The sequence below is a fragment of the Dendropsophus ebraccatus genome, chromosome 15 (genome assembly GCF_027789765.1).
Source record: "Dendropsophus ebraccatus isolate aDenEbr1 chromosome 15, aDenEbr1.pat, whole genome shotgun sequence".
Classification (NCBI taxonomy): domain Eukaryota; kingdom Metazoa; phylum Chordata; class Amphibia; order Anura; family Hylidae; genus Dendropsophus; species Dendropsophus ebraccatus.
In genome coordinates this window covers 57027324-57086701 of record NC_091468.1, presented here as the reverse complement: position 1 = coordinate 57086701, position 59378 = coordinate 57027324, and the positions used below count along the sequence as shown (strand labels likewise).

General features: G+C 47.8%; 1 protein-coding gene across 3 annotated transcripts; it reads right to left on the bottom strand.

The window, feature by feature from the left end:
• Positions 1 to 25494: 25494 nt before the first annotated feature.
• Positions 25495 to 51580, bottom strand: SLC29A1 (solute carrier family 29 member 1 (Augustine blood group)). 3 transcript variants are annotated; one of them, XM_069955370.1, is made up of 13 exons: positions 51475 to 51580; positions 34329 to 34383; positions 33793 to 33874; positions 33394 to 33617; positions 33022 to 33161; positions 32809 to 32943; positions 32580 to 32677; positions 30933 to 31029; positions 30664 to 30731; positions 30479 to 30587; positions 27762 to 27847; positions 26696 to 26895; positions 25495 to 26183 (listed from the first exon to the last, which is right to left on the bottom strand). In XM_069955370.1, the coding sequence occupies exons 2-13, from the start codon at positions 34349 to 34351 to the stop codon at positions 26072 to 26074; spliced, it is 1374 nt and encodes a 457-aa protein (XP_069811471.1). In that variant the 5' UTR covers positions 34352 to 34383; positions 51475 to 51580; the 3' UTR covers positions 25495 to 26071. The 3 variants fall into 3 exon arrangements, with proteins under 3 accessions (XP_069811471.1, XP_069811473.1, XP_069811472.1); XM_069955372.1 differs by lacking the exon at positions 51475 to 51580 and adding an exon at positions 49684 to 49703; XM_069955371.1 differs by lacking the exon at positions 51475 to 51580 and adding an exon at positions 38804 to 38876.
• Between the last annotated feature and the right edge of the window lie 7798 nt (positions 51581 to 59378).

Sequence of the window (59378 nt, the reverse complement as noted above, 5' to 3'; positions counted from 1 at the left end):
TGAGAAGGCTAGAGATTGGCTGGCCCCTCCCAAGGTAGATGTTGCCGTAGCTAAAATATCCAAGCGTACTATGGTCCCTGCTGAAGATGGATCTAGTCTAAAAGATCCCATGGACAGGCGCATGGAGGTCTCCCTTAAGAGAGTTTATTCGGCAGCATCAGCTCAGGGTGCTGTATCTATTTCAGCTTTTGAGACTGCAAAAGCTTTAAGAAAATGGCTGATGAATGTACAGGAAGACATTGAGTCAGGGGTGGGAAGAGACGAGATTCTATCTTCATTTAAAAAGGTTAATCTAGGTATAGATTTTCTATGCGATGCCGCCTCTCAGCAGGTTAGGCTGGCCGCTAGGTCCATGTCTCTTGCCACAGCAACTCGTAGAGCTCTGTGGATAAGACCTTGGTCTGGCGACTGTCATTCCAAGTATTACCTTTGTAACTTGGAATATACCCCAGGAAGACTCTTTGGGACAGAATTAGATCAACTGATGTTGGACCTCTCGGATAAAAAGGGGAACAGTCTCCCCCATAATCAGAGAGGAGGTCGTCGTCAGTTCAGCAGGGAGAGAACCCCCTCAGCGGGTGCGCCAATTTCGTTACTCCTCAAGAGGTAGAGGTGGTTATGCCAACAAGAAGGGTTCCTCCAGACAGCAGTCTAAAGGAGGAAATAAGAAACCAGACTTCTGACTATCTCCAGCTTCCGGTAGGGGGTCGTTTAAGTTTTTTTGTGGAGACCTGGGAATCCAAGATAAAGGATCCTTGGGTTCTCGAAATTATTTGGGAGGGTTACTCCCTTCCTCTGGAGCCTCTTCCTCTGGAGAGATTTTTAGTTTCAAGCCCCCCTCCATCTCCAAAAAGGGAGATTCTAGAAAAGGAGATAAGAATCCTAATAGCCAAAGCAGCTTTAGAGGAGGTTCCCCAGTCTCAGAGAGAACAAGGGATATATTCTCCAATTTTTTTGGTCCCAAAGCCTTCTGGAAAGTGGAGAGTTATTATCGATTTAAGGTATCTAAATCGCTTTATAATAAAAAAAAAGTTCAGAATGGAGACAATAAGATCTGTTCCTTTCATTCTCTCACAGGGGGATTTCCTTGCGTCTCTAGACCTACAGGACGCATACTTTCACGTGCCCATTCACCTACAGTTCCGAAAATACCTGAGGATAGCGGTGTACCTAGATGGCCAACTGACACACCTACAATTCAAGGTACTCCCGTTCGGCATAACCACAGCTCCTTTTGTTTTCACCAAGGTAGTATCCTCGGTGGTGGCGGAACTCAGACTTCAGGGGATGCGAGCAGGGCCGGATTAAGGTTGGTGGAGGCCCTGGGCAAAAATTTTGTTGGGGGCCCCCCCCCCCCATTTTTTTCCCCCAAATATATCCCATACAGCGATCTATACAGGTGGCTACTTCCTGTAGCAGACTTAGCACCTACCCCTCCTCACTCCTGGCTGTGTGGCTCAGCATCCTCCTCTGTTTTGCATGTGATGGTCACTACAGGCTGCAGTCCAGAGGAAGATGCCAGGCACTAGAGACAGGATGGGGAGGGGTGTGTTCCCACTCGGGGTGTATTCCCACTTTGTGTTTATGTTAATAATGCAATGCGAGAACATAGCACTTCAGTACTTTCTGTGCTCTCCTGCCCCCTGTGTTAGCCACCACAGCAGCATATGCAGATGTGAATCGCTGAAGGAACCTGGACTTGCAAGTCTAAGTCCCATCTGCAGCTCCCAACCATGTACACTACCTGAAGCAGTAAGGAGCAACCAGAAAGTACTTAAAGGCTGTGTAGAATATATAGCGTATATGGTACATGTGAACGTACCCAAAGGATTAAAATACACAGCTGTGTGCAGCCCATGATATGGCATATATAGCCTGTGTGCAGCATATGACATACATAGGATATACACCATATGCTGCACACAGGCTATATACCATACACTGCTCTCAGGCTATATATCATATGCTGCACACAGGCTATATATCATCCACTGCTCTCAGGCTATACTGTATATCATATGCTGCACACAGACTATATACAGTATATACCATATGCTGCACACAGGCTATATGACATATGCTGCACACAGACTATATACAGTATATACCATATGCTGCACACAGACTATATACAGTATATACCATATGCTGCACACAGACTATATACAGTATATACCATATGCTGCACACAGGCTATATATCATACACTGCTCTCAGGTTATATATCATATGCTGCACACAGACTATATATCATCCACTGCTGTCAGGCTATATATCATACGCTGCACACAGGCTATATACAGTATATACCATATGCTGCACACAGGCTATATACAGTATATACCATATGCTGCACACAGGCTATATACAGTATATACCATATGCTGCACACAGGCTATATACAGTATATACCATATGCTGCACACAGGCTATATACAGTATATACCATATGCTGCACACAGGCTATATACAGTATATACCATATGCTGCACACAGGCTATATACAGTATATACCATATGCTGCACACAGGCTATATACAGTATATACCATATGCTGCACACAGGCTATATACAGTATATACCATATGCTGCACACAGGCTATATACAGTATATACCATATGCTGCACACAGGCTATATACAGTATATACCATATGCTGCACACAGGCTGTATACAGTATATACCATATGCTGCACACAGGCTGTATACAGTATATACCATATGCTGCACACAGGCTATATACAGTATATACCATATGCTGCACACAGGCTATATACAGTATATACCATATGCTGCACACAGGCTATATACAGTATATACCATATGCTGCACACAGGCTATATACAGTATATACCATATGCTGCACACAGACTATATACAGTATATACCATATGCGGCACACAGACTATATACAGTATATACCATATGCGGCACACAGGCTATATACAGTATATACCATATGCGGCACACAGACTATATACAGTATATACCATATGCTGCACACAGACTATATACAGTATATACCATATGCTGCACACAGACTATATACAGTATATACCATATGCTGCACACAGACTATATACAGTATATACCATATGCTGCACACAGGCTATATACAGTATATACCATATGCTGCACACAGGCTATATACAGTATATACCATATGCTGCACCCAGAGTATATACAGTATATACCATATGCTGCACACAGACTATATACAGTATATACTATATGCTGTACACAGACTATATACAGTATATACCACATGCTGCACACAGGCTATATATCATATGCTGCACACAGACTATATACAGTATATACCACATGCTGCACACAGACTGTATACAGTATATACCATATGCTGCACACAGACTACAGAATTATTATCTCATGCAGTTTTGCCACAATTTCAGCTGATACAGTAAAACTCTGCTATTAAAAAGCAGCGTGTGTATTATGGCAAAGAGCAATATTTCCCTTTTCACTTCAGGGCCCCCTACCAAATAGTTTTCTACAAAAAAACAAAGAAAAAACATGTAATTTAGTGACTCACAGGTGACGTCTTCTTTAATCTCAGGTGTCACTTTCCTTTTCCTCCAGGATGATTTCTTGCAGCTACAATTCTTCTCTTTACAACCTGCAAGACAAACATCTCAGGCTCCGCACATTTCCTTCAATTTCCTTCCCTTTTTTCTTAATGAGTGTGTGGGTTGTCCCCTGTATGTAGCATCCCCTGCTGTGCTCCCATATAGTAATAATGTCCCCTGTGCCCACATATAGTAATAATATCTCCTGTTGTGCCTCCGTATAGTAATAAAGTCCTCATGTTGTGCCCACCTATAGTAATATTGCCCCCTGCTGTGCCATCATATAGTAATAATGTCCAGCCCTGCTGTGCCCCCTGCTGTAATGTGCCCCCATAGTATATACCCCCTGCTCTAATGTGCCTCCATAGTATATGGCCCATGCTCTGATATGTGTCCCCATACATAGTATATACCCCTGTTCTGATATGTGTCTCCATCAGAATGTGCTCTGATGTGCCCCCATAGTATATGCCCCCTTACATAGTATATGCCCCCTGCTCTGATATGTGTCCCCATACATAGTATATACCCCCTGCTCTAATGTGCCCCCATAGTATATGCCCCCTGCTCTGATATGTGACCCCATACATAGTACAGTATATACCCCCTGCTCTGATATGTGTCCCCATACATAGTATATACCCCATGCTGTAATGTCCTCCATAGTATAATACCCCTGCTGTAATGTCCTCTATAGTATATACCCCTGCTGTAATGTCCCCCATGGTATATATACCCCTGCTGTAATGTCCTCTATAGTATATACCCCTGCTGTAATGTCCTCCATAGTAAATATACCCCATTCACTCATACTCACCTGATCTGGGCGGGGGATGGGTCTTCTCTCTTCTCTCCTGGTTCCTTCAGCATGGCAGCCGCTGTGACAGATCGTCCAGCTAAAGAAATCAGGTTTCCTACCACTTGAGGTCCCGTCGGCGCGCTGTCCTCTCCTCAGTGAGGTCAGAGGGGAGGAGAGGGGTGGGGGGGGTTCGCAGCAGGAGAGTGTTGTTCGGGATCCTCCAGGAAGCCTCTATCAGGGGGAAGTCTGAGGAGCCTGCCGGGCGGGAGATGTGTCAACACACAGTTAACCCTACACCCAGGCCTGTATTTAGAGTTCATGCTGCCCTAGGCACTTTGCATGCTGAGGCGCCCTCCCCCCCCCCCCCCCCCATCCCCTCGGCACTGACAGGTTACCTGCATGGTGCATACTGGGAGCTGGGTGCTGGAGGCCGGCACTCCAGCACCCAGTACTACTGAGTGGCACCCCCCGGCTGGTAGTAGTACTAGGTACTGGGGTGCCGCTTTGCTTGATGCCCGCTCTTCTCATCAAACAGACGTGATGGAGGAAGGAAGGAGGCCGGGGACTTAATTTGGGGACCACTTCTGTCCAGTGTCGGACTGGGGCACCTGGGGCCCACCAGTGTAGAACCAGTGAAATGTGACATGCTGACCCGCTCCTTTCCTGGATTCATCTGTATCTGTGACAAATCCCTTGTGGCAGATCAGAATACATAGATCTGTGGGGGCTCAGTGCAGGGAAGTGACCCCAGAACATCACTAATAGGGGACAGAACAAAAACATCTCCCCCTATCCCCTATTAGTGATGTTCTGGGGTCACTTCCCTACACTGAGCCCCCACAGATCTATGTATTCTGATCTCCCAAAAAGCCTCCAGTGTATAATGCACCCAGGACCCAACTACAACAGCTGCAGGCACTACAACGCCTAGCATTTACTGACAGTCTGCAGCCCTCAGCATACGCTGGGAGTTGTAGTGCCTGCAGCTCTTGTAGTTGGGTCCTAGTTTAAAAATTTGCGCTAGTGTACTGTAGTGACCCCGGGGCTGTGTCAGTACACTACCGCAAACGATACACTGACCCATTAAGACCCCAATGGTGCACAGGCTCTGCACACTATAGAAGTGATTATAGTGCAGTTACTAATGACTCACGGGTGACGTCTTCTCCTATTGCCGTCGCTCACACTTCGCTTTCTTCTCCATCTGGAGCAGCCATCATGAAGACTTCTCCGACCACAACTCATCTGCAGGCGGGCAGCTGGGGGTGACTGGGGAAGGAAGGCAGCTGGGGGTGACTGGGGAAGGGAGGCAGCTGGGGGTGACTGGGGAAGGGAGGCAGGGATAGCAGCTGGGGCAACAGGGGGAGGGGAAGAAGCTGGGGGGCAGGGAGAGCAGCTGGGGCGACCGGGGAGGGGGAGAATCTGGGGAACAGTGGGAGCAGCTGGGGCGACCGGGGTAGGGGGAGAACCTGGGGAACAGGAGGAGCAGCTGGGGTGACAGGGGGAGAAGATGGGAGGGCAGCTGGGGTGGCAGGGGGAGGCGGAGAAGCTGGGGTGACAGGGGGAGAAGATGGGAGGGCAGCTGGGGTTGCAGGGGGAGAAGATGGGGGGCGGCTGGGGTTGCAGGGGGAGAAGATGGGGGGGGGCGGCTGGGGTTGCAGGGGGAGAAGATGGGGGGGCGGCTGGGGTTGCAGGGGGAGAAGATGGGAGGGCGGCTGGGGTTGCAGGGGGAGAAGATGGGGGGCGGCTCGGGTTGCAGGGGGAGAAGATGGGGGGCGGCTGGGGTTGCAGGGGGAGAAGATGGGGGGCGGCTGGGGTTGCAGGGGGAGAAGATGGGGGGCGGCTGGGGTTGCAGGGGGAGAAGATGGGAGGGCAGCTGGGGTGGCAGGGGGAGGGGGAGAAGCTGGGGTGACAGGGGGAGAAAATGGGAGGGCAGCTGGGGTGGCAGGGGGAGAAGCTGGGGGGCAGGGAGAGCAGCTGGGGCGACTGGGGGAGGGGGAGAACCTGGGGAACAGGGGGGGCAACAGGGGGAGAAGATGGGCGGGCAGCTGGGGTGGCAGGGGGAGAAGATGGGAGGGCGGCTGGGGTTGCAGGGGGAGAAGATGGGAGGGCGGCTGGGGTTGCAGGGGGAGAAGATGGGGGGGCGGCTGGGGTTGCAGGGGGAGAAGATGGGAGAGCGGCTGGGGTTGCAGGGGGAGAAGATGGGGGGCGGCTGGGGTTGCAGGGGGAGAAGATGGGGGGCGGCTCGGGTTGCAGGGGGAGAAGATGGGAGGGCAGCTGGGGTGGCAGGGGGAGGGGGAGAAGCTGGGGTGACAGGGGGAGAAAATGGGAGGGCAGCTGGGGTGGCAGGGGGAGGGGGAGAAGCTGGGGTGACAGGGGGAGAAAATGGGAGGGCAGCTGGGGTGGCAGGGGGAGAAGCTGGGGGGCAGGGAGAGCAGCTGGGGCGACTGGGGGAGGGGGAGAACCTGGGGAACAGGGGGGGCAACAGGGGGAGAAGATGGGCGGGCAGCTGGGGTGGCAGGGGGAGAAGATGGGAGGGCGGCTGGGGTTGCAGGGGGAGAAGATGGGGGGGGCGGCTGGGGTTGCAGGGGGAGAAGATGGGAGGGCGGCTGGGGTTGCAGGGGGAGAAGATGGGAGGGCGGCTGGGGTTGCAGGGAGAGAAGATGGGGGGCGGCTGGGGTTGCAGGGGGAGAAGATGGGGGGCGGCTCGGGTTGCAGGGGGAGAAGATGGGGGGCGGCTCGGGTTGCAGGGGGAGAAGATCGGGGGGCTGGGGGAGAAGATCGGGGTAAATTGGGGTGGCAGGGGGTGAGGATGGGTGGGGGCAGCTGAGGTGACAGGCAGGGAGGGAAGAGTGAGCGGTGGGGGGGCTCAGGGATCAGCTGGGTGGCAGGGGGACCAGCCGGGGGTCCGGGGGATTAGCCGGCTGGCAGGGAGACCAGCCGGGGGTCCGGGGGATTAGCCGGCTGGCAGGGAGACCAGCCGGGGGTCCGGGGGATTAGCCGGCTGGCAGGGAGACCAGCCGGAGGATCAGCAGGGCGGCAGGTACAGGCTGAAAGTCTCCCCCATGCAGCGCCGGCGTGAGCTTCCGGTACAGACAGGCCGGAAGCTCACAGTGCAGCCCCGCGATGCCCGAACTTCTTCCCCGCTCAGCAGCGTGCGTGTGACGTCATCACGCCGCTGCCAAACAGGAGAGAGGTTCGGGCATCGCGGGGCTGCACTGTGAGCTTCCGGCCTGTCTGTACCGGAAGCTCACGCCGGCGCTGCATGGGGGAGACTTTCAGCCTGCCTCTGTACCTGCCTGATCCCCCGGCCGACCCATCACTCCCCTGAGCCCCCCCCCCCCCCCCCAAAACCGCCCGGGCGCGGATGTTAGCGCCGGGGCGGCGGAGGGGTCTAACAAAAAAAAATAAATTGCTCCAGAACTCCCCTTCCGGGTTCCGGCTGGTGGGGGCCCCCAAGTGGTGGAGGCCCAAGGGCACGTGCCCCTTGTGCCCCCTCTTTAATCCGGCCATGGATGCGAGTCATCCCTTACCTGGACGACTGGTTAATCATAGCCGCGACCGCAGACCTCCTGAATGCCCAAGTCTGTCTGATGCTGCACTTTCTTCAGGATCTGGGTTGGATTGTGAATCAGGACAAATCAGATCTTCTTCCAACTACATCAAAGATTTTTCTGGGATTTCGTATAGATACCCTTCTAATGAAATTATTCCTATCTCCCCAGAGAAGACTGAGAATCCTTTAGGGATGCGCCTTCCTATCAGTTCCAAGACAGGTATCTCTCAGGACTCTCATGAGATTTTTAGGTCTCCTAACTTCTTCTGCAGATGCGGTTCCCTGGGCCTTGTGGCATATTCGAGTTCTTCAGATGGAAGTCCTCAGAGCGTGGGACAGAGATCTTGCAACTCTGGATATGAAGGTAATATTGTCTTCACAGAGCAGACAGTCCCTGACGTGGTGGAAGGACCTGAAGGATGGGAGAAGTCTACAGGAGCCCTGTTGGACCATAATTACCACAGATGCCTCAGGTACCGGTTGGGGAGCCCATCTGCAGGACCAACAGGTATCGGGAGTCTGGAACAGCAGGGAGATGAAACTCTCATCCAATACCAAAGAACTGAAGGCGATATTCTATGCTCTCAGACACTTCGAAACACAGATTCTTCAGAAGGCGGTACATATTCGGACGAACAATATGGCTTCAGTTTGTTACATCAACAAACAAGGAGGTACGAGATCCCAGTCTCTTCTGCAGGAAGTAGGAAGGATCTTCAACTGGGCGGAAGGGAGGATAACCAGGTTATCCGCATCCCATATAAAGGGGGAGCAGAATGTGCTTGCAGATCGCCTCAGCCGAGGTCTAACGGTGCCAGGAGAATGGAGTCTCAATCAGGACATATTCTTTCAGATTATGAAGAAGTTCGGACGGCCCCAGATAGACTTGATGGCGACAAGACTCAATTCAAAACTTCAGAACTTCTGCTCCCTCTATCCCTCGGACAACCCAGTTATCATAGATGCCATAACCATTCCTTGGGATTACGACCTAGCCTACATCTTTCCACCAGTCTCAATGATACCGCGCGTATTGTTAAAGATGAGACAGGATCAGGCTGCTGTGATAGCAATCATTCCATTCTGGCCCAAGAGATCTTGGTTTCCTCTTCTTCAGGAGATGAGCAGAGGGAACTACTGGAGACTTCCATTGAGACCAGACCTCCTGACCCAGGGATCTCTACATTGCAACAGCCTGAAATCCTTCAATCTGACGGCATGGCTTCTAGTAGGTCCCTATTGAGAACCGAGGGTCTCTCAGACAGGGTTGGTGACGCTTTCTCACTCTAGGAGTGAGGCGACCAATAAATCATATTCCAGGATACAGAGGATCTTCCAGACTTGGGCAGTATCCAGACGTGTCGATGCCAAGAATCCAACAGTGTCACAGATCCTTTACTTCCTCCAAGACGGGTTTGATAGGGGTTTAAGACCTAACTCTTTGAGGGTACAGGTAGCAGCCATGTCAGTTTTTCTGAATAAAAAACTTTTACAGATTCAAGAAATAAGGGATTTCTGCAAAGCAGCCGACAGTCTACGGCCGCCTACGGTAAGACTGGCTTCAGCCTGGGACCTGGTGTTGGTGCTAAAGCGCCTTTGTTCAGCGCCCTTTGAACCTCTCCAGGAGGTTGACCTGAAGTTTCTTACCTTAAAGACTTGCTTTCTTTTAGCCATCTCTTCAGCGAAGCGTGTAGGGGAACTCCAGGCTTTGGGTTCCAAAGAGCCTTATGTTCTTTTTTTGAATGACAAGGTTATTCTCAAACTATTACCCTCTTTCAGGCCTAAGGTTCCATCCTTTGCCAATCTCAACCAATCTATATCTCTTCCAGCTTATACTCCTACACCGAATGAGGATGGCATGGACTATTCTTCCCTGGATTTGGTAAGATGTCTCAAGATCTACCTGGATAGAACCAAACAGTTCCGAAAGGTTGAAAATCTTCTAGTTCTCTTTCAGGGAAGTTACAGAGGTAAGAAGTCTTCTAAACCCTCCATCTCGAGATGGATATGTGACTGTATCAGGGTCTGCTATACCATGGCAGAAACTCCAATTCCTGAATTTTTGAAGGCACATTCCACCAGATCGGTCTCCACTTCCTGGGCTGAAAGGAATTCTATTCCTATGGAAAATATCTGCATGGCTGCTACATGGTCTACCCCCATTACGTTTTTGAAACACTACAGGATTGACACTTTGTTATCGGCTTCTACTGTATTTGCAAAATCAGTATTAAATTCTGTCTCTGATTTCCCACCCTAAGGAATTTGTATACTTGCTAATTCCCCAGCTATTGTGAGGCCAATAGGACGACAGGGAAGTTAACATTTATTATGTTAAATTGTTTTCCCTTAGTCCTATTGGCATCACAAGAGTCCCTCCCTTGAAGCTAAGTTACTTGTTAATAAACTAAGGAGGCTAAGGTAGAGGGGCCTTATATACGGAGGTGGGAGGAGCTACAAGTTTGTTTATTCATTAAGATTCCACTCGTCCTAATGACCCACAGGGGTGAGAACACCCCAGCTATTGTGATGCCAATAGGACTAAGGGAAAACAATTTAACATAATAAATGTTAACTTTATTTATTTTGCTTGCAATGAAAAAACACAAAAGAGAATGAAAAAAGGTCAAATCATTGATCATTTTACACAAAACTCCAAAAGTGGCCCGGACAAAAGTATTGGCACCCTCAGCCTAAGGGCCCTATTCCACCGGGCGATTATCGTTTGCATAATCGTTAACGATTAACGATCTCAAACGACCGCTATTGCCAAAGACCTGAAAACGTTCACTCATTTCCATGGAACGATAATTGTTACTTCTGATCGTAATTGCGATCGTTTCTTCACTTTTTAATCGCTATTGCGTTCGTATCTATTGCGAACGACCGAACAACGTCTTATTGCGAACGATTTGCAAATGTTTTGCGAACGAGCAACGGTAAAAATAGGTCCAGGTCTTATAAAGCGATCAACGATTTCTCGTTTGGTCGTTAATCGTTAACTGCATTTCAACTGAACGATTATCGTTTAGATTCGAACGATAATCTGAACAATAATCGTCCGGTGGAATAGGGCCCTAATACTTGGTAGCACAACCTTTAGACAAAATAACTGAGAACAACCGCTTTTGGTGACAATCAATGAGTTTCTTACAAGGCTCTGCTAGAATTTTAGACCATTCTTCTTTGGCAAATTGCTTGCGGGCCCTGAGATTTGAAGGGTGCCTTCTCCAAGCGGCCATTGTGAGATCTCTCCACAGGTTTTCTATTCTACCATAGAGTCCCTTTTCATTCAGACGCCGATGGATAGTACGGCCCGACACTGTTGTACCCTCGGACTGCAGGGCAGCTAGAACTTGTTTGGACATTAGGGTACCTTTACACAGAGAGATTAATCTGACAGATTTTGGAAGCCAAAGCCAGGAATGGATTTGAAAAGAGGAGAAATCTCAGTCTTTCCTTCATGACCTGTTCTCTGTTTATAGTCTGTTCCTGGCTTTGGCTTCAAAGATCTGTCAGATAAATCTCTCTGTGTAAAGGCACCATCAGTTAAGGTTCTTTAGCCACCATCCGCACAATCTTTCATTGAAATCTTTCGTCAATTTTTCTTTTCCGTCCACATCTTTGAAGGTTAGCCACAGTGCCATGGGCTTTACACTTCTTGATGACACTGCGCACGGTAGACACAGGAACATTCAGGTCTTTGGAGATGGACTTGTAGCCTTGAGATTGCTTATGCTTCCTCACAATGTGGCTTCTCAAGTCCTCAGACAGTTCTTTGGTCTTCTTTCTTTTCTCCATGCTCAATGTGGCTGATCGTTGTAATAGCGGTGCGCGGCCGACGCTGACAATATGAAAAGAGGAATTCATTACCTATCCAGGCTGCAGGGCTCCTCTTGCTCTGTGCTTCTTCCCGGGTCCCGCGCGCTCCGGCTTCACAGTGGCTTGTCTTACCTGACAGGCCACTCAGCCAATCACTGGCCGCGGCGGTCCTGGCCTGTCAGCTGAGACAAGCCGCTGTGAAGCTGGAACGCGCAGGACTCGGGGAGAAGCACAGAGCAAGAGGAGCCCTGCAGCCTGGATAGGTAATGTATACAGTTTAAACAAGGGCTGCAAGGACATTGGTAACGATGTCCTTGCAGCCCTTCTTAAACGATTATCGGGCCATTTAATAGGCCCAGTAAACGAGCGCCGATCTAGCAGATCAGCACTTGTTTACAGGTATTATCGGCCCCCCATCGGCCTGTGTAATACTACCCTTAGTTATTGCCACCACCTGTATGTGGCACAGGTAAGTAACGTGCTGTTAATTACACAAATTACAAGCATTACATGATTTTTCTAAGGGTGCCCATACTTTTGGCCACCCCCTTTTTTATGTTTGGTGTGGAATTATATCCAATTTTGCTTTTTGACAATTCCTTTTGTGGTTTTCCATTGAAGACAAATTAAATGAAGAGAATTAATACCAAAGCATTTGTGATTGCAATCATTTTCTGGAAGAAATTGAGTATTATCTGACAGAATTGCAGGGGTGCCAATACTTTTGGCCAGCACTTTTGTCCTTGGAGTTCGGATGTCGTCTGCCCCGCTCTTGCGAGCCAGATGCGGCTCTTTTGATGGCCACATCTGGCTCGCAGATCTCCCCGCTGCTGCTGTTCGCCTCACCTACTGGCCGCCTGTAGCGCCCGGACGTGCTCCTCCTATCCAATCAGCGGAGACCGGGAGCGTGGTGCACGCATCCAACCAACGTGTGCGCTACGGCCCGCCGCAGCGCACCACGCTCCCGGTCTCCGCTGATTGGAGGAGCACGTCCGGGCCCTACGGGCGGCGAGTAGGTGAGGCGGACAGCAGCGGCGACCATCTTGGAGGAGGTGAGGAGGAAGGGGGGGAGAGAAACCTGGGGATGGGGGAGAGAAACAGGAGAAAACAATGGGGGAGAGAAACCTGGGGATGGGGGAGAGAAGCATGGGGGAGAAACAGGGGGGGAGAGACAGGGAGAGAAGCATGGGGGAGAGAAACAGCGGAGAGAAGCAGGGGGGAGAGAAGTATGGTGGAGAGAAGCACAGGAGAGAAGCATGGGGCAGAGAAGCACAGGAGAGAAGCATGGGGGAGAGAAGCACAGGAGAGAAGCATGGGGAGAAGTATGGTGGAGAGAAGCACAGGAGAGAAGCAGGGGGGAGAAGTATGGTGGAGAGAAGCACAGGAGAGAAGCAGGGGGGAGAAGTATGGTGGAGAGAAGCACAGAAGAGAAGTAGGGGGGAGAAGTATGGTGGAGAGAAGCACAGGAGAGAAGCAGGGGGGAGAAGTATGGTGGAGAGAAGCACAGGAGAGAAGTAGGGGGGAGAAGTATGGTGGAGAGAAGCACAGGTGGGAGAAGAAAACAGGCCCAGGTTTCACACTGAGTGAGTATAAATACATTTAGAATCTATATTATTAACTATATGTATAATATGTACTGTTTTAGTGTCATTTTGTGCCATTTTGGTTGGTGGTGTGCCCCGGGATTTTTTAAGTATAAAAAGTGTGCCGCGGTTAAAAAAAGGTTGAAAATCACAGTTTTACACCATGGCTATGTTCCGTCCTTAATATTTTACATTGCAGCTTAGTCACGTACACTGTATTTTACTCCATGGCTCTCTCCCGTCCTCCATATTTTACACTGCGGCTTTCTCCTGTCCCCTATATTTTACACCACAGCTATCTTCCATCCTCTATATTTTACATTGTGGCCCAGTCCCAGGGCCAGGGGGTGCCAGAGATTCCAGCCCAGCAGCCAGGGGGCGACAGGCAGTCCAAATTAAAGGAGAACTCTGGGCAAAATCTATTTTTTAATATGTTATTTCATAATCAAAGTTAGACAAATTCGTAAAGTACACTTATTATGGGAAATGCACATATAGTGCTATTTCCCTCAATTTGGAAGATCAGGCAGGCAGTTTCTCTAAAAAAAATAAAAGAAAGTGATGTCAAGAACCAGGTCTATGTACCTGAATTGTCCAGCAGGGGGTGCAGTACATGTAAAAGTAGAAGTCTATGTCAAAAGTATACAGTATGTAGTGGAATCCTCCTCCCTGTGCTGTCCAGTGCCCGTACATCTCTCTCCCAGTGCTGCCTGGTGCCGTGTGATCTTCCTCCCACCCGATGCTGTGCATCGGGTTGAGCAGCAGATAAGGATTGCTCACCCCGCTGCATGGCACCAGGCAACACAGGGGGGAGGGAGATCGCATGGGCATCGGGTAGCACAGGGAGGGAGATTGCACGGGTACCGAGTAGCACAAGGGGGGGGGAGCTATCAGGGATAATTTCACTACATATACTTTCTACATAGACTTCTACATATACTGCACCCCCTGCTGGACACTTCAGGTAAATACACCCAGGTCTTGACGTCATGTTTTTTTTTTTTTTTAAAGAAATTGAGGCCTGCCTTCTAAATTGAGGGAAATAGCACTATATGAGTATTTCCCATAATGAGTGTACGTTAGGAATTTGTCTAACTTTGCTTATGTAATAACAAAATAAAAAAAAAACTAATAAAATAATAAAACCTAATAAAAACTATGTGTGTGTGTAATGGAGAGAGATTGTCAGCCAGCTCACCTGTAGTGCGGCCATCTTGTTAGCCCAGAGCTCCAGTCTTGTTGCCAGCACTGGCTCCTGTATCCTCACTCTGTGCTGTATATGATACTTGCAGCTTTACTGCTCCATCACACATTCACCATTGTCAGTACCTTTAACCACCACAGGTGTCACTGCTGAGCTCAGTCATTTACCTGTAATTGAACTAGACTCCTCCTGGAGCTCAGTACTAGGTCAAATGATGCTCCATCACCTATGAGGCTCCCCAGGACACAGAGCTGTAAGCTGCAGCCATAATGGAGCCTGTACTCCTGTTTACTCCACCAGGTATCTTGATCTTATTACAATCTCTTAGCAATGTTTTGCCGGGATGATCTTTTCTGACACTGGCCGGGGCACAGAACGGCCGGTGTTATGCATAATGGGAACAGCCCATAGAGGATAGTGGCAGTCTGCGGTCGTTGTTCCTATTCCAAGGAGCAACGGCAGCAGATTGTTGCTATCTAGTTCGTTTGTCTTTCAACATGTTGAATAACAAGGGCAGACAACGATCTTCCAACATCATTCATGTTGGCTGATCACTGTCTTCTATTATACAAGACAATTATCAGCCGTAATGGCCAATAACCGTTTTATGTAATAGGGCCTTAAATCATAGTGACCTAATCCCCAAAATGTCACTAGTATACAACCGCTCTGTACCATATTTTACAGCACGGCTCTGTCCCATCCCCCTTTATTTTCATCTTACACCATGGCTCTGTCCCATCCTCTATATTTTACACTTTACAGAATTGCTCTGTCCCATCCTCGATATTTAATAACACGACTCCGTCCCTTCTCCCATATTTTAAACTATTGCTTTGTCCTGTCCCCCATATGTTACACCACGGCCCTGTCCCATCCCCCATATTTTATACTTTACAATGCTGCTCTGTCCTGTCCCGCATATTTTACAGTTTACATGGTGGCTCTGTCCTGTCCCTCTTATTTTACACAATTGATGTGTCCCATGTTCCATATTCTATACCACAACTCTCTCCCTTTTCCTATATATTACACAGTGACCTCAAGTACAAGGGGACACAATCTGAGGTTAGTTGGGGGAAAGATCAGAAGCAACATGAAAACATATTACTTTACTGAAAGAGTAGTAGATGTTTGAAACAAACTTCCAGCAGATGTTAAATCTACAATAACCAAATTTAACCTGCCTGGGATAAACCTATATCTATCCTAAGATAATAAGAAAGGAAATACTAAAAGGGCAGACTAGATAGACCAGGTGGTCTTTTCTCTGCCAACAATCTTCTTTGTTTCTGTTTTACACTGCTGCTCTGTCCTCTCCCCTATATTTTTCACAGTACACAGCGCCCAATCCTGTCCTCCATATTTTCCACCAGCTTTGTCCTGTCCCCCATATTTTACCCTTTACATCACAGCTGTGTCCCATCCTCCATATTTCATACCATAGCTCTATTCCATCCTCTATATTTCATACCATAGCTCTATTCCATCCTCCATATTTTAGACCGTGACTCTGTCCTATCTTCTTATATTTTACACTGTGTCTCTGTACTGCCCTTCATATTTTACATTGTGGCTCTCTATTATCCCCTATATTTTACATCGAGGCTCTGTCCTGTCCCCCATGTTTAACACTGTGGCTTTGTTACATCCCCCATATTTTACATCTGTCTCATCCCCCGTATTTTACACTGGGTCTGTCCCATCCTCCATAATCCCATTCCCCATATTTTATATCGCGGCTGTCCTAAGCCCTGCCCTCTTATTTTACCCTGCAGTTTTGTTTCGTCCTTTATATTTTACTCTATAAGGCCATGTTCACACAACTTAAGTTTAGTATTAATCACGGCCGTTGTTGCCGTTTTGCAACAACGGCCGTGATTAAAACTTAACTAACATTGTGCTGCAGTCAGAGGAAAACCCGGTTGGGATCCCTAGCGGTTGCACGAAAAACTGAATAACAGCCGCACAAGTCTGACAGGTCAGACAATGGAGAGTGCGGCTCTGGCCACACTATCCATTGTATTCAATGTTGAATTGGGATGCGGGCGTACGCGGATGTGCCCGCATCCCAATTTAACAGAAATGAACATCATCATCTACACTGACACCGGCCGTTCTCCTACACTGACACCTGTCTCCTACACTTTCAGAGCAACCACCCACGTAGGATGTTGGAATCCCTACCGTGGAGTCAAATGCTCCGTGTTAGACGGGTAGTGGGACAAGAGGAAATTGTGGATGAGAGACTTAGCTCCATGTGCGACAAGTTTGTCGCCAGGGGCTATCCCTCGCAATTGGTACAACAACACAAAAACCAAGCCCTGTCCGTACGGAGATCGGATTTATTTACATCTAAGACACGCACGAAAGAAAAACGTATTCCCTTTATCTCTACGTTCTGCCCATTAAGTGGAAAAATTGCTAATGTCCTGAGAAAAAATTGGGGTATCCTTGCTAAAGGTTGCCCCAAGGTAGAAGAATTTAGTCTCCCTCCTTTAATGTCCTATAAACGGACACGGAACATCCGGGATGTAGTTGTAAAATCTGACATAGGAGTATCCAAAGGTTCAGTACAAACATTGCTATCCACTTGTAAAATGGGATGTTTCCCTTGTCTGAATTGCTCCTGTTGTGGGAATTTAGTCAAGGGAGACACTTTCCATCACCCGCATACAGGCCGTGAATTTAAAATTAAACAGAGATACAACTGTAGATCGAGTTTTGTGGTATATTTAATCACTTGCCCTTGCGGTCTTTGTTATGTGGGTGAAACAACTAATGAAATAAGAGTGAGGATACAGAAACATAAAAGTACTATACGTACAGGTAAAGTTGAATTGCCAGTCCCACAACACTTTCTAGAAGCGAGACATACACTTAGCCAGTTGCGTTTTAGGGTCATTGATGGTGTCCCCCCGTTGGTCAGGGGAGGTGATAGAGCACTGAGGCTTAAAAAATTGGAATTGAAATGGATTTTTTTACTTAATACTATGAGCCCTAGGGGCTTAAATTTGGAGTATAAGGTATTGCCGAATATGTGATGCATCTAGTCCGTACTTGTAATATAATATTTGTTAGGATTCAACCATTTTTGCTTTTAGTGATGGTTTTATCATCTTTTAATCTGTTGTTTCTCACTGTTTTTAGATATGTCCGCTTGTCTGCCATGGGTCCACTAAATGATGAGCGTTCAGACTACAGAGGAGTTTATAATTTTTGCATCCTGATGTGATTTCAGCCGAGCCTTCTGCCATATTTGCTCCAGCTGCCTTCTGTGATTCCCTATGGGATTTATACTGGAAGCTGTCTCATAAGAACTGACAATCATGAAGTGATACTTTGACGAATGCGGTCCGGAGTTGCCAGCTTGCTACTGTACAGGAAGCCCCCTTGCCCAGGTCTATTTGCTACATGTGTTGCTATATGGTCTGATGGTACCACTGAGAAGCGGACACATGCGGACTGAGTGTGTGCTTTTGCGCTTATGGACGGAGGGACCACAGCACATGATATTGGTGGAACTACAGTACACAGCAATATGTGATGGGTTGCAACTCATGACCTGAAATGGTGAGTGGAGAACTACATCAATAACAGTGATCTGTGATCACCAACCTGTCTGCTTGAGGAGGAGCTGCTTATGCCGTATGTGCTTCTGGAGAGGCTATGGTGTGACTTTATCCTTGAACGCTCCGTATGTGACCTGCTTTGGATGCGGTTGAAGATCGGCTGGAGTACAGGACTTTTTACCGGACCTTTCCTTGTATTGTATTAATGTTAGGCAGGAGTTAGGTTTCTGCCGTTGGCACTGGCCGGCTGACTCACGTCAGGCTGAGCGTGGTGAGTTGCTATGGTTGCGATCACATGATCGCGGCTGTCGACGCCCACCTTGCTGTGATTGGTGTTGTTTAGCGCAAGCGCAGTAAGCGCCGTGAGACGCCGACGCCTGTGCTTATCGCGCTCCTCTGTAGCTCAGATAGTGGATGCACCTGTGGGAGACTAGCGCCCTGTGAGTAGTTTTAACCCTATGGTAATAAATATAGCACTTGATGTTGTTTAAATAAAGTTTATCTGTAATTGTTGTTGAAACACGGGTTATTAAGGGTTAATATGTGTTAATTATATGTTCCCTGTTCATTGGCTGATGATCCCTTATATACTGCATGTTTGTCCTAACTCTGTATGCTTGAGAAAGACCTATAAGGTTGAAACGTCGCTCTGTTTGCCATGCTGGAATAAAATTCTCTTTTTCCGTATTTCCGCCTAAGTGAGATGCTGTTACCATGCTACTGGACTTGAACTATTTTGTCCCTATAGGACACAGGGACAGGTAACTTTTGCATCTATATACAATTTTTGTGTTTGATATTACACTTAGACCGGAGGGTCTGTGTGGGGAAGTGCTATAGTGTACATTGTTTACATTGCCTATGGTGTCCAGACTATTTTGCACCCCATTTTTGCGAATTTTTACTTTTGCAATTTTTCTGTTTTTTTCTGTTACTTACTTATTTTTGTGACGACTATGTCGATTGGACTGGACAATGGCGGACCCAGTCCGGCTGGCACTTTTTCATATACGGACGATGATGCAACACGTATTATGGCGGGCTCTATTCCAAATGGTGCCTTTTTACATACACCAACTGCTGACCTATTACGGAGGAAGTGGGAGAATGAACGCCGACACCTGATTTCTATGGAATTACATCTTTCTACGCTCTCTGAGTATTATAAGGTGAGGCGTATTCCAAGGGGACTAAGGACTCATGTCAAACCTAATTTATTACCCCATAACCAACAATTCTGCACAAGATTTGAACAAATTTGCAATAAGTTCTCCTTTGACATCATGTTACTAAATGTTGAATGTTTACAGACTGAGGTAGAGAACTGTAAAGTGAAAGTATTAACGTTTGAGAGGCAATTGAAAACTTTAATCCCTGAAACTGAGTGGACACATTTGTCTGATAAAGTGGACACAAATATGAAAAAATTTAGTACAGATTTGGAAGAAATTAAGAAAAATAAATGGTTTCGTGATATGGATGACTATGATAATGGACAGATATATAACTGGCAATCTTCAGCTGATTTCCAACAGGACAGAAGAAGGAAGCCTAAGGGACGCAAAGGAACTCGTGGCAGGAGTTCCCATCAGAGAAAAGACCGAGACTTTGGCTTTACAGGTGAATCAGATTCAACCGATGACTCCTCACAAGGAGCGACTGGAGGCAATCCGGCACCTTTTTTGGACAAAGGCAGAAAGAAAGACACAGGTGGAGGACGCGCAGAGGGGGGCGCAAACACTGGAGGAAACGGAAAAGAGAACAACAACAGAGTGACCCGCACGACGGTGAAACGCAATCAACCGAAGTAGATGATCCATCCCTTGTGGTAAATATTTCAGGACTTACATTAACTGATTTGCAAATGAAAGTATTATCTAAGGGGCTGTCCTTTTGCCCCATATATTCAATGGATTGGTTCAGATTGGACTTGGACTTGCATAGCTTCTTTCGTAAATTGAAATTGAAGGTGTTTTTTGCTGAGCAGCCTAAGAAAACTGTAGTTAAGGAACAGCATAACATACTTTGTTTGAGGGATACAGGTTTGTCTAACACTAGTACCTTTCAGCCCCCCGTATATAATCACTGTATTGAGGCATTTATACAGGTTGTCCTAAGGGAAATAGAATTGTTGAGACAGAGTGAACAGAAGGGAGTCATTAAATATAATCTTACCAGATCAGAAAAGGAAGCTCTAGATGAGCTGGTGTCCGATGCGCGTATCACCATCAAGCCCGCCGACAAAGGCGGAGCCTTGGTGGTGATGGGCACTGAGGACTACAAGCGTGAAGTATATCGCCAGGTTTATGATGAGGAGGTTTATTCTAAACTGTCTAATAATCCTGTCCTCATATACAAACAGGAATTGGAGGAGCTTGTGAAGACAGCTGTAACGGAAGGTATTATTGATGAACAATTGTGTGAATTTTTATTGCCTGCTAACCCTGTTACCCCTGTGATATATATGTTGCCCAAGATTCATAAACGACTCGACGCCCCTCCAGGACGTCCGATCGTTTCGGGCAGGGGCTCGCTGTGTTCCAATGTGGCTATTTTTCTTGACCGCATGTTGAGACACTTTGCGTTGGGGGCTGCTTCTTATGTGAAGGATACTTCAGATTTTTTGTCTAAAATTTCTACCATTGATGTGTCAGATCAGTGTATTCTTGCGTCCTTTGACGTTGTTTCTTTATACACGTCTATTTCACATGATCTGGGATTGTCGGCTGTGCGATATAAGCTGACTGGCACGGACATGCCCCCTGAGCGGGCAGACTTCCTCCTGTCGCTGCTGGACTTTGTCCTACGAAGGAATTTTTTTGCCTTTGGGGACGAGTTTTTTCTGCAGCGACGTGGGACCGCCATGGGGTCCAATGTGGCCCCCACTTATGCTAACATCTATATGGCGGTCCTGGAGGAGGAGTCTGTTTATTTGTCATCTTTCTGGGGGCATGTCCGTTGCTGGCTCCGCTATATCGATGATATTTTTTTGATATGGGAGGGGTCAGAGGAGGAGCTATTGCAGTTCCAGGTTTTCTTGAATAACCTCCACAATGATTTGCGTTTTACCCTTGTGTCTTCCAGGTTGGAAGTACAGTTTTTGGATACACGTATCTTTAAAGTTGGTAACAAACTGGAATCTGATTTATTTGTTAAGCCTACAGATAGAAACAACATCCTACACTTTCAGAGCAACCACCCACGTAGGATGTTGGAATCCCTACCGTGGAGTCAAATGCTCCGTGTTAGACGGGTAGTGGGACAAGAGGAAATTGTGGATGAGAGACTTAGCTCCATGTGCGACAAGTTTGTCGCCAGGGGCTATCCCTCGCAATTGGTACAACAACACAAAAACCAAGCCCTGTCCGTACGGAGATCGGATTTATTTACATCTAAGACACGCACGAAAGAAAAACGTATTCCCTTTATCTCTACATTCTGCCCATTAAGTGGAAAAATTGCTAATGTCCTGAGAAAAAATTGGGGTATCCTTGCTAAAGGTTGCCCCAAGGTAGAAGAATTTAGTCTCCCTCCTTTAATGTCCTATAAACGGACACGGAACATCCGGGATGTAGTTGTAAAATCTGACATAGGAGTATCCAAAGGTTCAGTACAAACATTGCTATCCACTTGTAAAATGGGATGTTTCCCTTGTCTGAATTGCTCCTGTTGTGGGAATTTAGTCAAGGGAGACACTTCCCATCACCCGCATACAGGCCGTGAATTTAAAATTAAACAGAGATACAACTGTAGATCGAGTTTTGTGGTATATTTAATCACTTGCCCTTGCGGTCTTTGTTATGTGGGTGAAACAACTAATGAAATAAGAGTGAGGATACAGAAACATAAAAGTACTATACGTACAGGTAAAGTTGAATTGCCAGTCCCACAACACTTTCTAGAAGCGAGACATACACTTAGCCAGTTGCGTTTTAGGGTCATTGATGGTGTCCCCCCGTTGGTCAGGGGAGGTGATAGAGCACTGAGGCTTAAAAAATTGGAATTGAAATGGATTTTTTTACTTAATACTATGAGCCCTAGGGGCTTAAATTTGGAGTATAAGGTATTGCCGAATATGTGATGCATCTAGTCCGTACTTGTAATATAATATTTGTTAGGATTCAACCATTTTTGCTTTTAGTGATGGTTTTATCATCTTTTAATCTGTTGTTTCTCACTGTTTTTAGATATGTCCGCTTGTCTGCCATGGGTCCACTAAATGATGAGCGTTCAGACTACAGAGGAGTTTATAATTTTTGCATCCTGATGTGATTTCAGCCGAGCCTTCTGCCATATTTGCTCCAGCTGCCTTCTGTGATTCCCTATGGGATTTATACTGGAAGCTGTCTCATAAGAACTGACAATCATGAAGTGATACTTTGACGAATGCGGTCCGGAGTTGCCAGCTTGCTACTGTACAGGAAGCCCCCTTGCCCAGGTCTATTTGCTACATGTGTTGCTATATGGTCTGATGGTACCACTGAGAAGCGGACACATGCGGACTGAGTGTGTGCTTTTGCGCTTATGGACGGAGGGACCACAGCACATGATATTGGTGGAACTACAGTACACAGCAATATGTGATGGGTTGCAACTCATGACCTGAAATGGTGAGTGGAGAACTACATCAATAACAGTGATCTGTGATCACCAACCTGTCTGCTTGAGGAGGAGCTGCTTATGCCGTATGTGCTTCTGGAGAGGCTATGGTGTGACTTTATCCTTGAACGCTCCGTATGTGACCTGCTTTGGATGCGGTTGAAGATCGGCTGGAGTACAGGACTTTTTACCGGACCTTTCCTTGTATTGTATTAATGTTAGGCAGGAGTTAGGTTTCTGCCGTTGGCACTGGCCGGCTGACTCACGTCAGGCTGAGCATGGTGAGTTGCTATGGTTGCGATCACATGATCGCGGCTGTCGACGCCCACCTTGCTGTGATTGGTGTTGTTTAGCGCAAGCGCAGTAAGCGCCGTGAGACGCCGGCGCCTGTGCTTATCGCGCTCCTCTGTAGCTCAGATAGTGGATGCACCTGTGGGAGACTAGCGCCCTGTGAGTAGTTTTAACCCTATGGTAATAAATATAGCACTTGATGTTGTTTAAATAAAGTTTATCTGTAATTGTTGTTGAAACACGGGTTATTAAGGGTTAATATGTGTTAATTATATGTTCCCTGTTCATTGGCTGATGATCCCTTATATACTGCATGTTTGTCCTAACTCTGTATGCTTGAGAAAGACCTATAAGGTTGAAACGTCGCTCTGTTTGCCATGCTGGAATAAAATTCTCTTTTTCCGTATTTCCGCCTAAGTGAGATGCTGTTACCATGCTACTGGACCGGCCGTTCTGTGACACGGCCGGGTCACAGAACGGCCGGTGTCATAAGCCGTGTGAACATGGCCTAACTCTGTCCCATACCCCATATTTTACATCCCATCTCCCTCCCGTTCCTCATATTTCACGAGGCGTCCTCCATATTTTGCACCACAGCTCTATCCTGTCCTCCATATTATATACACTCACCGGCCACTTTATTAGGTACACCTGTCCAATTGCACGTTACCACTTAATTTCTAATCAGCCAATCACATGATGGCAACTCAGTGCATTTAGGCATGTAGACATGGTCAAGACAATCTCCTGCAGTTCAAACCGAGCATCAGTATGGGGAAGAAAGGTGATTTGAGTGCCTTTGAACATGGCATGGTTGTTGGTGCCAGAAGGGCTGGTCTGAGTATTTCAGAAACTGCTGAACTACTGGGATTTTCACGCACAACCATCTCTAGGGTTTACAGAGAATGGTCCGAAAAAGAAAAAACATCCAGTGAGCGGCAGTTCTGTGGGCGGAAATGCCTTGTTGATGCCAGAGGTCAGAGGAGAATGGGCAGACTGGTTCGAGCTGATAGAAAGGCAACAGTGACGCAAATAGCCAACCGTTACAACCAAGGTAGGCAGAAGAGCATCTCTGAACGCACAGTACGTCGCACTTTAAGGCAGATGGGCTAGAGCAGCAGAAGACCACACCGGGTGCCACTCCTTTCAGCTAAGAACAGGAAACTGAGGCTACAATTTGCACAAGCTCATCGAAATTGGACAGTAGAAGATTGGAAAAACGTTGCCTGGTCTGATGAGTCTCGATTTCTGCTGCGACATTCGGATGGTAGGGTCAGAATTTGGCGTCAACAACATGAAAGCATGGATCCATCCTGCCTTGTATCAACGGTTCAGGCTGGTGGTGGTGGTGTCATGGTGTGGGGAATATTTTCTTGGCACTCTTTGGGCCCCTTGGTACCAATTGAGCATCGTTGCAATGCCACAGCCTACCTGAGTATTGTTGCTGACCATGTCCATCCCTTTATGACCACAATGTACCCAACATCTGATGGCTACTTTCAGCAGGATAATGCGCCATGTCATAAAGCTAGAATCATCTGACTGGTTTCTTGAACATGACAATGAGTTCACTGTACTCAAATGGCCTCCACAGTCACCAGATCTCAATACAATAGATCATCTTTGGGATGTGGTAGAACGGGAGATTCGCATCATGGATGTGCAGCCGACAAATCTGCGACAACTGTGTGATGCCATCATGTCACTATGGACCAAAATCTCTGAGGAATGCTTCCAGCACCTTGTTGTATCTATGCCACGAAGAATTGAGGCAGTTCTGAAGGCAAAAGGGGGTCCAACCCGTTACTAGCATGGTGTACCTAATAAAGTGGCCGGTGAGTGTACGTTTACACCAAAGCTCTGTCTCGTCCACCACATTTAAATAAAACAAACTGATGGGCACAGCTAATAATTTGTTGAGTTGCACTTCAATGTGTCCTAATCCAGGCTATTCACCAAAAACCTGTCCCATCCCTCATATTTACACCGCATCTCCTTCCTGTTCCTTATAATTTACCCCGCAGCTCTGTCCCATACTCCATATTTTACACTTTACCCCATGGCTCTGTACCGCCCTCCATATTGTACAACGTATTTAACACTGCAGCTATTTCCCGTCCCCTGTATTTTACGCAGTGACTCTATCCCTCCCCAATATTTTAAACCGTGGCTCTGTCCCATCCACCTTATTTTACACTCTATCTCTGTCCCATACCCATTTTTGTGGTCCTGTGCTGTCCTTCATATTTAACACCACGACCCTGTAACATCCCCTGTATTTTGCACTGCATCTCTGTCCTGACCACCCTATTTTATACCATGGCCCTGTGCTGTCCTCCATGCTTTACACCTCAGCTCTGCTGATCTGGATTTGCGGGTGTGCAGGGAGAACTAATGTACATTTAGAACAAGGACAGAAAAAAAAAAAAAAATATCTATCTTTTTGTTTTACACAGAGAGCAAAAAAAACAAAACAAAAAACAAAATGGTAAATTATTTTCTGAATTCGTAACAAATTGTTAATTCCATAAAAAAACTTCAATTTCTTTTGCAGAAACAAAATGCAAAAGATGAATATTTACTATTAAATACAAAACCTGTTAATATTGTCAGTGAGATCTACAGAGCACAGCCCCTCCCCCTTTAAGGCTCTGCAGGGGCGGGTCTGTTCAACTATTTTTGCAAAGATACATAAAATAATGAGAATAGCGCAGGATACATGACAAACATCACACACAGTGGCCCCAGCTGCCTTCTGGCACTGAGGGTCATACATGTATGGAGTCACAGCTCCAGGCACTGAGTGAAGTGTGCACCCCTTCCGAGGAGATCAAAGTCATGTCTAGCGCCTCTCTGTGGCATCCAGGGGCCTAGAGCAGAAAATACTTTCTTCGGTACTGCAGAGACAATGGACAGGAAAGCAGCAGCGGTACAGGAACAGTCATAGGGTATATAAGGAGCCACTCTGCAGCACGGAGACAAAAATCTTCATCCCATGACGTGAGCAGACGACACGCGAGGTAGCACTGGACTCCGCCACACTGGAAGGGCAGAGGGCTTAGACTAGAATCCTTAGAAGGAAGGAGAATCCAGCTCCAAGCGCCAGACCTAGCGACAGGAAGAATGCCATGATGGCGCCAGCGGTTTCAGCCTCGTGAACATTCACCTTCCTGCAGGGGCAAGAGAGGAACGTGAGAAGAATGCAATGTGAGATCACCCTCCCTGGGGTAACCCTGTGTGTGAGGGGACAACATGGCCCTCCCCCAAAGCCTTGACCCATCCAGAAAGAACCAAAGCAACAGTGAACCTGACTCCACTATGAGGAGACCCTCAACACTAATTACAGAGGCTAAACTCAACCACTACGGAGACACCCTCACCTCCCACTCATGAAGACACCTCACCCACCAACGGCAAGGAGACTGCCTCCTTTACCCTTGAAAGGATATCCCAATAACCTGAGGAGACCATAACTGCAAGCCACACAGAGATCCCCAATAGCCATAAGAAAACGCCATTACAAGGTGCTCCCATCAACTGCAAGACCCCCCCACCCTTCCAGCCACGAGAACCTTTGCCAGCCAGGAAAAGACTCCTTTACACCTTTGACAAGATGCCCCCTCGAACCACAAGGAGACCCATCCTCCAGCCATGCACAGACTCTCTTGCACATCATACTTACTTGGGACCGAAGCACATGCACAGACTAGCCAGGTAGCCATTGGAGACTGCGAACAGCACCATGATGATAATGTACCAGGCGTCGTGTGCCAAGTAGACGGGCAGGTAGGTGCGGGGGATGACGTTACACAGCATGAAGAGGGGGAGAAAGATCAGGCGGGCGGCCACAAAGATGGGCAGCAACTTACTATCCTTCCCAGGCTGCAGGAGACACAACACAGCAGAGAGGGCATTATAATGACATCTATGCCCAATATGTATATCAATCCCCCTTACAGGTTGTACACTGTGACCTATACCCCACGCCGTATGCTCTATGTCCTGTACCCTACACCCCATACCCCGCACCGCATACTCTACGCCCTGTACACTACACCTTTTATTCCGTATCCTAAACCCTGTATTCTGTACCCAGGTGTTTCTCATCTTAGTAACAGGTCATGGGTCAATGATAGAACTCTAGTCAGTGCATCAGGGATTCTCTGGACAGGATATCTTCACATCATGACCTGTGATAACTACTGCTGAATTACAAAACCTTACACCATGTACTTCACCCTGTACACCCCGTATCCTACACCCTGTATTACGTACCGTACACCATATACATCACACTGTGTACCCTGTATTACGTATCCTACAGCATGTACACCACACTGTGTACCCTGTATCCTACACTCTGTATTGTGTACCCTACTCCCTCTATCCACTACACATTGTATCCCATACCTTCCCTTATGTACTTTACACCCTGTATAATATACCCTACCCCATGTACCCTGTACCTTGTATCTCATACCGTACAATATTGCACCCCACACTGTGTATCCTATACACTACACAGTGTATCCCATGTAACCTACACCCTGTTTTCTACAATCTCTATCCAGTACCCTATAAGCCATATCCTATTCCCTGTATTCTGTACCCTACACCCTGTAGTGTCAGTCACCAGCAACACACACGACACATCATGACATTTGCAGAACGTCACTCTGTCCTCTCTACCTCCTGACAGATACCCAGTCATATATCCTGCAGACTATCGCACTCTCCCTCATACTCACCCACATGACCAGGGAGGTAAGGCTCCGTCCGGCCCAGTCGAAAAGATTGAACAGTAGGAAACATGAGACGGGGATGAAGTACTTTCCTGTGGAGATGAGAGCGGGTGTCACGCGGAATGGGGATAACATATAGAGTGTGTCATGTATAGTTGGCGTCACATAGAGTGGTTGTGTGTGTGTGTGTGTGTGGGGGGGGGGGATTTGTTTAGGGGGCTGCCTATTACATACTCGCAGCGGGATGACAATTCCACTGCAAGTATGTAATCCTATTGAAACTGACAGGAGGGGAATCGCAGCAGATTTTGCTACGAACTCGCAGCGCGTGAAATCCGCTGCGATTCCGTGATACATGAAGCTACCCTAAAGATTGTTTTGGCTATGTTGTCTGAGACTTGGAAGTTGGAGGAATGGACAGGATAGACAAGACATATCTGTATATTCCAAGCTTATACAGTAAGTCGTTCAAGTCATTTTTTCATAAAAGTCAGAGAAGTATTAAGACTTAACTTTTCTATCTAGTATAAGATTTTATGTATGCAATATCACACTATTTTTTTTATAATCAATTTGTTACTTTACTAATATACTATTTCCTCACAATTAATCTGTTATTATACTACTAAAATTGCATTGTATCTTAAAGACGTTCCACCAAAGTGAAAAATGCAGACAGGCAGTAGGGTGTGGGCAAATAAGAAACAATGTATTTTTACTAGAGATGAGCGAACCTCGAACATGCTCGAGTCCATCCGAACCCGAACTTTCGGCATTTGATTAGCGGGGGCTGCTGAAGTTGAATAAAGCTCTAAGGCTATGTGGAAAACATGGATATAGTCATTGGCTGTATCCATGTTTTCCAGACAACCTTAGAGCTTTATCCAAGTTCAGCAGCCCCCGCTAATCAAATGCCGAACGATTGGGTTCGGATGGACTCGAACCCGAACCCGGTTCGCTCATCTCTCATTTTTACCCATCCACGTGCCCCGTAGTGCCGCTCTAGAGACCCGTTGACAGGTGTTCTGCAGCTCTCCTAGCTGCAACATCATGTACCCAGCTGAGTGATTGCCCACTCAGCCAATCAGTGACCGGGGTGGGGCACCACCCTAGTCACTGACTGGCTAAGCAGGCAGTCCCTGAGCTGGAAGAGCAGAGGTTTCCTGCGTACCTGGTTTCCAGCTGAAGGTGACAGCCAGCGGCCATCAACGGGACCTGGGAGTGGCGCACCAGAGGCACGAGGTGACGAGTTTACTTGTTTATTATTTTCTCACACACCCCTGTCTGCCTGACGTTTTTCATTCGCTTAGGACTTTCTCTTTAAGGTGTAGCCTTCTTCAAAGATCTAGCTAAACCTGTTGAATAAAACTTGGCTAAAGCAGCAGGGTTCACATATAGCTGCGAGTGGGCTTCACATGGAGAGGAGGGTCACATATAGAGGAGATAACATATAGCAAGTGTCATGTATACAGTGGGGAAAATAAGTACTTGATACACTGCCGATTTTGTAAGTTTTCTCAACCCAGGTAACGAATTCAAACATTTGCAATTAATCCAGGTAAGGAGTGCAGAGTAGGGGGAGCTTCTTAAAGAAAAACTAAGGGTGGTATTCCACGGGCCGATGGGGCCCGATAAACGTTTACTGGGCCTATTCCACGGCCCCGATTATCGTTAAACAAGGGCTGCAAGGACATCGTTACCGATGTCCTTGCAGCTCTTGCTTAACTAGTATACATACCTATTCATGGTGCAGGGCTCCTCTTCTCCTGCTTCTTCCCGGGTCCCGCTCGCTCCTCCAGCTTCAGGGCGGCCTGTGTCAGCTGACAAGCCGCTCAGCCAATCACTGGCCAGGACCGCCGCGGCCTGTGATTGGCTGAGCGGCCTGTCAGCTGACACAGGCCGCCCTGATGCTGGAGGAGCGCGCAGGACCCGGGAAGAAGCAGGAGAAGAGGAGCCCTGCACCATGAATAGGTAATGTATATCGTCAGTCGCCGACCGCGCACCGCTATTCCACGTAGTGGTACACTGTCGGCGCCCGACAAATATAGGTCCGGACCTATATCAACGATCAGCCGATGACAACGATCATCGGCTGATCATTGTCTGTAGTCCACGGAGCGATAATCGTCCGAATCGGACCGATTCGGCCGATTATCGCTCCGTGGAATAGGGCCCTAAGGGCCCATTCTTACTACTGAATTGGCGCCGAAATTCTTTTAACGGAGGCGTGCACAAGTCCTTCCATTCAAACAGAGAAAACGCTAAATTCGGCTCCGAGTCCACGCGGACGGGTTCCGTGTGGAATTTCGCCGCAAATCTCATAGTGTGAATGGGCCCTATCAGGTCTGTGAGAGACAGAACTCTTACTGGTTGGTTAGTGATCAAATACTTATTTCATGCAATAAATTATTTAAAAATCATACAATGTGATTTTCTGGATTTTTTTTTTATAGATTCTGCCCCACACAGTTGAAGTGTACCCACTTATAAAATGACTCATCTCTCCATTGTTGGTAAGTAGGTAAACTTGCAAAATCGGCAGTGTATCAAATACTTATTTTGCCCTCTGTAGCTGGGATAGGGAGTAACATAAAGCAGGGGTCACATATAGCAAGGAGGGGGCATCACGTATAGTGGTGGGCAGGGTGAATTGGAGGGGAGAGTGGGGGTCACATAGCAGGGAACTGGCACACGAACAGTCGATAAATTACTATAGCACCTACCCCACTCAGAGTCACCGGCAATGGTTGACTTGACGTCTGCGGTGACTGATGGGAAGATCCCAATGGTGACAGTGAAGACGAGGCAGACTGATAGTGCCAGGACCCAGATCTAAAACCAGACACTGTAGGTGATATGGGCAGCAGATGGGAGGGTTTCTGGAGGGGGCCAATCTCAGACTACTCACCTTCTTTAGGATCATGAAGATGGATTGCTTCGCGGGTGTCTGGGCTTCAGACTCCAGAACGTGGTCACCTGATGGGGCAAAAAAAAAATTATAAAATGATATACCCCTTCAAAGAGCAACACATTCAACCTCCCTGCACTTCCCTCTCATGCCACACCCAGGTCACATTCATCCATCCCTTCTGCCCCAGACAGAACACAACCACCACATCCCACCCCACAGGTGAAATAAATTCACCCCACCCCCTGCCTTCCTGCCCTGTTGCTTACCCTTGGGCAGCAGATCCTTCTTCAGCTCCACATCATTGGCTGCGGTGTTAATGGCGGCATTCTTCAGATTCTCCACAGTGTAAAACTGGTAAAATTCCTAGAATAAATCAATGATATAAGTAAGTATAGATTATATAAGTATCAGATCTGGCGACCACCTAATAAATAGAAATCAGACCTGGCCTCCCCCTGTAAAATTACCAGACCTGCTACCAATGTGTTAGTATCAGACCTGGTGACACCATAGAAGTGCTAGACTGGATGTCCCCCAATTATATAAGTATCGGACCTTGGTTAGGTAAAATCTAAATCAGCAGGGGATGTGATAAAAAGCAAGTTTACAATCATTATTTTTTATAATGCTTTAAAACAAAGCTATACTTACTTGAAATCCTAGTCCAGTCTCTTAAGAGGGCCTTCACACGTAACGGATCCGCAGTGGATTTCTCACTGTGAATTCGCAGCGAGATCCGCTGCAGATCCCTGCCCTGTACACTCTATGGGAAGAAACTCGCAGCGGGATTGACATCCCCCTGTGAGTATGTCAGCAGCCTGCCCACCGCCAGAGAGTAAACAACCTTCTCCATGCTCCGGCTTGCTTCGGGGGTTCCCAGCACGTCCCTCTCGGCCAATCAGTGCGCTGCCCTGCCCATAGAGTGTACAGGGCAGGGATCCGCAAAGGATCTCGCTGCAAATTCGCAGTGAGAAATCCGCTGTGGATCCATTACGTGTGAAGGCACCCTAAAAGCAACTTTTTAGGTGGTTTGGCGCACTGCAGGCAGGACTACACTGAGTGCACCAATCCGCCCCGGTCAGCCTGCCACTTCCAATCAATAATTTTCCAGCATTTTGCAGTGATGAGTGCCGGAGTGACGTCATTGTAGAGAGCCATTCCAATATCCATTAGAAGGGGCAGTGCAGCTTGGGTGGATTGGTGCACTGAGGGCAGTAGTCCCACCCCTGCACCAAACAGTCACATAAGCAAATGGATTAAACGACAAGAAAGTACATGAAAATAGCATCCTTCATCCTCAGCGCCATGTGTGCTATAGGGACATATGAACAGATTAGATGCTTCTAACCTGCTGATAGTTTCCCTTTAAGCAGAGGCATGCATAATATATGTGCTAAGAAGCTCGTGTCAGCATTATGAAGGGAGGGTTTCCCTATTCGGGAGTTCCCTAACCAACCTAGGGCTGTAAATCAAGAGAGTAGATTAAAACTGGAAAAGCAAGTTGCAGTAGGTGGAGTGTGGTGTGGAAGGGAGTGGAGGGAAGGGGAGAAGAAGAGAGGAATCGGGAAAGGAGCTGTGATGATCAAAAGTGGTTTCTGTCCCCACTGACCCCTCGTCGTTTCGTAGTTGGACCTAACTATTTTGTGCGTTTTACATTCAGCTTCATTATTTATTTGTATTATTGTAGGTTTTTACCACAAACCGTGTGTTGGGGGTTGTCTTTCTCCTACCTTTTTTGGTTTCTAAATTTATATGTTACATTACAGGAGGCTTTACACCAAGCTGTACCCCTCATGAGCCACATGGCACAGACTGAACCACTATAACAAGGTCATCAGCTGTATGATCAGCGGCGCCTCCTCCCAGACGTTATAAAGCTCTGCCCACCGTAAAGCATTGCCTCCCGCACTCACCAGTTTATGGAGCGCCAGGTAGGATAAAAGAGCAAGGAGGATGACAACACAGGCCGTGATGAAGTATCCAAAGGCACTGTCCTCCAACGCTGAGCCACCTGCGAACAACAGAGACAGATTATTATAACACCTCCACAGGGATTATAGGAGGAGGATCCAGATTATTGTAACACGTCCCACACAGAATATAGGCGGTAAAGTGGGACTGGACTATTGTAACACCACTTACTGGCTATTGCGCAGATCATGGCGAACGCTGCAAAGGTCCCTGCCAGTCCCTGACCACTCATGATCGGAGCCGTGTAACTGGCCGGGAACAGAGCCGCCAATCCAAAGAGACTGCCCTGGAGGAGAGCGCCGAACGCTGCGGAAGACACACAAAGACATCAGAAAGAAGCAGCAATGGTCGCGGCCCTACTCATTTCTCTCCCCAATTACTTACAGTTGATGAAGACAATTTTGATCATAGTTAAAGTGAAAAAGGTGACAGGTGAGAAATCGATCTTCACAAATATGGCTGTGAGCAGAAAGACCAAGAAGATGGCGACCAGGCTGCCGGCGATACGAATATTCTGAGAGATTCTGGAAAATACAGAAACCATGAAGCCAACCACACCACATCTGCTATTTTATACCAACCCCCTCAAGTTATAATTGCCAGAGACATTACTGTTATAATCCCACCCCCTAAACTTATAATGCCCAGAGACATAACTGCTATCCGCCCCCTCTCCCCAGGGGCATAATCTCCAGCGATATTACCATTATAATCCCCTTAATTCTCAGGGTATAATCCCCAGATGGAGTTACTCACCGGCGGTGCAGAATGGAGTTCAGGCAGGTGAAGATGAGGAGGGGTAACATGGCGCACAGGGTCATCACGTTGTTGAACTTGCTCTGTAGCTGGGTACGGGGGGGCTCCATCGCTCTCATCGCGGTGTCGTTGCTGGAGACGTTGAGGAGGATGGAGGCGCTTATGTTGCCATCACTGGGGATCATTCTATCATCCGCAGGCTCTGCCAGACGACTGGTGAAATACTAAGAAAAGAAAGACGATCAGCTGCTATACGGTGTCCCACTACATATACTATAACCCAGAGGTGGGGTTACCCTATTAGCACCTCCCTATGTTGGATAATGTTGGCGGCTCCAGGCTCAGGTTGTGTAGCCCTATAGCTGTGACCGGGCCCAGATAGTCACACTGCTCACTCACCATAGTCGCCGTCATGAAGAAATTCCATGGTAACAAAGTGCCAAGTCCGAGCATGAAGAATATCAGCCAGACGCCATTGTACCTGCAGGGAGAGAGAAACACACTATTAACAGGGGTCACGGTTGTGGCCGCAACACGGCTATACTTGCAGTGCACCGGGGAAGGCTGGATGGTGACCATTGCTGCAAGGAGGCGCCAGGCCTTTGGCTACATCCTATATAATGCTGTCCAACATACAACACTGTGCAGCTTTATAGTGCTATACACTGGAGAGGTATGCCACAGAATACAACAACCTATACCTCCTATGTATAAAAGAAGCGCAGTGTGAATGGTACCTAAACTGGAGCTGAGATCCCAGACTCCTCTGGCTGGCGGACCACTCACAGAGTGAATGGGATGAGTCTGTGCTAAGTGGCCATGCTGCTAAGACCTGTCGGTCTCCTAAATCATCCTGCCCTGCTTACAGAGCAGATGGCCACATCAGTTCCAGAGCTTAACCCACCAGGTGTTGGGAACATCATCAGGGAGCTTACCTGTCCTTAGGGGGTGCCGTCATGGTGGACAGTCAGGAAGCTGCAGTCTGGAAGCCTGCAAAATAAAGGGAAACTTTGAGGGTTACAGGAAGTCACAGCCCCACCCATCTGGTAACTAAAGGTGAACTCCACCTAGTATGTATCTGCACAATATGACTTATATATACAGCACTGTGCAATGTCGCAGAACCCATGTGCTATTGCTGTTGTGTATGTATGTAGGTCGGTACTGAAGATAGCTATAGGCTGGGTATTCTGTAAATGGTTTATTGTAAGTGTTTATTGCATTTTCACCACTAGGTGTCTCTCTGTATTTCCCTCTATGGCTAAAGCACAGTTGAAGGTTTACATGTAATGGGTTAATGATGTACATGAGAGTTGGCTAGCTGGCCTATACCTGCTGAGGGTACCTCACAAAAGTGGTGAAGCAGACCGTGTGGGGGTAGTCTTTTAGTTAGTCAGTGTTAGTGAGTACCAGAGAAAGAGTGTTCCCTGCTGAGAGACTTTCCAAGGCCTTTCCAGCCAGCCAGGGCCCCAGGCTGGGCACCACATTGAGTCATACGGTGCATTTGGAGCCTGATTCTGCCAGCATCCTCTTCTTCAAGCGTTACTGCACGTTAGCTTTGTTGGCCTAGTAAAACTGAGGTGTGACTACTGTCAACAGGGACCAAGACCTATCCACGCTGAGGGGCAATCCTAAACAATCTCCTAAAAGTCCTGCAACGTTCACCAGGAGCTTCAACCAGCCTGCAGTTTGGAAAGAGCACCTATAGCCGACTTACTCAGCTGCACCTCCCTAAAAACCCCAGCGGCTAGCTTACACTTCAGTGGGGCCTGTGTTCCTGGATCGTGTCTCTCTGTCCCCTCAACCAGCATTAAGTGGATTGTCATAGCCGTGGATACAGGTACTTCTTTTCAAGTTATCGCCACCGACTCCGAAGTAGTTAAAGCCTCTTACAGCTGAGTACTTTAATATCTGGATAGATTCAGCTTAAAGTAACCATCCCAAGAACAGTGATTCTAGTATTTCAAGTATTATCAAGGATACTGTTAGCCAACTCTCAAACTAGCTCTATTGCACCTTGCATATAAAAGAACTGTGTTTACTGCACCTTTAAGAAACTGTTTTACTACACCACATAGGCTACAAATACACCTCTGACGGTGTGTTTTGTGATCCAGATAGGGCCTCTATCATCCAAAGCCCTGTGACAAGTGCCGCAGCGGTACAGCAACACCTTGCAAATACCCATTATCACCCCTGGGTTACCACACTGTTGTACATTTTTTGAGTGAAGTGGTGTGGCTAAACATTATCACCAAAGGGTTAAAGATGGGCATGACATTATACTGAGCCACATGATTACAGGCCAGTCCCTCAAGTAACCAATACTTCCTCTACCCTGATAATCTGTACTCACACCAATCCCCCCTCAAATAATGTCCCCTCCCTCAATCCCTCTGCCTCCCTCAGATAATCCCCCCCCCCGACAATCTTTATTGTCCCTCCTCAAATTTATAATTCCCCCACCACCTCCTCCAATAATCTATACTCCATCTTTGAATAATCTATATTTCCCCCTCTTCAAATAATCTATACTCACCCTCCAATACTGCCCTCCTCCTCCCCAGATAATCTATACTCCCCCCCCATACTGCCCTCCTCCTCCGCAGATAATCTATACTCCCCCCCCCCATACTGCCCTCCTCCTCCGCAGATAATCTATACTCCCCCCCCCCAATACTGCCCTCCTCCTCCGCAGATAATCTATACTCCTCCCCCCATACTGCCCGCCTCCTCCGCAGATAATCTATACTCACCCCCCATACTGCCCTCTTCCTCCGCAGATAATCTATACCCCCCATACTGCCCTCCTCCTCCGCAGATAATCTATACTCCTCCCCCCATACTGCCCTCCTCCTCCGCAGATAATCTATACCCCCCATACTGCCCTCTTCCTCCGCAGATAATCTATACTCCCGCCCCCCCCCCCATACGGCCCTCCTCCTCCCCAGATAATCTATACTCCCCCCCCATACTGCCCTCCTCCTCCGCAGATAATCTATACTCACCCCCCCCCCCATACTGCCCTCTTCCTTCGCAGATAATCTATACCCCCCATACTGCCCTCTTCCTCCGCAGATAATCCATACTCCCGCCCCCCCCCCCATACGGCCCTCCTCCTCCTTAAATAATCTATATTTCCCCCTCCTCCTCAAATAATCTATACCCCCATACTGCCCTCCTCCACAGATAATCTATACTCCCCCCTCCTCCACAGATAATCTATACTCCCCCCTCCTCCACAGATAATCTATACTCCCCCCTCCTCCACAGATAATCTATACTCCCCCCTCCTCCACTCACTTCAGCAGAACAAAGTCCATCAAATTCCCCATAGAAAGCTAATAAATGTTACAGAGCCAAAAAGCTGAGCCAGAGGAATCTGAGGAGAACGCGGAGACCTCCAAAATCTGAGAAAAACAAGAAATTAACACACAAGCGAGCGGCCATGATGATATCTGACAGGGCCCATGCAGGTGGTCAGGTCGAGGCCTCTGGCCTTCTCTGATGATATTTTGGCATTAGCCTTGGTGTTTGCCATATTTTGGTCACCATGTCTGGATAAGACCATAGATTGCTGTTTCTTGTCCATAGTCACCAATCAGTGGACAGCTTCTGTTTCTGCTGAGTAGATCACTAGATGAAAGCTGTGCTCTGATTGGCTGTTCTGTGTGACAAGAGGAGGTGTTGTCTGTTTCTGGCACATCATATGACTAATGTGATACTGGAGGGGGGTCAGGCCTGATTCTTCCAGAACATCTGCTGACAATCTGCACGGGCCAGGACAGCACTGTAACTTTCCACTCTCCGCAGCCCTAACTAGATAGGGGCCTCTCACTCAGCAGAGACCCTCATATTAAATGATGTATACAGATAGGGGCCCCACACTGTAAGCAGAGCCCCTCATGGCGGTGTATACAGATAGGGGCCCCACACTGTCAGCAGGGCTTCTCATCATGGTAATGTATACAGATAGGGGCCCCACACTGTAAGCAGAGCCCTTAATGGCGGTGTATACAGATAGGGGCCCCACACTGTAAGCAGAGCCCCTCATGGCGGTGTATACAGATAGGGACCCCACACTGTCAGCAGGGCTCCTCATCATGGTAATGTATACAGATAGGGGCCCCACACTGTAAGCAGAGCCCTTAATGGCGGTGTATACAAATAGGGGCCCCACACTGTAAGCAGAGCCCTTAATGGCGGTGTATACAAATAGGGGCCCCACACTGTAAGCAGAGCCCTTAATGGCGGTGTATACAAATAGGGGCCCCACACTGTAAGCAGAGCCCTTAATGGCGGTGTATACAGATAGGGGCCCCACACTGTAAGCAGAGCCCTTAATGGCGGTGTATACAAATAGGGGCCCCACACTGTCAACAGAGCCCCTCATGGTGGTGTATACAAATAGGAGCCCCATATAATGGCGGTGTATACAGATAGGGACCCCACACTGTCAACAGGGCTCCTGATCATAGTGATGTACATGGGCCATGTACCCCCTATAGAGACCAGAGGGTCATATAGGGAGTGTATACATAATACAGAAGGCCTTTATATCCATCACAAAGACTGTAGGGGCCTTGTCATGGGTGTGCATATAGATAAGGGTCCGCCAACCAAAGTGGGAGTAGGGGGTGCAGGGACCACTGGGACCCCCACTATTCACAAAGACAGTTGAATGGAGTAGGAATCAGATTTTAACTGTCCAATTCTTTTGTTCCTGAGGAGATAAGCTGCCACCAGAGGAACCTGACAGCACCTTTCTCCTCCTCTCTATTTAAAACAAAAAAAAAATGCTCAGCAGAGGTGAGCATCCATGAGTATGGAGGGATAGGGACAGATCGTGGTTGGCTTCCTGATGTGAATGAGCATGTTAGTCCTTCCATCCTTCTATAGACTTTAGGACTGAGTGGGCTGGAGGAAAACAACTCCTGACAGTCGTCCTGTTCACAATACTCCCAGTGACAGGCAGCTAGGGAGGGATCAGCTCCTGTAGGAACTCCCCTAGTGTTACTATTATGATGTGGCACTGTTGTGACCTTCTTCTAAACCTGTGGGAAATCCCTCTGCCCTCCTCAGAGACAGACCCCTCTCTTGTAGAGGCTGTAGTAGCCATGTCTGGGCCGGGGGCAGAGGGTAGACCCTCAGGATGGACAGCGGCACAGCAGGACAGGCTCCATAGCCTGCAGTCTCCACAACTTGGAGGAGTGCGCAGTAGGGTTTTACCACCTGTATCCAATAGGCCTGCAATACCCTTGAGCAGTAGTAGCTATCATGGAGGCAGGGCAGGCAGTTGCTATGGGGCCCGGGCCTCCCACCATGGTAGCTACATCTCACAGCACCCACATCCAGTGTGGGACTGGGCCACAGATGATTCTCTGGTGGGCCGACCTCCTAATGTAGTTACCTCTGCTAAGAGAGACGTCCCGCCCGCCCACCTGCCAGGGTCCCCTGCAGAGCAGGACTGCAGTGATTTCTCTACAATGCTTCCCCTTTCCTTCCGGCACATGTGACCTCCCACAGACTCCTCCGCCTCCTCTCCTGCCTGTGCTGCTCTATGCTTCTCTCCAGCAGCCTGGGCCTCTGGTCATGTGACCTCACACAGACTCCACCCCCTCCTCTCCTGCCTGTACGGCTCTCTGCTGGTCTCCAGCAGCCTGGGCCTCTGGTCATGTGACCTCCCACAGACTCCTCCGCCTCCTCTCCTGCCTGTGCTGCTCTATGCTTCTCTCCAGCAGCCTGGGCTTCTGGTCATGTGACCTCACATAGACTCCTCCGCCTCCTCTCCTGCCTGTGTGGCTCCCTGCTTGTCTCCAGCAGCCTGGGCCTCTGGTCATGTGACCTCACACAGACTCCTCCCCCTCCTCTCCTGCCTGTGTGCCTCCCTGCTTGTCTCCAGCAGCCTGGGCCTCTGGTCATGTGACCTCACACAGACTCCTCCCCCTCCTCTCCTGCCTGTGTGCCTCCCTGCTTGTCTCCAGCAGCCTGGGCCTCTGGTCATGTGACCTCACACAGACTCCTCCGCCTCCTCTCCTGCCTGTGTGCCTCCCTGCTTGTCTCCAGCAGCCTGGGCCTCTGGTCATGTGACCTCACACAGACTCCACCCCCTCCTCTCCTGCCTATGAGGCTCTCTGCTTGTTTCCAGCAGCCTGGGCCTCTGGTCATGTGACCTTACACAGACTCCACCCCCTCCTCTCCTGCCTATGAGGCTCTCTGCTGGTCTCTTGTAATAGTACGGACCTGAAGAATATAGATGACATGTCAGGTATATTACATGGTGAACATTGTATATGCAGTCGGGGGGTGGGGGGGGCACTTTATAAAATTATTATGGGGGGGGGTTATACGCCAAGTATCGAAATGGTATCGAGTATCAAAATAAAAAAGTTGGTATTGGTATCGAACTCAAAATTCTGGTATTGTGACATCACTAGTGTGTATAGTGTGAGGTATCCAGTCATGTGTATTTATATGTGTGTGTGTAGTATCGTATCGTCATGTGTATATATGCGTGTGTGTAGTATTCAGTCATGTGTATATATGTTTGTGTAGTATTCAGTCATGTTTATATGTGTGTGTGTAGTATCCAGTCATGTGTGTGTGTGTATATATATGTGTGTGTGTGTAGTATCGTATCGTCATGTGTATATATGCGTGTGTGTAGTATTCAGTCATGTTTATATGTGTGTGTGTAGTATCCAGTCATGTGTGTGTGTATATATATATATATATATATATATATATATATATATATATGTGTGTGTGTGTGTAGTATCCAGTCATGTGTATATATGTGTGTGTAGTATCCAGTCATGTGTATATGTGTGTGCGTAGTATCCAGTCATGTGTATATATGTGTGTGTAGTATCCAGTCATGTGTATATATGTGTGTGCGTAGTATCCAGTCATGTGTATATATGTGTGTGTGTAGTATCCAGTCATGTGTATATATACATGTGTGTGTGCGTAGTATCCAGTCATGTTTATATGTGTATGTGTAGTATCCAGTCATGTGTATATATGTGTGCGTAGTATCCAGTCATGTGTATATATGTGTGCGTAGTATCCAGTCATGTGTGTATATATATGTATATATATGTGTGTGTGTGTAGTATCGTCATGTGTATATATGTGTGCGTAGTATCCAGTCATGTGTGTATATATTATATATATATATATGTGTGTGTGTGTGTAGTATCCAGTCATGTGTATATGTGTGTGTGTGTGTAGTATCCAGTCATATGTATATATGTGTATGTGTAGTATCCAGTCATGTGTATATATATGTGTATGTGTAGTATCCAGTCATGTGTATATATGTGTGTGTAGTATCCAGTCATGTGTATATATGTGTGTGTAGTATCCAGTCATGTGTATATATGTGTGTGTGTAGTATCCAGTCATGTGTATATATGTGTGTGTGTGTAGTATCCAGTCATGTGTATATATGTGTGTGTAGTATCCAGTCATGTGTATATATGTGTGTGTAGTATCCAGTCATGTGTATATGTGTGTGTGTGTGTAGTATCCAGTCATGTGTATATGTGTGTGTAGTATCCAGTCATGTTTATATGTGTGTAGTGTCCATGTAGACTATGCATGTCAGACACGTATAGCAGAAAATATATGTATAAGGCTACGTTTTCACCTGATGACCATGCCCGGCTTCTCCCTCTTTTATTAATGTTCATCTGACAATCTATATAGCTGAGCCCTGGAGTGACGTTGTTGCAGAGCATTGCCTCACTATTTATTAGAAGAGGCTGACAAGCAATAGTCCCAGCGCAGTCCATAAGCGTTAGTTCTCCCAGCTCCCTGGTGCTCGAATAACGTCATTCGTGCGCCGGAAATCTGGGAGAGCAAAACACCACGGAACTGCACTTAGTCAGGTGAGTATGTGCATCCGAGGGGGAGGGTGGCCCGTACACTCTCTTACTATGGGGCCCCATGAATCCTAGCTATGCCCCTGCCCTTGAGCCCCTCTTATACACCACCACTCAGGGCAGGGACAGGGTTAATAGTGCCGGGTCACAGAACTGATGTATAAATAGAGAACGATCACAGCAATCATGTGACCCAGCGTAGCATCGATTACAGCACAGACAGTGCTATAAATATAACGGGAGAGAAGGGATACTGTGCAACATACAGCACCAGAGCAAAGACCTAGAGAAGTGGTACTGTGCAACATACAGCACCAGAGCAAAGACCTAGAGAAGTGGTACTGTGCAACATACAGCACCAGAGCAAAGACCTAGAGAAGTGGTACTGTGCAACATACAGCACCAGAGCAACGACCTAGAGAAGTGGTACTGTGCAACATACAGCACCAGAGCAACGACCTAGAGAAGTGGTACTGTGCAACATACAGCACCAGAGCAAAGACCTAGAGAAGTGGTACTGTGCAGTGTTTATATATACAGTATGAGAACATATACTGAGAATTACACCCAGTATACAGGACAGGAGAAGTGGTACTGTGCAGTGTCCATATATACAGAATAAGAGCAGATACTGAGGATTACACCCAGCATGCAGGACAGGAGAAGTGGTACTGTGCACTGTATATATATAAAGAATAAGAGCAGATACTGAGGATTACACCCAGCATACAGGACAGGAGAAGTGGTACTGTGCAGTGTCCATATATACAGAATAAGAGCAGATACTGAGGATTGCACCCAGTATACAGGACAGGAGAAGTGGTACTGTGCACTGTATATATATATATATATATATATATATATATATATATATATATATATATACATATACATATATATATATATATATATATACAGAATAAGAGCAGATACTGAGTTGTTCGGTGTAGTGGGGATTACTCCCAGTATACAGGACAGGAGAAGTGGTACAGTGCAATATTCATAAATACAGAATAGGAGAATTGGTACTGTGCATCCATTTGATGTCCTCATCTGACTGGTCCTTCACCCCCAGAGCTCTGACCCAGTGGGACCCCTGAGTTCCTGACTTGAGGCTTCGCCCACTTTTCCTATAATGGTGTTCGGTGACCCCACATTGTTTCGGCCCCCACACCCAGCTCTGATATGTCGCTTTTCCTGAGTTCATGAGGAAATCACATTTCCAGATTGACATATTTGTAAGCCCTTGGGGTCCTAATGATGGAAAGAAGAGAAAAACACCAGAAGACAATTAAGATAAAGGTGATTGCGGTGGTAACAGTAGTAGTGGTGGTAATGGTGATGATGATGGGGGTAGCAGTGGTGGTAATGAAGAATGGGGAAGCAGTGGTGATTCCCCCCCCCTGGTAATGTACGGAGCAGGTGCGATGTGACTCTGGTACCTGGTAGATTACAGAGCAGGTGCAGTGTGCAGGTGCTGGGTCTTCGATAATGTACAATGCAGGAACAGTGTGATTACCCCCCTGGTAATGTACAGCGCTGTAGCGGTGTGATTCAGGACCCCCCCCCCCCCCCGTAATGTACAGAGCAGGAGCGGTGTGATTCAGGACACCCCCCCCCCCCCCGTAATGTACAAAGCAGGTGCGGTGTGATTTAGGACCCCCGGTAATGTACAGAGCAGGAGCGGTGTGATTCAGGACCCCATCCCCCGGTAATGCACAGAGCAGGTGCAGTGAGACTCAGGGGACCCCCATATTAATTTACAGAGCAGGTGCGGTGTGATTTAGGACCCCCCCGGTAATGTACAGAGCAAGTGCAGCTCTGGGGGCCCCCATAGCAATGTACAGAGTAGGTGCGGTGTGACTCAGGGGCCCCCACAGTAATGTACAGAGCAGGTGCGTTGCGACTCAGGGGCCCCCATAGTAATGTACAGAGCAGGTGCGGTGTGAGGCAGGGGCCCCCGGTAATGTGCAGAGCAGGTGCGGTGTGACAAAGGGGTCTACCTAGTAATGTACAGAGCAAGTGCGGTGTGACAAAGGGGTCTACCTAGTAATGTACAGAGCAGGTGCGGTGTGATTCAGGGGTCTACCTAGTAATGTACAGCGCAGGTGCAGTGTGGCTCAGGGGCCCCCGGTTATGTACAGAGCAGGTGCGGTGTGAGGCAGGGGCCCCCGGTAATGTGCAGAGCAGGTGCGGTGTGACAAAGGGGTCTACCTAGTAATGTACAGAGCAAGTGCGGTGTGACAAAGGGGTCTACCTAGTAATGTACAGAGCAAGTGCGGTGTGACAAAGGGGTCTACCTAGTAATGTACAGAGCAGGTGCGGTGTGATTCAGGGGTCTACCTAGTAATGTACAGCGCAGGTGCAGTGTGGCTCAGGGGCCCCCGGTTATGTACAGAGCAGGTGCGGTGTGAGGCAGGGGCCCCCGGTAATGTACAGAGCAGGTGCGGTGTGATTCAGGGGTCTACCTAGTAATGTACAGAGCAGGTGCGGTGTGACTCAGGGGCCCCCGGTAATGTACAGAGCAGGTGCGGTGTGACTCAGGGGTCTACCTAGTAATGTACAGAGCAGGTGCGGTGTGATTCAGGGGTCTACCTAGTAATGTACAGCGCAGGTGCAGTGTGGCTCAGATGCCCCCGGTTATGTACAGAGCAGGTGCGATATGATTCAGGGGCCCCCATAGTAATGTACAGAGCAGGTGCGGTGTGACACAGGGGTCTACCTAGTAATGTACAGAGCAGGTGCGGTGTGACACAGGGGTCTACCTAGTAATGTACAGAGCAGGTGCGGTGTGACTCAGGGGTCTACCTAGTAATGTACAGAGCAGGAGCGGTGTGACACAGGGGTCTACCTAGTAATGTACAGAGCAGGTGCGGTGTGACACAGGGGTCTACCTAGTAATGTACAGAGCAGGTGCGGTGTGACTCAGGGGTCTACCTAGTAATGTACATAGCAGGTGCGGTGTGATTCAGGGGTCTACCTAGTAATGTACAGAGCAGGTGCAGTGTGGCTCATGGGCCCCCGGTAATGTACAGTGCAGGTGCGATATGATTCAGGGGCCCCCATAGTAATGTACAGAGCAGGTACAGTGTTATTCAGGACCCCCCAGTAATGTACAGAGCAGGTGCGATATGATTCAGGACCCCGATAATGTACAGAGCAGGTGCGGTGTGATTCAGGACCCTGATAATGTACAGAGCAGGTGCGGTGTGATTCAGGACCCCGATAATGTACAGAGCAGGTGCGGTGTGATTCAGGACCCTGATAATGTACAGAGCAGGTGCGGTGTGATTCAGGACCCCCGGTAATGTACAGAGCAGGTGTGGTGTGATTCAGGGACTATAGTTTCTGTGCCATCCTTTGCTTGGGCCCCTGGATGCAGGAGGGGGTCAGATACCTGAATACATAATAGAGATGTGGCCCCGGGAACACGTGGAGCAGCCACGTGGAGCTCATATCCTGTCTCCTTCCTTGCCTGAGGCTGAGTACACAGGAGCCCCTGCCGCATCAACTGCTCACGTATCAGCCGCCTGTCATTCAGGATCAGTGTAAAGCTGGGTGACAACCAATATGTCAGTCACTGCCGTTCCCCTACAGCCCGAGGAAATAATATAGTACAGCAGATCCTATGTGCCTTTCAGGGGCCCAGGAAAGCTTGATGACAACTAGTGGGCCCTAAGCTTTCTAGAGGACAAAGAAGGTGATGACAGTGTAGTCTTAGGGAGATGTACATGAGGATTTAAGGGGGTTAACAGGCCACTCCGGGGGAGTCAGCGGAGTCACCACACTGAGGTGTCACCTGCCCCCACGCAGGAAACTCATGCAGCAAAACAAGCAAGGGAATTAATGTCCTGGGGGCTATGTGGCAGTATTAAATGGGCTCAATGCGGCAGAATTATATGGACACTATATGGTGGTATTATATAGGCACTATGCAGAATTATTAAACAAGCACTATATGGTGAGATTTTATTGGCACTATGCAAAATTATTATATGGGCACTATGCAAAATTATTATATGGATAGTATTATATGGGCACTATGCAAAATACATGGGCACTATATGGTGATATTATATAGGCACTATGCAGAATTATTACATGGGCGCAATATGGAGATCTATATGAGGACTATGCAGAATTATGGCATGGCACTATATGGCGGTACTATATGAGCACTATACAGAATTATTACATGGGCACTATATGGTGGTATTATATAGGCACTCAGCACTTATATAGCACTATGCGGAGTTATTACATGGGCATTATATGGCGGTACTTTATGAGCACTATGCAGAATTACTACATGGGCACTATATGGTGGTATATAGGCACTATACAGAACTATTGCATAGGCTGCATTATATAGGCACTATGCAGCATTGCTACGTGGGCATTATATGGTAGTATTATGTAGGCAGTTTGTAGCAGTATTACATGGGCAATATATGGTAGTATAAGAACACTGCAATGGTATTACATAAGCACTATATGTTGGTATTCTGAGGACACTGTGGCAGAATTATATGGTTAGTATATGGCGGTATTATAAGAACACTGCAGTGGTATTACATAAGCACTATATGTCGGTATTATAAGGACACTTTGTGGCAGACTTATAGGTGATGTGAATTGTCATCAGAGGGAGTAATTTTGATTAGGTCTGCAGAGTTGCGGGGTCTCACAATGTCTCATCCATCATTGTCCCTACAACACAAGGGATCAAAATAGCAACAAAGTGAAAGGTTCCAGGAAAGTGTTAAATGTGTCAAGAGGGCGAGGCAGCATGCGACATGCCCGAGGGGGTTAATGTAGAATGTCAGCACCAGGAAACATCCAGGAGGTATGGTGTCACCTACTGATCCCAGCTAAACAGGAAGGGGTTAACTCAGACAAGCCTAGCTGCGGGGAGGGGGGCAGCAGTTCATGGCAGGTCCGGCAGGAACAGGTTAATACAGGGGGTGGTGAGAACAGGAGATGTGGGGTGTAGCTGGCATTGGCAGCTCCACGTGATGCCACAACCGGTGCTGCCTGCCAATGAGGCATCAATCCCAGCACAGGATTCATCCCCCCCCCCCTCCAGCCAGTGCATCATGCCTGGACCGCACTGCACCCGGTGCCCCCTCCGGCCTGGGCCTCATGCCTTGACCACATTGTACCCAGTGCCCCCTCCAGCCTGGGCCTCATGCCTGGACCTCTCTGCACCCGGTGCCCCCTCCAGCCTGTGCCTCATGCCTGGACCTCTCTGCACCCAGTGCCCCCTCCGGCCTGTGCCTCATGTGTGGACCTCTCTGTACCTAGCGCCCCCCTCCAGCCTGTGCCTCATGTCTAGACCTCTCTGCAACCAGTGCCCCCTCCGGCCTGTGCCTCATGAGTGGACCTCTCTGTACCTAGCGCCCCCCTCCAGCCTGTGCCTCATGTCTAGACCTCTCTGCACCCGGTGCCCCTTCCGGCCTGTGCCACACGCCTAGACCTCTTCACCCGGTGCTCCCTTAAGCCTGTGCCTCATGTCAGGACCTCTCTTCACCCGGTTCCCCCTCCAGCCTGTGCTTCATGCCTGGACTTCTCTGTACACAGTGCCCCCCTCCAGCCTGTGCCTCACGCCTAGACCTCTCTGCACCCTGTGCCCCCTCCAGCCTGTGTCTCATGCCTGGACCTCTCTGTACCTAGCGCCCCCCTCCAGCCTGGGCCTCGCGCCTAGACCTCTCTGCACCCGGTGCCCCCTCTGGCCTGTGCCTCATGCGTGGACCTCTCTGTACCTAGGGCCCCCCTCCAGCCTGTGCCTCATGCCTAGACCTCTCTGCACCCGGTGCCCCCTCCGGCCTGTGCCTCACGCCTAGACCTCTCTTCACCCGGTGCTCCCTTAAGCCTGTGCCTCATGTCTGGATGCTCGAACCTCTCTGCACCCGGTGCCCCCTCCAGCCTGTGTTTCATGCTCGAACCTCTCTGCACCCGGTGCCCCCTCCAGCCTGTGCTTCATGCCTGGACTTCTCTGTACCCAGTGCTCCCTCCAGCCTGTGCCTTACGCCTAGACCTCTCTGCACCCGGTGCCCCCTCCAGCCTGTGCCTCACGCCTAGACCTCTCTGCACCCGGTACCCCTTCCAGCCTGTGCCTCACGCCTAGAACTCTCTGCACCCGGTGCCCCCTCCGGCCTGTGCCTCATGCTTGAACCTCTCTGCACCTGATGCCCCCTCTGGCCTGTGCCACATATCTGGAGCGCACTGCACCTGATGCTCCTTCAAGCCAGGGCCAGACTACAGTCACACCACTGTGAGCTGCAGGCATACAGGATGATGAAACTACGTGGGGGGATTAGGGTGGTGGTGGGTGCTTGTGATGATCCCAGCCATAGATAATGCTCTGCTGTGTATACTCCATGTGAGGTGGTGGCTGATTTATTTCCATATAAACCTGCACCAGATCAGGCTGGAGCGCGGCCCCCAGCGCAGGAGTTACAGATAGGAGGCCGCAATAAGCCGCTCAGCAGTAACTAATCTCCTGGCTAATGAAGAATCCTCGGATCCCACCGATCACAAGTCAATGACACCAAAAGATTACCGGGCAAGAGCTAGTGTTTTCTATAATCAACCAGTGCCAGGGGAGCAATGGTGAGGATGTCCAATGTAACCTCAATGTCCTGTTACATGGGGGTATCCATGTGTCAGTGTCAATGTCCTGTTACATGGGGGTCTCCATGTCCACACCACAGCGGGGGCACAGAGTCACATATCAGCAGGACGTGACCCGTGTGTAGATCTGGCGGGTAGAAGTGTACAGCACTTGTTTGTCAGACGTGGATCAAAGTCCCAACTGTACAGGCTGTAAACTTCTGCCCGGACAATGTCAACTGAAGGTGGGGCCGGGTCCAAGAGCTAGCACTTCTATCAGGTTGCAGATTCTACTACACTCTGCACAACCTGGAGGGAAAAGCTAGGGGACAGAGGGAAAGGAAGCACAGCCTGAGGGTCTGGGGCACGATGGGAGGCAAGGACCACTGCATGAGACCTCATCATCTGGAAGACCACCACATCAGAATTGGACTTCAAAAGGTCCACCATGCAAGGCCTGCTCTACTGAAAGACCACTGCCACGTGAGGCCTCCTCTCCACAATGACCGCCAACATGTGAGGCCTCCTCTCCACAATGACCGCCGACATGTGAGGCCTCCTCTCCACAATGACCGCCGACATGTGAGGCCTCCTCTCCACAATGACCGCCAATATGTTAGGCCGCCTCTCCACAATGACCGCCGACATGCGAGGCCTCCTCTCCATGATGACCACCGACATGCGAGGCCTCATCACAATGACTGTTGACACACAAGGCCTCTTCTCGACAACGACCACTGCCATATGAAGCCTCCTCTTCATGACTACGGCCCCCACTTGAGGCCTCTTCTCTACAATGACCGCCATCACGCAAAGCCTCCTCTCCCAGACTACCACCACCATACGAGGCCTCCTCTCCACAACAACTGGTGACATGTGAGCCCTCATGTAGTATGTAATCCCTAGCCCACTGTGCTAGGATCACTTGAGATGTGTGAAGTGTGTGGTTAATTGGGGTCAACGACTGGTGTGTGTATAAACATTGCGTCACCCTCCACCCTACAACTTTACTGGACACAAGGCAGAATTGGGACCAGAACCTGAGGCCCCAGCATGTGAGACCTTATCTGCTAGAGGAGGCCTCAGCGGTCACATGATGAGGCTTATCTCTCCCCCAGACGTCTCACATCTGCTGCATCATCACCTCACACGCTCTTTTCCTCATTTCTGCTGCTTACAATTGTCTGTCACACCAGGGAACCGCAGAGCTGAGCATGACTGTATCACGAGCCGATATACACCACCAGAACAGTAGGCACCATCGCACAAGCCGATAAACACCAGCTCCGCACACAATATCGTACGAGCTGAGATACACCAATTCAGCAGACGTTATCACACATGATAAGCTTAGTTACATAGCTCACTACATATCATACATGATGGATACGCCAACTCAGCAGACACCATCACACATGATAACCTTAGGAGCACAGCTCAGCACACAGTAAGGGATTAGCTATGGCAGGTCAGCAGACAGTATCACATGTATCAAGCTTAGATACACCAGCCCAGCACACACTATTACGTAAAAACCTTGGATACACATCCGAGCAGACAATATCGCACGTGACACCTCCTGCCAGTATACAGAGAGACTTGTAATAACCTTACGTACAGTTTACACGTGTTGGATCCGGTAGGTGTGAACACGGTTTATGGACTTCAGAAAATATCCGCACAATGAAACACATAACACGTTGCTTCTTTGCAAGTGTGAGCGGAGCAACAACATACAACTGGGGACAAGATCTATGGGACCCCCGGAGCCGACACCCCCCCCCCCTCTTACCTGTGACCACATTCCTGGCCAGGACCCTGCAGGTGACCACACGAGGAGGACAGAGATGACATCACAAAGGGGAGGGGGGGCAGTCTAATACCTGTGAAGGGGCAGCACATCTATTCAGTATAAGGGGATTAATGGGGGGGTTGTCAGGGGCTCAGGTGGGGGAGGGGGACACAGTCACGTTCCGTCATTGGCTGCAGGCGCCGTGGTCCCAGAACTCCAACAGCAACAAATAGCTTTTACTTGACTTGAAGAGAACAATGAACACATGACCCCAATATGAGGGGGAGTGTGGGGAGGTACACTGAGTGCCAACTACTCTGTTCTGGGATGATGGCGGTGATTCATTGGCAGTGCCCTCTCTCTTTAGGTGCACCGCAGCAGAAGGATGGTAGTACTCTCTTTCTCCTGATGTAGTACCCTGGAAGCAGGATCGCAGTGCTCTCGTTCTGTAGGAGTAATTCCCCAGCAGCAGGATGGCAGTACCCTCTCTCTTTTTGGGTGTTGTACCCTGGCAGCAGGACGGCAGTACCCTCTCTCTCTCTTTTTTTGGTGTAGTATCCTGGCAGCAGGACAGCAGTACCCTCTCTTTTTTTGGGTGTAGTATCCTGGCAGCAGGATGGCAGTACCCTCTCTATTTTTGTGTGTAGTATCCTGCCAGCAGGACAGCAGAACCCTTTCTTTTTTGGGGTGTAGCAGCAGGACAGCAGTGCCCTCTCTTTTTTTGGGTGTAGTTCACTGGCAGCAGGATGGCAGTACCCTCTCTCTCTTTATGTGTAGTACCCTATCTCTTTTTGTGTGTAATACCCTTGCAGCAGGATGGCAGTGCCCTATCTCTTTTTATGTGTAGTACCCTTGCAGCAGGATGGCAGTACCCTCTCTCTTTTTGGGTGTAGTACCCTGGCAGCAGGACGGCAGTACCCTCTCTCTTTTTGGGTGTAGTACCCTGGCAGCAGGACGGCAGTACCCTCTCTTTCTTTTTTTGTGTGTAGTATCCTGGCAGCAGGACGGCAGTACCCACTCTCTCTTTTTTGGGGTGTAGTATCCTGCCAGCAGGACAGCAGTACCCTTTCTTTTTTGGGGTGTAGTATCAGGATGGCAGTACCCTCTCTCTTTTTGTGTGTAATACCCTGGCAGCAGGACAGCAGTACCCTCTCTTTTTTTTTGGGTGTAGTTCCCTGGCAGCAGGATGGCAGTACCCTCTCTCTCTTTATGTGTAGTACCCTGGCAGCAGGATGGCAGTACCCCATCTCTTTTTGGGTGTAGTACCCTGGCAGCAGGCTGTGGGTAGCAGAGTATCCGCCTCTGCCCTTGGGGCGACTTTCCACCCAGATAGCAGGAATCTGCCCGTGTCTTCTCTAATCTTTGTGCTGACACAGAATGGATACAAAGTCTGAGCAGATAGAAGGAGAAGACGCTGTAACAGAGACAAATACTCAGATACCCCTGCCACGGGCCCCCTTCAGCACCCACATGACACCGCTGTGTACCCCCAGCACCAACATGGCCCTTCAGAATCCTCCGCCAGCACATGGCATAAGCAAGGATATCAGATGCCAGGACAACTGGATTTAACCCTATCCTGGACACACTTAACCCCTCCAGCTGCAGAGCCCGAGCCCCTCGTCTCGTCTCTCTTGTATGTTCCTTTACTCTGACAACTCTGCTGGGCACCGCACATGTCTGTATATCCACATGGGCTGCCAAGTGGCCCCTTAAAGTATTTGTCAGGATCAGTGACTGTCACCATTGATCTACCTCCCTCCCACAGAACATGAGCCCCCCATGTCTTACCTCAGCTACTGTGGGGGTCTCCTCCTGGATGGCACAAACTGCTGCCTGCCTGACTGTGTCTATCTGCACAGTTGTAGATACATCTCAATGAGTTGTGAGCAGCTACCTCTCCCCTCCCCCTGCACAGCTCCTCCCTGACACAGCCGAGAGCAATCACCACACCAGAGAGAACTCCATTCATGAACTGCCCCCAGCCGAGACCCATGGGATGGGACACACAACTACCCCAACCTCAGGACGACTCACAGGGAACAACACTTCCCTACAACCCCCAACATCCAGCACCTGATGGAGAACATCTCCATGGGAAGCCAGAAACACCTAATACTACAACCAAATAATACACCTCAAACATGCCACAATACATACATTAGTAGTAGAAACCATATATTCTTGTATATAGGGGCAGTATTATAGTAGTTATATTCTTGTAAATAGGAGCAGTATTATAGTAGTTATATTCTTGTATATAGGAGGCAGTATTATAGTAGTTATATTCTTGTATATTTGAGCAGTATTATAGTAGTTATATTCTTGTATATAGAAGCAGTATTATAGTAGTTATATTCTTGTATATAGGAGCAGTATTATAGTAGTTATATTCTTGTATATAGGGGGCAGTATTATAGTAGTTATATTCTTGTATATAGGAGCAGTATTATAGTAGTTATATTCTTGTATATAGGAGCAGTATTTTAGTAGTTATATTCTTGTATATAGGAGCAGTATTATAGTAGTTATAGTTCAGGGTCAAGAAACAGAGTCTCGCACTCACCGGACTGAAGCTGCAAGTGGTTTATTTCCGATACATCAGAATAGGCTAGGCGGGGAGAGGGGAGATGGCAGAGCAGGTGTGTTCAGCAGGAGCAACAAATGTTTCACGCCTACAGTGGCGCTTCGTCGGGCTAGGAACGCCATGTACGTGCAGGGGAGGTGCTTAAGTAACGATGCAGTTAACAATAAAGTTGTTGAAAAACAATCAATAAAGTTGTTACAAAGAACAAAATAAAAAACAGACACAAGTACACACGGAATTCAGTTATAGCAGAGTATTAAGATCATTCCTCTCATTGAGGCCGCTTGGCCCGGTAGCGTCTAAGCGTAGAATCCATCGGGTTTCTCGCTTGAGGAGAAGTTTTAATCTATCTTCCCCGTTGCTGGGGGGATCTACTCGTTCTAAACCTATGAACCGTAGTGACTTGGTGTCACTATTATGGACAGTACGTATATGATCAATGAGCCTGGGGACCCCCTTACCCGTGCGGACAGAGTACTGATGTTCCTTAAAACGTGTCCACAGCGGACGTTTTGTTTTTCCGACATAGTACCTGCCGCACGGGCAAAGGATGGCATATACGACATGAGTCGCTCTACATGTTATAAAGTCACGGACATAGCATTCTCTGCCCCCAAGGTTGACATAAGCTTTGTTCAACATTTGGGGGCAATAGTGACAAGTGCCACATCGCTTGTTGCCTTCCGGCAAGTTGCGATCCAGCCAGCTCCTATTTTGGGTGGCTCGATTCTCAGTCAGAGAGTCTGCTATAGTGGTACTTTTTTTGAAAGTGATAAGAGGCTTACGGTCAACCACGTCCTTAAGGTCACTGTCATGTTGCAACAGGAACCAGTGTCTTATATTCTTGTATATAGGAGCAGTATTATAGTAGTTATATTCTTGTATACAGGAGCAGTATTATAGCAGTTATATTCTTGTATATAGGGGCAGTATTAAAGTAGTTATATTCTTGTATATAGGGAGCAGTATTATAGTAGTTCTATTCCTGTATATAGGAGCACTATTATAGTAGTTATATTCCTGTATATAGGGGCAGTATTATAGTAGTTATATTTTTGTATATAGGAGCAGCATTATAGTAGTTATAGTCTTGTATATAGGAGCAGTATTATAGTAGCTATATTCTTGTATATAGGAGCAGTATTGTAGTAGTTATATTCTTGTATATAGGAGCAGTATTATAGTAGTTATATTCCTGTATATAGTGGGCAGTATTATAGTAGTTATATTCCTGTATATAGGAGCAGTATTATAGTAGTTATATGTCAGGACTGGCAAGCACAGACAGGACAGAGACAGTGGGCCCTGGATCTGAACCCACCCACTGACCCTACCTACTTGCCTCGGCCGAACCTAAACGGTCGCGGACAACCACGAAGGCGTTCCCTATGCTGCGTAAGTGAAGCACAGAACAAGACGGACAGACAAACACAATAACGAATAGTAGAACAATCCGGGTCAAACCACACGGGCAACGCAGTACAAAGTCAGGAACACAAGGGATAGTCAAAAGTCAGGCGGAGGTCAGAACACGAGTAAGTCAGGTAGAAGGAATTAGGACGGGGTTCGCAGGAATAGGACAGGGGGAGCTGGGATCAGAATGAACCTAATAGCCAGCGATTACCAACTGGCTTAAACTTTACTTTATACTGGATCAGGAGCCCGGACCAGACACTGATTGGTCCGGTCACCTGATTCCAGTAACAATACAGCTGCGGCGCTGCAGGCCGAGTGGCAGGGCGATCTGTCACTCAGCCTGCACGGGAGCCGCATCAGCTGTGCCGGCCGGCTGACTGTCAAGTGAGACCGCGGCGCCCCCGGTTACTAGGGACGCCGTCGGGTCTCCGTGACGTCACTCTGCTCCGGCGGGCGGAGCGCCGGCGCACTCTCGAGCCGGCCGAAGAAGACGCCGCTGGAGCCAGGTCAAGTGAGTTCCTGACATTATATTCTTGTATATAGGGAGCAGTATTATAGTAGTTATATTCTTGTATATAGGGAGCAGTATTATAGTAATTATATTCTTGTATATAGGAGCAGTATTATAGTAGTTATATTCCTGTATATAGGATCAGTATTATAGTAATTATATTCTTGTACATAGGAGCAGTATTATAGTAGTTATAATCTTGTATATAGGAGCAGTATTATAGTAGTTATATTCTTGTACATAGGAGCAGTATTATAGTAGTTATGGAGGGTGAGAGAAATTCAGCCGGCACCAGCTGATGTAAGCACTTGGATGGAACCGGGGGCAAATAGATGCAGTAGATAGTCAATGTAGGATAACCTAGTAAACCGGGGTGCTAGGAAACTGAAGAGGTAAATATAACTGTGCAATGGAGGAAGAGGAATCCGCACTCACCGGTAAGCAGAAAGAGGAGGTTTATTGATCCAAACACCAGAGGCTGTGGCTGGGAGGGGGAAGATCTTACGCAGGTGAGCTCCTTACAGCAACAATTGTTTCTCGCCTGCTCGGCGCTTCGTCTGGCTGTGAGCTCACAGCCAGACGAAGCGCCGAGCAGGCGAGAAACAATTGTTGCTGTAAGGAGCTCACCTGCGTAAGATCTTCCCCCTCCCAGCCACAGCCTCTGGTGTTTGGATCAATAAACCTCCTCTTTCTGCTTACCGGTGAGTGCGGATTCCTCTTCCTCCATTGCACAATTATAGTAGTTATATTCTTGTATATAGGAGCAGTATTATAGTAGTTATATTCTTGTACATAAGAGCAGTATTATGGTAGTTATAATCTTGTATATAGGAGCAGTATTATAGTAGTTACATTCTTGTACATAGGAGGCAGTATTATAATAGTTATGTGGGAAGCGGTAGATACAGGTGCCGGCACTGTCTAATGACAGACCACACTGAAAAGGCTTACTAGTTCCGGGAGTGAGTACGGGCGGAGCAGAAGCAATACAATGTATCGAGGAAGAAAATAATTTCAAGAACTCACCCAATTCGTAGATCTTCGGTGGATTTATTCACACATAACAGGGAGGGAACATATTATAATAGTTATAATCTTGTATATAGGAGCAGTATTATAGTAGTTACATTCTTGTACATAGGAGCAGTATTATAGTAGTTATATTCTTGTATATAGGGAGCAGTATTATAGTAGTTATATTCTTGTACATAGGAGCAGTATTATAGTAGTTATGAATAGGTGAGATGATGGGTAGCCGGCACCACTATAGACACAAGGAGGTTAACACAGCACAATCACGAGCAGGTATAACCACGATTCAGAACGGACCCACGGAGGTGCACAACAGAATTTGCAGCTGAATGCACAGTATGAATACTGATACACACAGAAGTGGCACTCACCGCTTAGAGCCAAACATCATGTTTATTGAAGTCATGGGACACTCAGCATGGAAGGGGGAAGGTAGATAAAAGCAGGTGCGCCTCTAAACAAACATTTTCGTGCCTAGCCGCTCTTCTTCAGGTTGAGGACAAAGGAAAGCGTACCCGCAGCCCATAGACTGGCTTCCTTGCGGTTTTCCCGTAGCAGAAAACCTGCCGATGATTCTGATACAGGTAAAAGGTTTGTGTTTGCTCTTCAGAATTCACCCATGAACTAAACCATTCGTAACATTATTCATAAACATTTGTTCTTACTAGAGCAAGATACAGACCTTAATGATGTAGCCGCCCGAAAACTGCTGCTGACATAAAAGAAAAACGTCACCATAGGTGAATCTCTCAAAGCCACTCCTCCAAAACCACCACGTAACTGGCTTCCGCACTCCTTGCCTACTGGCAATAGGAGAGGTGGCCAGTGTCAGTACTGCCCTTAGTTCCTTGCCGTATCGTACATTAGGTTAGGCAGTGTTGAATGCTTCATTAGGCAATTGATTACCTGCAAGACGATGCATGTTGTGTATGCGATCATCTGCCCCTGCCTCCGTTATTACATAGGCAAGACTAAAAGAGCTTTGTGGGTACGCTTTAAGGAGCACCTTAATTCCCTTAGAACAGATAAAGGTGTCCCACCTATGATTGAGCATGTTCGATCCGTACATGCTAATGAGCTGAAGTGCTTAAAATACATCGGTCTCGAAAAGGGTAAATCCTCGTAATAATGGTAGTGATTGGCTCAAAAATCTACTAGTCCGTGAAACTAAATGGATTACTAAACTAAATGCGGTGGGTCCTTCAGGACTAAATTAGAGAAATGGCCTGAATGTGTTTTACCATAATTTTGTTTTTCACCATCATTGGTATGTTTTTCTGCACTTCCGTTTTTGGTTTTCACTAACCCGGCGGCTGAGCGTAAAAATGTTTGTTTAGAGGCGCACCTGCTTTTATCCACCTTCCCCCTTCCCTGCTGAGTGTCCCACAACTTCAATAAAGATAATGTTTGGCTCTAAGCGGTGAGTGCCATTTCTTTATCAGTATTAATTATAGTAGTTATATTCTGGTATACAGGAGGCAGCATTATAGTAGTAATAGTCTTGTACATTGGAGGCAGTATTATAGTAGTTATGTAAACAGTGAAGACAGAGGTCCGGGCAACTCACCGATCTTCAGGAATCTTTATTGAGGCACAGTATACATCAGGGAAGGGAGGACAGGTGGAGGTGCGGGCGTACGCTACTACCATTATAGTAGTTATATTCTCGTATATAGGAGTATTATAGTAGTTATATTCTTGTATATAGGGGAGCAGTATTATAGTAGTTATATTCTTGTATATAGGAGCAGTATTATAGTAGTTATGTTCCTGTGTATATGGGGCATTATTATAGTAGTTATATTCTTGTATATAGGAGCAGTATTATAGTAGTTATATTCCTGTATATAGGAGCAGTATTATAGTAGTTATATTCTTGTGTATAGGAGCAGTATTATAGTAGTTATATTCTTGTATATAGGAGCAGTATTATAGTAGATATATTCCTGTATATAGGAGCAGTATTATAGTAGTTATATTCTTGTGTATAGGAGCAGTATTATAGTAGTTATATTCTTGTATATAGGAGCAGTATTATAGTAGTTACATTCTTGTACATAGGAGCAGTATTATAGTAGTTATATTATTGTATATAGGAGCAGTATTATAGTAGTTATAGTTATAACTACAGTATTATAGTAGTTAGTGGTTGCAGGGCCGTTCCATGGCCTCCCTTCCCTGCACGTGCACGCTTTGCGGGGTTGGCGGTCGCGTAGGGACCCGTGTGGACCAGAGGACCTGCGCGGTGGTACACGGGGCAATATGGCTTGATCAATTCATATACAGACACTCTGGTGTTGATTTTTAATATAGGCCTAGCGGCATTAGTATCAGCCATAGATGGGATGTGCAGCCGTTCCATTCTCTCCAGTTCGTGTTTTACAGTTCTCCCTCTCTGAACAGCTAGCACTCCTTTATAAGACCCACATGACCAAAATTAGCAGGATATGCCTGTGCTCACATGTCTGGACCCTATGTCTTCCCCATTCTGTGAGAGCAGCAATGGTAAGTGTAATACCATATCCATACTTGTGTTGTTTGGGGGCAGCCTTCCCCGCCGGTGGTGCTGGCTGGGTTTTGGTGGGGCTTTTTGGGTCTGGTCCTGTGACATTGGGGTTGCAGGGCCGTTCCATGGCCTCCTTCCCTGCACGTGCACGCTTTGCGGGGTTGGCGGTCGCTGACCGACACGGTGTGGAGTTGGCGTAGGGACCCGTGTGGACCAGAGGACCTGCGCGGTGGTACACGGGGCAATATGGCTTGATCAATTCATATACAGACACTCTGGTGTTGATTTTTAATATAGGCCTAGCGGCATTAGTATCAGCCATAGATGGGATGTGCAGCCGTTCTATTCTCTCCAGTTCGTGTTTTACAGTTCTCCCTCTCTGAACAGCTAGCACTACTTTATAAGACCCACATGTCTGGACCAAAATTAGCAGGATATGCCTGTGCTCACATGTCTGGACCCTATGTCTTCCCCATTCTGTGAGAGCAGCAATGGTAAGTGTAATACCATATCCATACTTGTGTTGTTTGGGGGCAGCCTTCCCCGCCGGTGGTGCTGGCTGGGTTTTGGTGGGGCTTTTTGGGTCTGGTCCTGTGACATTGGGGTTGCAGGGCCGTTCCATGGCCTCCCTTCCCTGCACGTGCACGCTTTGCGGGGTTGGCGGTCGCTGACCGACACGGTGTGGAGTTGGCGTAGGGACCCGTGTGGACCAGAGGACCTGCGCGGTGGTACACGGGGCAATATGGCTTGATCAATTCATATACAGACACTCTGGTGTTGATTTTTAATATAGGCCTGGCGGCATTAGTATCAGCCATAGATGGGATGTGCAGCCGTTCCATTCTCTCCAGTTCGTGTATTATAGTAGTTATATTCTTGTATATAGGAGCAGTATTATAGTATATATATTCCTGTACATAGGAGCAGTATTATTGTAGTTATATTCCTGTATATAGGAGGCAGTATTATAGTACTGTATTTATATTCTTTTATATTGGAGGGAGAGGTGTGGAGTGCACCTAGGATGATTGTTTCGGGCTACACACCCATCTTCCAGCTATGTAACAGCACCATGTGACAAAGGTGGAGTTTAAATACAAAATATATAATACATGTCCATCATAAAAAGTATATAAATACATATTAAAACCAACTTAGAAGAAAGCGCTGTAATCATTAAGCTCATTATGTCCCATCGGCCCGGTTGAATTCAACTTTCATATCCAGATGGTTTCTTTTCTCAACAGGAGCTGATGACGATTTCCGCCTTCTGGTGTGGGGTTAACCCTTTCTAAACCCAAGAATCGCAGGCATTAGTATCACTTTGATATTGACATCTAACATGATCAATCTGGGGACTCCTTTCCCTGTTTTGATGTAATAGCAATGTTCCTTGTACCTCATGCACATTACATGCCTGGTTTTCGCAACGTAAAAATTGACAGGGGCAAATCTACGGCCCCCCAAGCTGTTGCAATACTACATTTCCCATCATGCCTGGACAGCCAAAGCTTTAGCTTTTCGGGCATGGTGGGAATTGTGGTTTTGCAACAGCTGATGGGCCGCAGTTTGGAGACCCATGGTCTACACCATTCAATTTGACTTATGCAACCTGTAGGAGTTGGTTGTGGTACAGACAGTAA

What these genes read in the sequence shown, in the direction of transcription:
- SLC29A1 (XM_069955370.1), bottom strand. Translation starts at nt 34,351, where the DNA reads ATGACGGCACCCCCTAAGGACAG. An exon ending in AACTCCATTCTGCACCGCCG is followed by an intron (nt 33,162 to 33,393) that starts GTGAGTAACTCC and finishes TGTATTTTCCAG; the next exon opens with AATCTCTCAGAATATTCGTA. An exon ending in ACCTGGCGCTCCATAAACTG is followed by an intron (nt 31,030 to 32,579) that starts GTGAGTGCGGGA and finishes GATTTATTCTAG; the next exon opens with GAATTTTACCAGTTTTACAC.